Below are 72,089 nucleotides of genomic sequence, written 5' to 3'. Positions count from 1 at the left end.
CTAAATAAAATCTATTCACAGCAGGTTGAATTTGGGCCCAGGAGAGCTGCCACTGAAAGCTTACTATAGAGAGGATGTTCTGGACAGTTTATTGACAGTTTCCCAAATAGCAAAGATAAACAGGATATTAGGCATGTCTGAACACAATCTGAAATGTGTTTGCAATTTACAACTAAATTACCTGGTCCATCAAAAATCACTGTATAACACTCATCACTCTCATTACTTCCAGCCATTATAAATGGAAATCTCATTATATCCAACTGACTCACATGGCAATCATCACAGTTTAAACTGTACCCAATTAAAAAGTATGATTTTCTATAAACATACATTTTCTGGCTTTTGTTTGTTTATTTAATTATTTTTATTCCAACTCTCCCTCAAAAGATGTGCATTTTAGGTGCTTTTACAGTCTCATAATTCTGACAGAGCCATAACAAGTAAAGTGGAACCAGTCAACCAAGTGTTCTAGTGCCACCTTAGTACAAAGTCAACTGGGTAACTTTGGACCAGCCACTCTGTCTAAGCCCTGGGAAGGAGACAATGGCAAACCACTTCTGAAATCTTGCCAAGAAAATTACATAGAGTTGTTCATGCAGTTGCCAAGAGTTAACACTAACTTGAAGGCACACACACACACACACACAAAACTTCATAAGATAATGATCAGGTAATGTATATGCCTCTGTAGTTGTAGTGCAGACGCAAATTGCTTATAGACAATTTCAAAATGGCTCTTTCCCCTTTTCATATTTAAACCAAACTTGAATTAATTAACAAAGATACTTGCAAACACTAAAGTGTTATTTAAGCTAGGATTCATGGCTACAATGGTGGAAAAGAAATGGCAATCTTCTTTTGCAACCTTCTGTTCAATTCAGAATTATGACATTGTGATTGCTAGACATTCCATCTCTGGCATTATCAGTCAGGCAGCATTCCCTTTCCCAATTCTTAAATAATTAAGTAAACTCTTCCCATAAATCCTCCCATTGTAAAACATGCTTTGAACCGAAGAAAAGCAAAGGTTCAAACCACATCTTTCTCTTTTAAAACATGTGGTTTGTGTATTAGTCACCAGGACAAATAGCACACTAGGAAGATACATTAATGAGCCACAGTACAAATAGTCCAGGATAGAAGCAGATTATTATATGTTTCCAGACCATTCATTAAGAGGTTTATATCGTATATAGCACACTCTCTTTAAAACTCAGCCCACCTTCTACAAAGTTTTCTATGTCTTTTTCTTCTTCCGAAGGATCCAGTATTAGTCTGGAATAAAGTCTTGCAGTATAATGTATGATTAAGTCATTCATTCAGTAAAGAATATGTAGAGAGAAAAATTAAAGACTGCTTTCTCAAAAAATATAAGATCCTATATAAATTAAATACTCAGTAGTTATCCACTACACAATTAGATTTTTCTATTAATATATAGTACCTTTCTTAGTTTTTCAGAGACTAAAAGGAGAGGCAGGGAGAAATATTCTCAGACGTGCAAGACTCTGGTAGTGTAGCTTTCCAATAAAGATATTGCTAATATTCTCTATTCGGTTTCTTGTCTGGACTCCTGCCTAGAAAACTAGGAAATGTCACTTCTGAAACGCTTCCCACACTCTCTTTCCTTCTATTTACTGAGATACCTTTTCCATGCTTGTTCAGTCTGCAGCTCTTCCTTCTGCTTCCCAAGATCATTCCTACATCCTATTACAATTTAAATGAAAAAAAGAAAGAAAGAAAGTGTTTTAACAGCCTTATGAAATTAGGAAGGGGCAGTAGAAAAATACTTTCATGATAGACTTCATATTTCAGACAAACCACTTAACATTTAATCATTTATTGAACAGAAACAATATATAGAAAATATTGCTTTAATACTGCTTGTGAAAAGTACAATGCAATAGGAACAATATAGTTACATTTCAAAGAGAAGTTAAATGGCAATAATTATACTCATTTTACTGCTTATGTTTTTCATGCATATGATACTTTGGCCAAACCCAGTAGCTTTTAACTGCAGTTTGCTTAGGTTTTCATTCCATTCTCTCCTCAAAGGAAGCAATTAACAATAATTTTGGTGGGAAATTGGGACTCAGCAGTAATGAAGGCAGCAGTTTGGATATTATTTTGCAGGCTTAGGCTGATACAGCAAATACAGCAAAAGCTGTGATGAAAACTAGGTGTCTTTTTTTTTACTGTTACATGCAAGCTAGACTATTGCGATTACACATATGCAGGGCTACATCTACCTCTGAAGTAGATTTGGTATAGAACATAGCATCCTGGATAATAACAGAGCTTTGACTACTAAACTGTATTATATCAAGTCTACATTATCCTCTCTTTCCATTCTAACCAAAAGTGCTGGTCTTCAACATTCTAGTTCCTATCTGAGCCACGTTTTCCACAAGTCTTTTTTCTTTGTTAACTCAGGTAAAGACATAGGTGGTACAGAAGTACAAACAACATAACCAATTGCTTCTTTTTCACTTCAACCCAGAAAAATCATATTGTGACATTGGCCCATTTAGATAGTCTTCCATTTCTGATATTTGTCCCTATTAAAACTCTACCTATATTTTCCTCCCTGCTTCCCTCCATGGAAAAAAATTGTATTTACTTTACTAGGATATGTTGTTCAAATCCACATATTCTCACAAAGCTTTGGGTATAGACTAGGCACTCTCTAAAATTATCCAAATTTTGTCCTAACCCTAACTATCCTCTAACTATTATACTGATTTTTTTCTGCCCACTTGAAACCTTCCCCTCCCCAGTGTTCGGAAGACAATTTTTTTTCCAAAATCAGTCTCTAGGGCCAGAATACAGGCATGCTGCAAACATTTGTAATAATAATTCAATCCTGCACACCAGTGGTGGGATTCAAAAATTTTTACTACCGCTTCTGTGGGTGTGGCTTGGTGGGCATGGCAGGGGAAGGATACTGTAAAATCTCCATTCCCACCCCACTCCAGGTTACTACAAAAATCCCCATTTCCTTCTGATCAGCTGGGACTCAGGAGGCAGAGAATAGATGGGGGCAGGGCCAGTCAGAGGTGGTATTTACCGGTTCTCTGAACTACTCAAAATTTCTGCTACCGGTTCTGCAGAACTGGTCAGAACCTACTGAAACCCACCTCTGCTGCACATCTAGTTTATGTTGCAGCTGAAATGCCATTGTATACATAAGTAGGTTTGGGCACATCTTCATCAAGGCAACTATAGGTCACCTCAAATATTGTTGGGGTACTTTATCCAGGAAAATCTCAGCACCACATGTGATAGAGGTGGAGTTCTGTGATAGCAAGCCTCAGCAAAAACAAAACAAAACTCAAGGAAGAAACTAAGCAAGAACATTGGATTGGATTATTGCAATGTGCTCTACATGGGACTGCCCTTGAAGAGCATCCAGACGTTTCAGCATGTGCAGTAGTGCAGACAGTTATGGATGATTTTTTCTTCAGTACATGTAACCCTTCTGGTCCTCCAGCTGTATTGGCTGTTAGTATATTTCTAGGTTCAATTCATGATATTGGTAGTAAAATATAGTCCTTCATGTCATGGAGCCCGGTTATTTGTTGGACTATATCTTTCCAATTGTACCTACCCATACTGCCCATATTGCCAAGAGTGGCATGCTCTGACTCCCATCCATTAGGGAAAGTCATTTGGCAGATCCCCAGAAGAGAGCATTTTCTATCCTTGTACCAGCCCTCATCAATATAATTTCCCCCAAATTAGATTTGCCGCAAACCTACTGGCTTTTCATAAGGTCTTAAAGGTTTGGCTCTGTAGAAGATGATAGAGTAATGGTAAAGGAGTATCTGTCAAAACTAGGAAGTATCAGAACTTATAGAACGTAGGATGCTAGACCTATGTTCCTTATATCCTTATAAGCATATAAGGATGCTTATATTAATTCTGTGAAAACTACACATTCCTTTCCATACAGTTCTAATTCATAATTACAGTTTTATGTCTACGGTACATTGTTCCCCCCCTAAACACACACATTTAACATCTGCATATATCCTTTTGGTTAATAACTAAAGGTTCTCAACAGAACCAAAAGAGAATGAAATAGGACATTTTGCAGAATTATAGTGATATATTCTTTTTTTAAAAAATCCAAATCTCTACAGTGATCCAGAATTAAAAGCTTCAGCTAACTGCAGATTTGCCACTGATTTACAAAAGTTTTTCATTCATTATGGTGTCAAACATTACAATTTTTTTCATATCACATAAAAAAAAACATCTACATTAAATAATATCATATAATGCCAAGGCCAAGCCCAAGTATTATTAAACTTGTGAAGACTTGCAATGGAACAGACTGATCTTCAACTAGTCTACAGTTTTTATGTGGATAGAAAATCATTCTACAGTGGAAAAATAAATATTGTCATAATCACACATTATAAGCATATTAAACAGTGTCCTGAACGGCACATTTGTTCTTATGTGCCACAGTGACGCAGCATGTGGTGACATGTCCTTCTATTTATGTCATTCAGGAAGGTCACTTTATATTAGTAAGACATAGTATTAGGCAACATAGGGACTTTTTTTTTTCCAGGATAATGTCTCAGTGTGGAGGCGTATAGGCATAGCCTATTGCTCAGGGCTGAAAGATATGGTTGCAGAGAATGGTCAGGCACAAACAATTTATCAGCATATTTTTCTTCTTTCTTACTTTCCAATTAAATTAACTTGGCAGCTATCATGTGCAAAAATATAGCAATGCAGATGAGAGTCTCACTGAAGCAGTCGCATTCATGATAAACCATTTCAATATAAATTTGTGTGTGTAGGTGTGTGTGTGTAGGTGTAGGTATAGGTACAGGCATAGGTATAGGTATAGGTATATAAAAATGTATATGTATATATGTGCATATATACAGTATGTATGTTCAGCTCATAAATTCAACTGAGTTAAATCCATATAGTCAGGCCTAACTTTATATTAAAGAGGGAAAGCAGTCCAGCTGTTCCACTATTTAACAGCTTCTCCACTGTCAGGATAGGTGCTTTTCAAAGTTTTACATAATGTGAATATTTGTGCATGACTATAAAAATGCAACATATATATTTGGCATCTTAGGTCTCACCAGAGCAAACCATCAATAAATTAATCACAAATGCAAAATTGCCTCTCTGCAACACATCCACTGGTATTGCCAGTGGTTTGGCATCACCATGTATGCACATATGTGCAAAACAACTGGAGATGAAGCTGCTGCATCAGCCTTGTTGTTCTGATACTTCAGAATGAGGTGGTTTCATTCATCCATTACATTTTGTGAAAACACCTGTTTTGAATGCTTTGCACAGTCTAAAAAGCATACCATTTTCTCTTGCAACAGAGAAATGTTTTATTGGAACAGCTGCAATGTTGCCTGGAACCACTAGACTTGGATGATTTCGGTTAAAAACAATCTCTATAACCTTTCTCTCATTTTTCCAGTTTCTCCAGCCATTTTCCATGTAACAGTATTTATTTTCCAAACATTTAAATAACATCTAAAATAGAAACTTGTAAATCTGAATTGAGGAACCATGAGAAAAAAAATCTTTTCCATCCTTAACTATATAGATCTATACTATGCTCACTGTCACTGAATGTTTGTAAGATTTGGCTTTCACCAAACATCTAAAGTTCAGATTATTGTTACTATATATATATATTTTTATCAAATTAAGGCTTGGCCAAATATGTGCTTCTTCACTCATCTGCAAACCAGATGAATAAGCAGCATATTTAATAAATTCTGAAATGAATTTCTTATCACTACTTTAAAGTGTTCAGAAATATTAAAAAGAACAATTTGGAATAGAATTCACTGCAGGACAATTACTTCATCTACATAAGTACTTTAATATATTAAAATTAAAGATTAATCGAACCTGAACACCCTACAAAAGTTCTGCAAATTTTAAAAGCATGCTTTGCTCCCAGACATAGGGTTAATTTGTTGGTTTTCTTGGCAGTTTTCCTTTGTAATAAAATGTGTAATTTTATCTGGGCATACTGTATAAGTACTTTTTTTTCTAATTACCTTTTTCTCAATTCAATTGTTAGCTGTTCAGAGTCATCTGGAATAAGGTGGCCCTCCAAATCAAAAAAATAAATTAATTGAACACGTATCTAGAAGAAACATGTTAAATACAAAATCTAAATACTTTTTAATTCTTCTTATTCTTATTAATTCTTGATTTAATAAACAGCCTCATACTTCTACCTGGCACAGCCTCCATACCTGGCACAGAAAAAAAAACTGCTTTTGAAATGCTGTTTTCCTTACTTTTGTATCTACACTTCTATAGAATTGCCTCTATTTCAACAGATACAGAAAAAAACGAACAGTCTACCATGAGGCTTACTATGAAAGTCTACCTACTTCCAGACTCTACTTCTAGAATCACCTGATGGTGAGATAGGTAGCATATAAGTTTAATAAATAAATAAAATAACTAGACAACCCAGGTCCCATTTGGTCATTGTTTGAAGGATATTCCTTTACCTAAAACAAAATCACCACTGGTGGGCAAAAAATGCAGTGGGAGTGGGAATGATTTCTAATTTCTTGCTGGCTTCCTCATTTACTTCTGGAAAGCTTGAAGGGAAAAAGTCAGTGGAGAAGATTGCAGGAAGTTGTAGTCCAAGGCCAGCAGGCAGGTAAGTGAGGGAAGGAGCAAGGGTATGAGGTGGGGTAGAGGTCAGAAATGATGCATCAGAATGCAGGAAAGGTGCTGGGTAGGTAGATGGGCAGTACAGGTCGGGAAGGATGCCTGGGGAATGTGTGAGAGATGCAGATCAGCACAGGGTGGCATTTCATGTCAAGAAGCGTGTGAGGACATCACAGTACTGCACAAAGATAGTGCACTCATGGCAGGGGTGGGTTCTACCTACTTTTACTACCGGTTTGCGATGAGGCCACATGCATGCGCTCTTCTGCGCATGCGCAGAGGCATTCTGATGATGTTGGGGTCAGTGGGCGGAGCCTCCCGCCGGTTTTACTACCGGTTCTATAGAACTGGTCTGAACCAGGGGCAACCCACCACTGACTCATGAGTATGGTGAATGGGGGAGTGATGCAGATCAATAAGAATACATGGGGTCACAGGGGTGTGTGAGAGGTTTGATGCTGGTCAGGGACAACATGTAGATCAGATAGTGTGAGTTAGGAAGTGTGCCTGAGGATGCTTGGAAGTATGCAAGAGGTGCTGTGCAGATGAGGGACAGTATAAGGGGATGGCATGGGTCAGCATAAAGGAGTATACAAGGGGTGCTACATGGTCAGGCATGCAGGTTAGTGAGGATGCATGGGGATCAAGAAAGGTACAGCAGGCCACGGGTCAGAAAGGCTGCATTGGGATAAACAAGAAGTGCTGCACGGGTCAGGGTATGCTGGGGTAACATGGGTTGGGGAAGACACGTGGGGCAGAGCAAAGTTTAGGGGAGTGCATGGGCAGGGCCATTTTACCAGCATTATAGGCCCCGGGCAAAGCAGTATACTGGGGTCCCTACAACAACTACTCACAGGAATAAAAATGTAAACAGAATAATGTGCAGGCTCGTCTCATCATCTATGGAAAAAACAGTGTTGATTTCTATTAATGCACATTAGTATTAATTTAAAAAATCCAGGAAAATGTAATAAATATATTGCTGTATTTATATAATGCAAGGTGCATTGAAGGGTTAACACACAAATTAGTATGGGGCCCCTATGCTTGTGGGACCCACTGGCAAGTACCCATCAGGCCCATGCATTAAGACATCCCTATGCATGGGAATGTACCATGTGCTGGGAAGTGTGTGTAGGGATTTTTTCTTCCAGCTCCTCCCTTTCTTCTTGTCTTTTTTCCTTCCCTTTCTAGCAGCCAGATAAGTGGCTCCTATGGGATTGGGAGGCAACAAAGGATTATGAGGCTGGCTGGGAAACTGTACCAGAATGTTAAAAATGAAGATCATATGACCACAACAGCAGCCAGTAGCACTGAAGCAGCCACAATTTCCCCAAATTTTATTTCCTTGGGAGAAACCATTCCCAGATTTTGGTAACATTCAAGTTAGACCACTGTGGTGCTTTGACTCAAAAATGTTGCCCTATGAGCATTTCACCCAGATAAAGGTATGACAATGAGAGTTTTAGTAGTGTATAGATAGATATCAAGCTGTCCATATGAATTTCCTGATCTTTAGCTACTTTGTAGACTCTCCTAACTATTTAAGGTTTTAAAATACAAAAGATACCTTCCTCAAAAGACTATATGAACTCTTCCAGTAATTCCTATATGTGTCAGAAGAAAAATCACCATATAAAACATTGTAGTAGATTGTTTCCTCTTCCAAGGGAGGATCCCTTGGAAGGCAGGGCAGAGGATTTCGGACAATACCTGTATGACAAAATCGCTCAGATCCGGGGGGATTTGGACTCTGACTGGGTAGATCAGGGCAGGGTGACGAGGAATAGTCTTGAGAATGTTACCTGGGAGGAGTTTGATGGTGTGACTCCGGATGATGTGGACAGGATTTTGGGGAGACTTAGTGCGGCCACATGTTTACTGGACCCGTGTCCCTCCTGGTTGGTACTGGCCTCCCGGGAGGTTACACAAGGCTGGCTCCAGGGTGTTATCAACGCTTCGTTGAGTGAGGGTCACCTCCCCGCCGCCTTGAAAGAAGTGGTGGTGAGGCCTCTCCTCAAGAAGCCGTCCCTGGATCCGGCAATATTGGCCAACTATCGTCCTGTCTCCAACCTTCGCTTCCTGGCGAAGGTTGTTGAGAGTGTGGTCACGCGACAGTTTCCACAATTCTTGGAGGAAACATCCTATCTAGATCCGTTCCAGTCGGGTTTCAGGCCTGGACACAGCACGGAAACGGCATTGGTCGCGTTGGTTGATGATCTCTGGAGGGCTTGGGACAGGGGTTGTTCCTCTGTTCTGGTCCTGTTAGACCTCTCAGCGGCTTTTGATACCATCGACCATGGTATCATGCTGCACCGGTTGGAAGAGTTGGGGATGGGGGGCACCGTATTACGGTGGTTCTCCTCCTTTCTCTCTGACCGGTCGCAGTTCGTGTTGGCAGGGGGGCAGAGGTCGACCTCAAGGCCTCTTATATGTGGAGTGCCTCAGGGGTCGGTCCTCTTGCCCCTCCTGTTCAACATTTATGTGAAGCTGCTGGGCGAGATCATCCATGGCTTTGGGATGAGATACCACCAGTACGCTGATGACACCCAGCTGTACATCTCCACCCCAGGCCACCCCAACGATGCCCTTGAAGTGATGTCCCAGTGCCTGGAGGCTGTGCGGATCTGGATGGGGAGGAACAGGCTCAGGCTCAACCCTTCCAAGACTGAGTGGCTGTGGCTCCCGGCATCCCGATATAGTCAGTTGACTCCATCACTGACTATTGGAGGCGAGTCGTTGGCCCCCACAGAGAGGGCTCACAATCTGGGAGTCCTCCTGGATAGGCAGCTGTCCTTGGAGGAACATCTGATGGCTGTAACCAGGGGGACCTTTTGTCAGGTTCGCCTGATCCGCCAGTTGCGGCCCTTTCTTGATCGGGATTCCCTGTGCACAGTCACTCATGCCCTCGTCACCTCTTGCCTTGACTACTGCAACTCTCTCTACATGGGGCTCCCCTTGAGGAGCACCCGGAGGCTCCAACTGGTCCAGAATGCAGCAGCGTGGGTAGTGACGGGAGCAGCCTGGCGCTCCCATGTAACACCGCTCCTGCGTGAGCTGCACTGGCTCCCAGTGGTCTTCCGGGTGCGCTTCAAGGTGTTGGTTATCACCTTTAAAGCGCTCCATGGCATAGGGCCTAGCTATCTTTGAGATCGCCTGCTGCCACCGACGATCTCCCATCGACCCGTGCGCTCCTACAGAGAGGGCCTCCTCGGGGTGCCATCAGCCAAACAGTGCAGGCTGGTGACCCCCAGGGGGAGGGCCTTCTCTGTGGGGGCACCTACCCTCTGGAATCAATTGCCTCCAGATATAAGGAGAATCCAAGACCTCAGTGCCTTCCGCCGTGCCCTTAAAACCTTCCTTTTCCAGCAAGCCGGGCTGGCCTAATTTTTTAAGTGTTTTTAAGTGTTTTGTTTATTGTTTTTAATTAATGGGGCCAAATTTATATATGTATATTTTAACTGTATTTTAATATTTGTACTTGATGTTTTTACTTGGCTGTTCACCGCCCTGAGTCCTCAGGGAGAAGGGCGGTATACAAATTCAAAATAAAATAAATAAAATAAATAAATATGCAGGGGTGGGTTCTACTTATCTTTACTACTGGTTCGTATTGTGCCTGTGCGTGCATGCGCAGATAACTTCAGTGGGCGGAGCCTCCCACCGGTTTTACTACCGGTTCTTGCGAACCGGGGGCAACCCACCACTGCCCATATGTATCCATCCATTCAAATGAATTCTCCACTCTCAGATATATTGTTCTTCTTTCTTCCTGCAAGATATTAGAACATCAGATTACTTATAATTCTCCCTCACTAAGACCAGTCTATGGAGTAAAATGTTTAACATATTTAGAGAGAGTTAGTGCTATCCCAGTCTGGGTCTCTTTAGTTCACTGGAATGTAAACAACTCAGCATTCCTACACCTTGATCCCATTTCTGTACAATTCAGAGACAAGGGACAATGTCACCAGTTGGAAAGTAAAGCTGGATCATCTCCAGAGTTCATGCATTCATTAAAATATAAAGACCTCTAATCTAGTTTAGCGTTATGTTCTCTCACAGTTGAAATCCTATTTATTATGCCTTCACCTTTGTATGAAAGGGCTGAAAGAGATTTTTTTTTCAAGCTATAATATTAAATGCTAGAAATAGTTAACTGTGGTGAAAGTTTAGAGTAGTGCTGTAAATGGCTCCTATTATGATGAAACTTTTTTTTTTTTGCCCTTAACTAGGCTGGTGATTTAGAAATGTGACTTAATTTAGCTCTCCTATTCATTTATTTAGAAAGCTCCCAAACCATGCCTTCTTGGAAACATTCATGGAACCAGAAGCAACAGCAGAGTTATAAAGCTGTCGGTGCCATGTTGCCTGTGCTTCAGTCTTTGAGCTCAGATTTACTGTAAAATATGGAGCTGACTTCAGTGTTGAAATAAGATTTGCTCACTCATTTTTTTAAAATTTTCTTTCCCAATTTCTCCCATTTCAAAACAAGGGAGTATCTCTCCCGCTTCAAAAAAAGACAGTATTAATATAGAACAGGGGTCTCCAACCTTGGCACCTTAAAGCTTGGAGGACTTCAACTCCCAGAACTAGCTTTCTAAACAGCCAAGCATGTCATTTCCTTTCTAGTGTTCACCCCGAGTCAAAATCCAGGGGAAAATGTATCTTGTTTATCTTAGTCTCTTATAACATTGGCAGGCACATTAGTCAAAATCTTTTTTAAGTATTGCAGTATTTCTTTTTCTGTCCAAAATCCTATGGAACTTACAGTTTTAACATATGGATATAAACAGAAGTGCAAGCTGGGATCATGGAGCCATGAGCTTCAGTCAAATACTCACATTAGTTAACAAAAATTAAATAACTATTTAAAAAAAACTAATATTAAAAGTAATATTTAAATTTATAGCAATTGAAATATAGTAAAAGAATTATACCTTAGTTTTTCTCAAAAGACAAAGAGAGTAGAGGATAAATAAGCATTTCAAAAGAGTGTTCTCATAGGCTAGGAATAAGGCAAAATTCATCAGCTTCTTAATGATGATTAGCATTTGGCAGTTATTTTGCTTTTCCTGTGATGCTGGAGAGAAGTAACCTCGGCTGACACACAAAACAGTTGTGTAAAAAATGGGAAGGGGTCATTAATTTGGAAAAAGTTGCCTTTTATTTGGGTGGAGGGGTATAGTTTAAAAATGCCAAGAAAATTCAGGTCAGTCAGATTAAAAATTTCATTCCCAATCCATTGTTATTTCTTAGAAAGAAAACTAACTAGAGCTTATCCAGACTTGAAAGTGAAATGATAAATAATTTATATAAACTGTGGCTATGACAAGATTCCAATGAATGAACCCAAGCAAATCAGAACTCTGAAACTAAAATTTTCCTCAAAGCTCTACTTTATTGAGTACATCATATTGGCACTGCTTCAAAAGAATATCAACTCTAAATCTTTTCTGCAGTTTCAGTATAATTAAAAAAGGAAATAACCCCATTCCCAAATGTCATAGGTCACATTGGCCAATCGGGTTAATTGGCGGGCCCTCCAGGCACTCTTTCCCTGACATTATTCGTTGCCAGTAGAGCTGATCTTGGTTCTCACGAGAAAACTCTCTGTTGTGTCTAGTAAGGCATTCCAACCTCCTTCCTCCTTTTCCCCTCTGTGTGGCAACTGAGGAACATAAAAATGGCTGCTGACAAGTTCGGTTTGAAGTTGACATACTGCTTGTTATACTGCTTGTTGATCAAAAAAGCTATAAGACATCCTGAAACAAGAGCACATGTGAAACAATACAAATCATCAGAGTGTCAAAGGAATTTTTCCAGAGCGATTCAATGCACTGAACCTTTTCTGCAACACTCAGAACAAATAGTCCTCGACTTATGACTGCAATTGGGACCAAAGTTCTATTGCTAAGCAAGGCAGCTATTAAGTAGTTATGCCCAATTTTATTATCTTTTGGGCCATGTTTGTTAAGCAAATCGTTGCAATTGTTAAGTGAACCATGCAGTCATTATGCAGCAAACCCAGCTTCTCCCATTAACTTTGCTCATTGGAAGCCATCTAGGAAAGTTGTTAAATAAATGGTTGGAAATAGAGGATTACCTGTAATATATGGTTAGATTTGTTTCTTTTTCTTTAAAGCAGACTGAAAGGGATTGAAATCCATTAATTAGCCATGTGTTATGAAGGAATAATTTTGCTTCAACATAACCATCTAGAACATATATAAATTCACTGGATAATTCCAATATGTAGAAATGAGAGAGAAAACAAACAGCAATCTGAAGTAATATTGCAAATTGGGACACCCATTTTCAAAAGGTATACATTTTTTAATCTTAAAGGTACACATAGATTAGAATAGAATAGAATAACAGAGTTGGAAGGGACCTTGGAGGTCTTCTAGTCCAACCCGCTGCCCAGGCAGGAAACCCTACACCACTTCAGACAAATGGTTATCCAACATCTTCTTAAAAATTTCCAGTGTTGGGGCATTCACAACTTCTGCAGGCAAGTTGTTCCACTTATTAATTGTTCTAACTGTCAGGAAATTTCTCATTATTTCTAAATTGCTTCTCTCCTTGATTAGTTTCCACCCACTGCTTCTTGTTCTATCCTCAGGTGCTTTGAAGAATAGTTTGACTCCCTCTTCTTTGTGGTAACCCCTGAGATATTGGAACACTGCTATCATGTCTCCCCTAGTCCTTCTCTCCATTAAACTAGACATACCCAATTCCTGCAACCGTTCTTCATATGTTTTAGCCTCCAGTCCCCTAATCATCTTTGTTGCTCTTCTCTGCACTTTTTCTAGAGTCTCAACATCTTTGATTGTAAGAATATAAATGACCTAGGTCTTATGAAATCCTCCATGTTATTTCTTAGGCCCCATTTTTATTTTCTAAGATCAGGAACAGTATATTTTTGCAAGAGACTCTTTGAGCAGTTGATTTATGACAAGACAATGTAATATGGTTTTATGAAACTATTTCTCATGAATGTCCTAATATTTTATTCTTTAATAAGAAGTAAAATAATAAGAAGTAAAATTATGGTAGAGTTATTTTTTTTTTATTTTTTGCTTACACAAGACATTTTAATTCTAACAACAAACTGAACTGTTTTTACTGTAACATCAGATTTATTTTTAAATTCTGCAAAAGAATTCAGTTTTTATACCATTTATTATAAAGAAAATCTTTTTGCCTCCTTTTCCCTCAAGAAACCTTATTAGGAACTATCTGGCTGGCTGGCAAACTGGTTTGCTTATATTGGACGACAGTTATTTACTTTTGCTACACACATTAAGAAGGTTATTTTTGCTGTTTATATAAAGTGTGTAGTTAGACAATTTTTTTTTCTTCAGATTGCCAGAGGATTAATATTGAGGATAAATGAAATTGCTTAAAACATCTTCACTGAATACTCCTCTCAAAAAGAAGGTAAAGCTTTCAGGGATTAATTTATTTTAAAAGAACCATTAAGCTTAAGGCCAGTGTTTCTCAACCTTGAAAATTTGAAGATGTATGGACTTCAATTCCCAGAATTCACTAACCAGGATGCTCAGGGCATTTAGGGTGTCAATGCTCAAAAATTAAGTAATTATTCCCAAGAATGAAATCAATCAATCTGTCTGTCTGTCTGTCTGTCTGTCTGTCTGTCTGTCTGTCTGTCTGTCTATCTATCTATCTATCTATCTATCTATCTATCTATCTATCTATCATTGTTTTATTTATATCACACCTTCAAAGTGTCCATATGTAATGCTCTCTGTTCTTTTTTCTCCACAACAATTCTGTGAGGTGGGTTAGGCAGGGAGCATGGGTTCAAGAGAATAGCAAGTTCTTTCAATTTTAAAAAATGCCATTTTAAAAATGCCTGAAAAAATTGTATTCTTTTTTTACTGCTCTTTTTTTGCTTTTTCAAGAGAAGTGACGTTTTCTTTATAAATATTTGTGCAAATATTCTTTGCATCCTGATGAATTTATTTATTTGTACAATTTAAGCTACTGATGCTTTTTCTGAGGACAGTTGAGCTTTGGTAGCCAACATTTAGGATATAGGAATTAAACTAATAAAAGCTGATAATAATTAGTGGAATATTTTCCAGATAAGGTGAAATATTCTACTTCTTGATCCTTTGATATTGCTGCAATTGTTTCTCATTTGTTCATATCTCATTTGGATTTGTATAACGATATAATATCCATTGCTGGCTTGCTGGGCCTGTTGCAACTTCACCAGAGTCCCTTTAGCCAGGCCTTTTCAGGATGACCCAGGCCTTATGGCTGCCATAGCAGTCCTGTGGCACAAGGCCAGCCCATACTTCACCCAGTCCTAAGAACCCCTTACCATCTCTCGCAGCATGGACGTGCAGTTGGACTTTGAGAGGTTGAGAGCTGCTTGAGGAAAGCTATTGGAATGACTAGAAAGGATAAAATCAGGAATGAGATTACAAGGGAAAGAATTGGAATAGAGCTAATATTAAACTACAAAAAAGACAGGAAATAAAATGGTTTGCCCATCTGAAGAGAATGTCTGGGGATTCCATACCATATAAGACATACATAAAAAGAGGAGAATGTTAAAGAGAATGAGGAAGACCCAGAAGAAGATGGAAAGACTACCTCAAAGACACACTACTGCAGTGTGTCAAATAACAATGGTTGAGGCTGCAAGAAGTACAGATGAGGTAGATGAGGAGGAGGAGGAAGGGGAGGGGGAGGGGGAGGAGGAGGAGGAGGAATGTTCCTTTCACTTGTTAGGCCAATCCTCCCATTAAAATAAGTTTGCATAAGATCCATTTTCTTGTCAATACGATGCTGATTTGAATTAGTTTGTTATGTAAAATGATTACATAATTGCAAAAAGAAACATTTCACTTTCACCTATTTTTTATCAATAATGAGTTAAAATCAGTTTAAAGAATCTTATTTCAAATCCAAAAAGCATATCAGTTTTTAGATGGAAGCAAGGTGTCTATGAATGAAAACTAAAGAAATCTCAAAACTCTTTCAGAGGGAGCACAGTGTTGTGTCTTTGGTCATCATATATCTAACAACTCTAAAAAGAGACATACAAAAAGGTACAAAAAGCCATAGATAAGAGAGATGGACAGAATACTGGGACTTAAAGTTGGCTATTGATTTGATAGCATCTGTATGACAGAATATTTTTATTAAAAATGATAGGCTTGGTGACTAACCTGATACAAATTGTGCCACACTGCAAAAATGCTTGTGAAATAGTATTTTTGAAAATGATCTACAAACTTCAGAGAAACAAAAAAACAGCACAGCAATGTTACTAATCAGGATTTTTAGATATGAATAAGATTATAATATTCCAGTGCTTCATTGGTTGTATGATACCTGGACTAGTTCTGTGGAAAATCTTATTGCATTGGGCTTTTAATATACAGTAGTAGGGCAAAAACCATTAAAAGTTAGGTATTTCTGTGCTGGCAGATATAAACATAATTTCTTTTGGTCATCCACAAAGACTTGTCTTTAGGCATTGAAAAATGTAATTAATGAAGGGAACTTCCGGCGGTGACGTCAGCGTGTAAGGAACGAGGGGAACGAGGCTCCGTCCCCGAAGTTCCAAATTTCTTGATTGGAAGCCGTTCTTGGCACTATCGACCACGGAGAGGTTGATAGAAAAAGGAGGATTCCCTAGGACCTCGGAGTGACAGCAATCACCCCGAAGGTTCAGAGAAAAACCCCCTAATTCCAACCGGGAAAAAACCAGCCATTTTGGCTGGCCGGAGCGCTGTCAACCGATAAGTGTGGAAGCGAAGATTGTAGAGAGAAACATCGGTAATTGGACTAAATCATCTGAAAAGTGAAGGTATATTTATAAAGATTTAAGGACTTAAAACATCGGCGAAAAGAGGACTCCTAAAAGCGGCGGTAAGATCGCCAGGCAAGCGGCGAGAGACAGTGATCGGAGCGGAAACTAACACTCACAGTGACAGCGCAAATTTGACTGGCGAAAGGACGAGAGACGGAAGGAAAGGATTACAAGCAAGCGGTGGATTATAATTTTATAAATAACGTGTTTTGATTTCACAAAGAATAAAGACTATTTGAGAAAGTGACAGTAGAAAGTGAAGCTTAAGAATTAAGACTCTTTAAGACTGTTGCGGGCAAAAGGGAATCAGCTGAACGGAGTGAAAGGTGGACTGAGGATCGAGGACTTGGAGAAGGAGTTTTTACTTTGTATCCAGCAGTAATAATAAATCCAAACCACAGATAAAGGGCTTGTAATAAGACATTGGACACATTGATGCTGTCGGCGGAGGAGATATAACTTGCTACAAATCGGAACAATTATTTTACTGTTTCAACGGAAGTTGCTGCAACAGAACTGTGAAAGCTGGGCGAACTGAAGGCGAACTGAATAACGAAGGAAGAAGGAGAAGGAAGTAATTCCAATTGGTCTGAAAGTGATTTAATGGAGAACTTTTAACATCCAATTATCAAATATAGTTATTCTATTTATATTACAAAATCCAACTACAGTTTAATTAACTTTGCCTAAATAATATTAATACCAATTTTGAAGTTATTATAATATATATCAAATTGACTTAAGATTAATTTTTTTTTTCTTTTCATTTCCTTTTTCCCTTCTTTATTGTCCTATGGTTTCCCACCCCAATGAAATAAGATAATAGATTCTATAGTAATATATTGATTAAGGGAATTATATTGTGTATTGATTGGAAATTTAGATATTAACATAGACATTGTAAAGAGACTGTTATAGATAATATTAAGGAATAATAAGGAACAATAATTGTGATAATTAATATAAGTACTACATATTGGTAACTGTGATATAACCTAAATACATATAGAACCTAATAGAATATCTTATATGACTCATAGGGAATCTTAGACTATATAAGTTTATTACATAAAGGTATATATGAATTGTTTAGGCTTAAAGTGAATTTAAGTATTGGAATAAGTATGATCATTAATGTGATTTAGTATTAATATAACTTGGCATTTAAATATTGATTATATTACACTGTTTAGGAATAAGAACAGGAAAATGAATTGCTAAAACACTGTATTTCCCCTTAACCCCACTGAATTAATCAATTTGACTTCTATATAACGATATTTCAAATACCCCCAATCAGTGTATGAAAATTTGGGAAAAAATAATACAAAAAACGATGGCAACATCCTCAATAACAATAACTAAACAAGGGAAAAAACCAGCACCCATACAATCTTCACCTGCACAACAAAAAACCATAGACACGATGCTAACTACAGACAAAGATAAAGCTGCTACCACACACAACATACAGAATATACAGTCTATATTGGCTATGATACAGGAGGGGATGAACAAGACCCAAGAAACAATAGCGAATAACCACGAAGAAACAAAAAAGAATCATGAGGAATTGAAATTAGAAGTAGGACAAATAAACGACAATATAAAAAAAATGGACGATAAGATTGAAAGAATACAACAAAACATAGTTAAAAACGAAGAGCGAATTCAAAATATGGAAGCCAAAATGGTCCAATCGGAGAAGAAGATGGATAACATCGAACAAAATCAAATGGAGGTAAACAGAGAACTTGAAGAATCAATTACCCATTTAGAATTAGAAAAGGCATCTTTCTTTTTACGGTTTCAAAATATTGCAGAAATAAAGGGAGAAGATCTAAGAGACCTGATGACAGATATATTAGTTGAGGCTACCCAAAAGGAAAAAAACGATATTAGTAGGGAAATTGACGAAATTTATAGAGTGCATACGAATTATGCTCGTAGGCACAAACTACCTGGAGAAATACATGTCAGATTCGCACGTAAAACCGTAAGAGAAGAGATTTATACACTAATGAGAGAGGAGAAACCATGCTACAAAGGGAAAGAAATAATAACTTTAAAACAAGTTCCAAGAAGAATAAGAGAATATAGGAAAAACTACAATTTCTTGACAACCCTACTAAACCAACATAAAATAATGTTTCGCTGGCTGGTGCCAGAGGGAATTCTAATATCCTGGGATGACAAAAAATATAAAATAGACACGATAGAGAAGGCACAGGAATTTTTTGATACGCATTTCATAATAGAAGAAGAACAGGAATCTAGGTGTGACCCAGATAATACAAACCAGGAACACCTTACGGGGGAAACAAAAAAAGGAAAGGAAGAAAAGGAGTCTAGGGAAAAGGAGAGGAGTGAAAGAGAAGGGGCTAGGGGGAAAACACAAATGGTAACAAGAAACACAAGTAAACTCAAACTAACAAAGAAAAACTAAAGGAAATGGGACAAGAGTTGAAATTAATTTCAATTAACATAAATGGCCTTAATCTACCAACCAAAAGAACACACACCTTTAAAAAACTTCAAAAATTAGATACAGACATTATCATTTTACAAGAAGTACATATTAAAAAACAACACAAACAATTATTAGAAAACAGAAAACTTGGATCACTATTTACCTCACTATCAGAACAAAAAAAAAGAGGCATTGCAATATACACTAAAAATCATATTCAGGCAAAACAAATTTACACAGACGGAGATGGTAGGATATTAATGGTCAATATTAAGACGGAGGCCCGAAACATGCTACTAGTATCAATATATGCCCCAAACGGGAACCAAAAAGAATACTTCAAAAAGCTACACGACAAAATTAAAGAATTAGACTACGAACACATATGTATAATAGGGGACTATAATGCAATTGTAGATATGGACTATGACTACCAAAGTAACAAAAAAAACAAATCTAAGAAAAAGACACTACCGGACACTTTTAAGGACATGACTCAAGAGTTACAACTGAAAGATGCCTGGAGAGAATTGAATAAAACCAAAAAACAGTATACATATTATTCAAATCCCCATCAGTCTTGGTCCAGACTAGACATGGCCTGGATGACGGCAGAACTAAGAGAAAGCATAAAAGAAATTGAAATCACACCGAACATATGGGCAGACCACAGTCCTATAACAATAGTCTGGAAAGGCCGGTCAAAAAGAGGAAGATGGATGATGGATAGAGAAATTACCAAAGATAAAGAATACATAGAGATGATAAAGAAAGAGATGGAGATATTTTTTCAAATAAACAAAAAGGAACATACATCATTACAAATTCTATGGGATGCCACAAAAGCATATATAAGAGGATTAACAATTTCATTCAAGGTGAAGAAAAACAGAGAGAAACAGCAAAGAAGGAATAACCTAATGACTGAGCTTGGAAAACAAGAAGTAGAATTACAGAACAGACCAGATGGGAAAGAGATTAAGGAAAAAATAAACCATATCAAACATGAAATAAACTTAATAACAACAACAGAAATAGCTAGAAAGATTAGAATGGCAAAGCAAAACCAATTTGAATTCGCTAATAAAACAGGACGTTGGTTGGCATATAAACTAAAGAAAGAAAAGGAGAAAAGACTAATACACCAACTACAAGACGAACAAGGGCAACTACAGCATATGAATGAGGCAAAAAAGCGAATTGTAAGAAATTTCTATCAGGAATTATATACGCAGGAAGAAATCCAATTGGAGAAAGTAAAAGAATATATAAACAAAGCCAATATCCAAGAAATAAAAGAAACTCAAAGAGAAATCTTGAACAGACCAATATCGATGTTAGAATTAATTGAAGCGAAGAAGAAGCAGAACAACAATAAAACACCAGGCCCAGATGGCATCCCGGCAGAATTCTACAAAATCGAGAATCAGCCAATGGATGACATTCTATTACAAGTCCTGAACGAAGCGATTTTAGAAGCTAAAATTCCCAAATCATGGGTAGAGACAATCATTACACTGATACCTAAAGAAGACTCAGACCTAACTCAAACCAAAAACTACAGACCCATATCACTTCTAAACGCAGACTATAAATTATTTACATCGATCATGGCTCAGAGAATGAAGAGAATTATTGTGAATTATATCCATCCAGACCAAAATGGTTTTATTCCAAATAGGCAAATCAACAAAAACACAAGAACAATAATTAATATACTGGAATACTATGAACAAAAATCAGATGAAAAGATGGCCTTACTCTTCCTCGACGCACAGAAAGCCTTCGACAATCTTAACTGGGGGTTTTTAACATTGCAACTAGAAAAAATGGGAGCTGGCGAGAAATTCCTTAATATGATTAAAACAATATACTCAGATCAAATTGCAAGAATATGGATAAATGGAGAGACAACAGACCAATTTAAAATATCCAAAGGAGTGAGACAAGGATGTCCCCTCTCTCCCATACTATATATACTAGCACTGGAGCCCCTATTGAACGAAATTAGGAATGATAATGAAATAAAAGGATTAAGAACAAAAAACCAGGAATATAAACTTCAAGCATTCGCGGATGACGTAGTATTTATATTAGAGCAACCGAAACAATCAGGACTGAATTTATTAAGGAAGCTAGAACAATATGGCGAAGTGGCAGGTTTGAAAATTAATAGACAAAAAACTAAATTACTAACCAAAAATTTGACAAAACCCCAGGAGGAAGAGCTGGAAGAGGCACTAGGAATACAAACAACAACTAAAATAAAATACTTAGGAATTTGGCTCACCAATAAAGTATCATCATTAAAAGAAGATAACTACATCAAATTGGTTAAACAGATACAGAAGGACTTAGAGGCATGGAGTAAATTAAAACTATCATTATTAGGCAAAATTGCGTCAATTAAAATGACTATTCTACCAAAAATGTTATATTTATTCAGAACAATACCGATAAATCCGGGGAAAACATATTTTAAAGACCTCGACAAAATGATATCCAAATATATATGGCAGGGGAAGAGAGCCAGGATTAAATTGAAACACTTGCAAGATACCAAAGAAAGAGGCGGCCTGGGATTACCAGATTGGCAAACCTATTACATTGCAACAGCCCTAACCTGGATTAAGGATTGGATGACACTCAAAGATAAACGAATATTAGCTCTAGAAGGATTCGATCTGTTCAAAGGTTGGCACGCATTCCTATGGGAGGAAAAGCCCAGACAGCATGAACACTTTAGGAGACACTACATTAGAGGAGCACTGGCAAAAATTTGGATTGAAATAAGAAGGAAACATTACGATAAAATTCCAAGATGGATATCAACCATGGAAGCACAAATCTACCCGAATACAATGGATATGAATAAAATGAAGACCTACGACGAATTGCTGAATACAGAGGGAGATATAAAAACAACAGAGGAACTGAGACAACAGGGCACGGACATTGATTGGTGGACGTATTTACAGATAAAATCAAGATATAAAAGTGATATGAAAAAATTTGGAATCCAAAAAGAAAGAAATGAATTAGACAAAATTATAATGCAATCAGATGACAAATTAATAACTAAAATATACAATTATTTGCTTAAATACAAACTGGAAGAAGAAGTGGTGAAGGAAAATATGATTATTTGGGCTAAAAATTTTGGATATAATATTAATCTAGAAAAATGGGAAAAAATGTGGAAAGTCAATACTAAACTGACAATGTCCGTGCCCTACAAGGAAAATACATACAAGATGTTTTACAGATGGCATCTCCCCCCTGCACGGCTGGCAAAGATGTTCCCCAACACCAATCAAAATTGCTGGAAATGTAAAACACAGAAGGGGACTTACTACCACATGTGGTGGTCATGTCCAAAAGTTAAAAAATTTTGGAAAACAATTCAAAGCCAATTAGAAGAAATCACCACCCAAAAAGTACCCCTTAGACCGGAAACATACTTATTAGGAATACTCACAAAAGATTATAAAAAAGAGATACAATACTTAATTATACACATCCTAACCGCTGCCAGAATCGCTTTTGCACAGATGTGGAAATTGGAAAATACGCCAACACAGGAAAAAGTAATACAAAAAACAATGGAATGTGCGGAAATGGATAAACTGACCAAAGAAATTCAGGGAAAAGAAGACTCAGACTATTATCTAATTTGGCAAAAATGGTATAACTGGTTAGAAAAAAAGGACACGAATTAAGGAAATACCATCCAACTATACCCAAATACAGAAACAAAATGAAATACCGTTATATAAATATTGATATATGATGAAGTATAATATGTACAGATATATTGATATACAATTACCGAAGTATCTCCACTTCAAAGCTCAAGTCTCAGGACTTGATTTCATTGTATAGTTAGTTTATGTATAGTTTGTTTAAATGTTTGTGTTTGTCTGTGTATGTTGGACTATAAAAAAAAAAAAGAAAAAAAAAAGAAAAATGTAATTAATGAAACTACAAAAGAGTGCTGCAAAATGGGAGATCTTTTACTTATATTACTCTTATGTATGGACTATACCCTCTGGAGGTTTTATGCTTATATTTTCTCATGTTAATACTACTCAGAACCTAGATTATTACAACTATTTTTATATATTTTCTATTGTATGCTGCTTATTGGCATTTTTATTTCACAATTATTATATACAGTGATTTACCTTCCTAGTTTTATGAATCTACATAGGGGCATATTGTTATTTATTTATAAGATGTATTATCTTCCTTAATCCCAAAGGACTCTAGCTTCTATATTTTTAATTCATTTGTAGAATACACACATAACTCTTCTTGAAGTATAATCATCTGTTGGCTGGCATATTTATTTGTGAATTGTCCAGTTGTCTCTTTTTTCCAAGTTTAGAGTGATGTATGAGAAGCCTTGTAGTAATGTTGGCTGAGTCTCAATAAAATCTAAAAAGTTATGGGTAATTTAATATTTTGACTGCTTGACAATTCTGAAAAAGTTATATTATCTAACAGGAATTGGCCTTCTGCTGTAATGCAAATCATAACTAAGCTCCAAAAATGCTTAAATATTATTCCAGCAGCTTGGTAATGCAGATGCAGTTTATAAGATACAAATCAGTTACTAGTTATGTCCTATCATTAACCCTAGCTTCCATAGTAAATATATAATCATTAGCTACCTATTACTACCCTGTAGCTCAATGCATATTTTGCAAAATGTCCCAAGCCTGGTCTTGGATGACATTATTTAAACAAATCATGACCAAGAAATAGAATACATGACCCTGTAGAAAGACACAGCCAAAGAATATAAAGAACAGGATTATCCAGTAGATATTAAAATGGCTTGGTTTATTCCTCACACTAAACTAAAACATTATTTTGGTTTTGATTTTCCATGTTCTGTGAACCCGGCCAATTACCCTTTATTCAATAAACCATAATTAAACTATCCATGATTTAGTGCAATGTGTAAGTTAGATCTGATTTCATATAAAACACTTTTGTTATAATATTTCAAATATGAAATACCCTGAAATACAGTAGTCTTGAAGTCAAAGACTTGTGAACATTCATTTACTTATTAAATCACATAAACATATGCACACAAAATATAGAGACACAAGCATTTAATTAAATCCACAATTCATTCTAGATGAGTGAGGATAATATTTTCATATGATATTTCTTTAGCTCCTAGATCAGATATAGCTATGTCAAAGTAGGTTTATCATCTCCAATGCAAACATATTAAATTAATTTTTACAAAAAAATATTTGTGTACTCAGATGGTTTTGGAATAGGAAACTAAGCTTTCTCTGTGAAAAAGGAAAGACAATAGTTTCTCTTTCTGTGTTTAATACTGCTTTCTGACCAAAAGGATTTGGACTTACTATAGAACAGTAATAGAACTGCTTGTTCAGAAGCCCAACACTTCCAAAATAAATGAAAATAAAACAAGAAACAGATGGCTTTTAACAAATAATGAACAAAGACTTTATAGTTTAAAACACAGGTTTTATTTAGTGAAACTGACCATTCTGTTTCCGAGGTTGCTTTATTTATTAGTTGCATTTGAAAATAGAGTTGGTTCTTTCAAATGGTATGTTGAAATAGAGTGTGTGAGCTACACTTGAAAGCACTCTTCACCTAAGAGAACCTTGAATCACTTCAAGAAAGTTACTCTTCATATTTTTTATATTTAAAAGCCACTTCCCAACTTTTAAACAATGTGTAGTCATGGTGATATACTCCTGAACTTTGGGTTGAGATGTATGGAGGTCCTTGTTGATGAGTTTTTGTCTATATTTTTGTATAGATCCATCTTGTTTTGTTTTTATGGTCAATTATAGTGTAAGTCACACAGAGTTTAGAGTCAGATGGTACTTATACTGAATTAATTTTGAAATTATTGAGCCGAGGCTAAGTCCTAAGAATTATTATGAATAGGCAGCTCCTTTATCTAGGAATCTGTAAAGTGTCCTATAATTGGATGGGATTGTTCTGCCCTTGAAGAGATACATTGAATTCATAGTAGTTCCTTTGAAGGCAAAACTGTTGTAGCACAAATAGTCTCCATATCCAAAAGTCCCTCTGCTCAGTTCCAGCTGACTCAGCAGCTATAACTACACTTCCATTATGGTCATTTCTAGATAAGGATGACCAAATAATCTATGTACCGGCAAATCAAGATTGAGTTAATATAACACACTATCTAGAAATTGCTCTGGAGATTGAAAGTTCTGCAAAGAGGTGACAGAGGTATCAGAATTATTTCACTATTGGTCTGAAGGGACTGCAAAGGCTCCACCCATCAAGTCTGGATGGAGTTGTTTATCAGCTCTTTGGCTAATTAGTACTGTGGCATGTATTTGCATGGTAATTGAGCCTTATATCTTTTTAGGGAATATATGGTTTAAGTGTAAAGATTGTATTGAATTATTCTTTTTCGTGGCTGTCTATGAGGATGACCTGCTTTAAAGATGTAAAATTGCTCAGTTGTTCATATAACTCAGGATTTGAAACGTTATCTCATTCATGGAGTTGTATCAGGATATCAGAGTAGAATTATCTCACAAATCTGAAGATCAAGAGATGACCCTCAGAGTTCCCCTTCTTTGTAACTTGCATTGGATGTGGATAAGATGGTCGGCCTTCTTGGGAATTGACCCACTTTACAGAAATCTTTCCAGCCCCAGAGGTATATCTCTTCCCAACTCTGGGATGTCTACAAATTTTTTTTACAAATACTTGCCTAACTACAAGAGGTAGTGTATGTAGTGAAACAAATTCTGCAATATCTATAGGAAAAAAATAGCCAAAAAAGTCTGTTTTAAGAAGCATGTATGAAGAACAGCAATTCTGAAAATGTCTTGAAAAAACAAATAACAAATTATAAAGTTACAAAAACAAAACATGTAAAGTTTTTTATTAATTTTACAGTGTTTTACAATACAATTTTCTTAGAAAATTTGATATTGTCACCAGCTTTATTTATTTATAATTTAGATTTCTAAGACTGCTCAACTCAACAGTGATTCTGGGCAGCCTTACAATATATTCTGAATATACCACAATACAATTTATTTAATGCACAGCGCTTGTTGCTAGAAAGAAATTAAATTCATTGATAGAAAAATATAATACTGGGATTATAATCCTTGGCATTATGTCCTGCCCTGCAGGAATGTATGCCAGATGAAGAAAGAGTATTTATGCACAATATCATACATTCTTACAATTCATCAATACTGTATGATCTAATTAATATCTACTCAATACTACTTGCAAGGTTATGCAAAACATTTTAAACAATGACCTAGGGAACCTAAAAGGAACTCTAATCAACTTTAACTCAGTTCTAAAGTTATACAGGTATTTCTCGAGTTACGACAGTTCACTTAGCAACCATTCAAAATTACAACACCTCCCCCCCCAAAAAAAGTACTTATGACATGAAGCCTAAGTTATGAATTACAACTGACTGCAGAGACACTGCAACATGCCCCCTGCCTGTTCCCCCTCCCCGGGCCTGTGGAGACCCACTGGGGCAGGATAGTGGAGGGGAAATAACTATGGGGATCCCAAGGGAACATGAGATATCTCAGTGGGTTGGGGAAGGCCTTGGTGTTCAGAAGCAGGTGGCCTGTTCTAGCACTAGGCCCCCATGGTCTTCCCCAGCCTGAGATAGCTCTTGTGAACTTAACGATCTATGCATTTGATTAATGAATGCATTGGGGAAAGCAGGGAAGGATCACATTCATTTAACGTGATCCAATCAACGAATCCTCAGGTTACAATTATAAATGGCAGGCTCTATTACATTCATAACTCAAGGATTACCTGTATTCAAATGTCATGTCTGTATGGATAAAATTAAAATCAATTCATGAATATGCTTGCACTTTGTGATGTAATGACAGTTCAATAAGACATTAGTGAGATCCAACCATGTTTTCCTATTTTTAAAAAGTTTATCTATCAAAATGCAATTTTAAAATTTGCTATAATAATTAACGTGCTACTGTGAGTGTTTGTATTTTCAAAGATAATAAAAATTCTTTTGCAAAAAGACTTACTTGTAAGGCAGGGAAAAATTATGTAAAACTGGCAACATTTCCTAATCTTTTTATAAGTTTTTATACCTTGCTTCAGAGACTGTTTTTTTTAGTTTTAAACAATGAAACATTCTATATACAAGAGTTATAGCTTTTATCATTAATATACTTTTCCAGTTAATATTAGTGGCATATATAAAACTTAACCATACTAATAATGTAGTCTGTTGTTTTTAAAAATGGAACATTTATGAGTTTTGAATGCACCGCATAGAAATATATGCTAAGAAAATATAGCAATATTTAACACAGGATTAATATACTTTTCCACCATCATCACTTCTCAAATGCAATTTCCAATGTTTAACATTTTAAATTGTTCTTCATTAAGATTCTCATGTAGTTAAACACTCTTCTAATCACCAAATAATATATATCTTCTGTACAACCATATTACACTATTATACAAACTTGAAGCACATCAAAATTAATTTTGTTTCTTGTAAAAATTTGCATTTGATATTATAGAAGCCATTTTCATGTCTTCAAACCACTGCAAATACTCTGAATGCTTTGCTTCCTGGAGGATTCTGTAAACTGTAAAAGAAAAATAAAGAACTAATGGTTTGAAAGAACGTAATTTTATCATGTACTCTCATTTTACATATGAACCTCTCTATTAAATTGATATATTTATTGATAATGTCATTACCAGAAGGATGACCTATAAATATTTGGACAGCATGGTCAGGTTACAAGTTAATTTACTGTATATCTAATGGCAAAAACCATAGTTATTTTTTTTCACTAACTAGAAATGGCCTTTCTAGAAATTTCATTGACTGATCTCACAAAAGCCCATCTATAATTACTACTCTAAGAAGTGCAGTGAGCTCAAGATCTAGGTTTGATATAAGTCACAAAGTCAACATCAGTTCTAAACAGTCTCAGAGGCAGTCTTACCAAGGAATATTACAGTACCTTCACATTATTACCACTGAAGGCAATGTATTGATTCATTCCAATTTAAATGTGCTTTTTGCACATGGACAATACCATCAAAATATATAAGTGTGATGAAGGGTCATTTACAAGAATTCCATAATGGAAGTATAAAGTTTGTAATCTATCTTTTTGGATGCCTACATTTAGAATTTTCCATTTGAGTGTCATAGTTTGCAGTGAGATTATCTCTGAAGGAGACAATCCACAATAGGATAGGTCAAGATATATTTGTGTCTTTCTCTGAATGTAATTGTCAAAAAAGTGAAGATCACCAAAGAAAAGACTTGCCATCAAATATTTGTTTTAGATAGAATTTAAATCACCAGGGTCTTAGCAGGAACAAACCACACTTTACCAGACAACTACATTCATTGTTGATTGAAAGATACCAGATGGCTTTCAGAAATTTAGATTGAAGGATTTCCAAGGCAGATTGGCATATTTGCAGATTTGGGAGCTGCACATTAGGAAATTTAAAATCTTGTTTAAATAGTCTGACTGCTGCAGACACATATTAATTGCCTTTGTGGTTTACAAATATACAAAGTTTTTTTTATGCTTGTATTGTGAGTTTGGTAATTCTTGAATCTAGAGGTAGTAGACGGGACATAAATAGCTATATTCTTGAAGTCCTTAACTAACTTGATTGGCTATAATTAATTTTTCAGTTATAGAATAGTCAAAAAGCAGTTTTAAGTAGCTAATTTTAAATCAATAATTTAGTAAATCAACTAATTAAAACTTTGTACCTTTGTTTTATTGTAGTTAATTTCTAATATTCTGCTAAGGCAGAAATATGCTGTGCCCACACAGACTGACTTGGTAAAGGTTAGCTACATTATCTGCATATAGAGATGGGTGAAAACTAGAGAATGAAATATGAATTTTGCAAGGGCCAATATTATGCCATTATTGTAAATACTGTATTAAACAAAAGGAAAAAATACAGCTGCTTTACTTCTTTTAGGATTTAGCATAAAAGTATTTTTGAGTAACATTATCAGCTGAAAGAGACACTGTTTAGTGAATGAAGCAGGTGGCATCTGCCACAATCTTTCTCAGGAGAAGAGTCAAAAAACACCTTCAAATAAACAGAGTTCCTTAGGAAACTGAAGAACTTCTCAACTGCGATTACACACTGATAAACACTTGAACAACCTGGAAAAAAGCCTACTTGTTCTGCAGTTTAGCTATTCTTTTAGATCATTCCATTGGTAAATTGATGATAGAAAGGTTTTGTATAGAACTTGCTAATTTGGCAACAAGGGCTGATGGGATGCTAATTAACATTATTCTTAATTGTAGATTGGTAAAATAATGGAGTGAGAGACAGTTTGACGTAGTGATTAACGAATCAAGCTAGAAACTGTGAAACTATGATTTCCAGGCCTGTCTTGGACACAAAGCTAACTGGGTGAATTTCAGCCAATCATGTAGAAAGAAGGCAATGGAAAGCACTTCTGAAAAACCTTGTCAAGAAAACTGCAGCATTGATCCAGGCAGTCTCCGAGAATCAGACACAACTGAATCAAATAAGAAAAAGAGATAATAAAGGAATATTATCTCCTTTATAGGCTTTATAGAGCCGTGGTGGCGCAGTGGTTTGAGTGCAGTACTGCAGGCTATTGCTGCTGACTGCTGATTGCCAGCAGTTTAGCAGTTCAAGTCCCACCAGTTCAAGATTGACCCAGCCTTCCATCCTTCCAAGGCCAGTAAAATGAGGACCCAGATTGTTGGGGGCAATATGCAGACTCTGTAAACTGCTTAGAGAGGACTGTAAAAAGCACTGTGAAGCAGTATATGTCTAAGTGCTATTACTATTGCTAATACCTTCTCCAGTAATTCAATAAAAAGTACCAGGGGTACTATAAAGGCATGCTTTGTACCTTTCTGAAAAAATGCCATTTTGAAATGAAGCGGTGTACATTCTTCTCTTATCCACTGGCATGACATCAACAAAGCCACCTTCATTGCGAATTACTCCAGCATGTACTGCTGTTCGGCAGATACTAGATAACTGAGGGAAATAGAGAATAGAAGCATTCCCATGTTAGAAAGTAACATTGACTTACAAATTATGTAAGAGCCTTGGTAGCACAGTGGACTAAAGCACTGTTATTAACATCTGCTGCTTGCAATTACTGCAAGTTCAAATCTCACCAAGCTCAAGGTTGACTCAGCCTTCCATCCTTTCAAAGGTAGGTAAAATGAGGACCCGGATTGTGGAGGCAATAAACTGACTTTGTATAAATATACAAAAGTATGAAGGCTGTTGCTTAACGCATTGTAAGCCTCCCTTAGTCTCCGGAGAAGGGCGGCATATAAATTAAAGAAAAAAAAACTGAATTTATACAGTTTATCTTGTTTTTCCGAATGTCCACTCCTAAGCAATAGGACAGGGGTGTGAAACTCAATTTCATTGAGGGCCACATTAGGGTTGTGTTTGACCTTGGGGGGACAGGGTGGGTGTGGCCAATTTGACATCACTCATGTCAGGGACGCCTGTGGTGGCCCGTGTGCTCTGCCAGCAAAAATGGACTCCTGAGGTCTATTTTCAGCTGTGATGGCTTCCTGCAACCCTTTATCAGTGAAAACAGAGCTACTGCAATTCTCTGCCAGTGAAAATGGAGCTTGGGAAGGCTGCCCGTGGCTCTCCTGAGCTCTGTTTTCACTGGCAGAGGCTCTGTGGGCCAGTCCTTTGCTGTTTCCAGAGCTGCCCTGTGGGCCAGATCTAAGCCCCCATGGGCCGGATCCGGCCCCCAGACCTTTAATTTGACACCCCTGCAATAGGAGGAGAGTTTGGCTGGGAAGGTCGTGAATGGCATTCATATGACCCCAGAATGCTGCAACCATCACAAATACATGCCAACTGCCAAACACCTGAATTTTGATCATGTGACCATGAGGATGCTGTGATAGTTGGGTGGGAGTACCAGTTGTAAGTAACTTTTTTCAGTGCTGTTATAACTCTGAATAGTCACTAAATGAATGGTTGTAAGTTGAACACTACCGGTATATGTATTCCACAAGTATAAAATTATGCTGGGAAGAAAAAGAATCTTCCCCAAGTTCTCCAATTTCAGCTAGCCAAAGATTTGAGAGCTATTAGCATTTTGAATACAAATGCTCTCATCAATGAGAAGATGGCTTATTCACTGAAGTTGAAAGTTTTTTGAGATTTTTGAACTGAAAAATTATACAAAATTCTTTAATATTTCATGCAATACCTTCAGTATTCATACATCTCTCCCAAAATGTATAAATTCCTATATGCCTCTGGATATAAATATTGATGTTCAAAATGGTGTATCTTTCCTCAAATTACAAAAAAGATTTATATATGTGCCATACTGTTTCTTTCACTTTAAGTTTAAGTTTAAGTTTAGTTTAAGTTTTCCGCAGAAAACTTTGTTTTCTGCGAAAAGTAGGAATTGTTGTTTTTTATATTATTTTATTTATTTGATGACCATATATTTTAAGTTTTTAAAATCATATTCCAGAGGAAAATATGTTATCATACTTACATCAGAATAAATTATAGTTCCAATCACTCTGGCATAATGTGAATTTGCCTGCATACAATTGTGAGGACAGTAGATCCTTTAAAAATTGAGAGGAAAGGTAAAGATTAAGGATTCTCTATCTATACTATAATAATATAAAGACAAATGTTATCATTGTATTGAATGTAAACAATGAAATATTATAGAAAACCAGAACCACAGAAACCAGTTCTATTATCAAGTCCAATACTCTACTAAGAACAGGAATTCATATTAAAATATCCCTGACAGAAAGCTGTCTAGTTTTTATGTGAACTCCTCCAATAAAAAGGATCCTATCACCTTTCTCGGTAATCAATTCTATTGAAGAATATATAAACATTTAAAACAGAATGCATTGTTTATTAAAGTGTTGTTCTGTCATATCAATTCAGCAGAGCACAACATGGGATGCTTGAAGATTTTCCAACAAATCTTGCTTTGCTACCAGCTTTTAGTATTATATATGCACTGATACACATAAGTACAGTAGATCTTTGCAATTAATGGGAAAATCCTATTGTAAAATAGAGATTGAGAAGTTTAATGTCTTGTATTATACTCATAAAGTGTAGCAGTCTTTGCATCTTAGCAGTTTGACATTCAAAAAATGGCAAAAGTTTAATGTTTCTGAAAAAAATCAATAATCACATTGAATGCTTAGCATTATTGTGTGATTAGTTACAAACACTTTTCACAGGATGGGAACAATAATGAAAAGGTTTACCTTGGGCAATGTGTGGCTGGCCTATAAAATGGACATAACTGTTCTACCGTAGTTTCACAAGTGATAGCTTGTACTGAAATTAAACAAGAAAAAAATGCACACAGATATTTGCTATAAAGAGATTCATCAATATTAATGTTATATCATAAAAATAAATCCGCACCTGTTACTTTAGAGACAGTGAATGAATTAGCCGATTGATATTTCCTAGAGCAAAAACAGAATCTATTGTTATTAGCAGTAATACCATTATCTTACAATTCTCTACAATATTTTTGACAAGGAAATAAGAGAAACAAAAAATACAAAAGTGAGAATAATTATTTAATAGGGCTATACAAATTCAATAAAACTTCATAACACAATTTGAACAGAAAACTGAGAGAACTGGATTATGATCTAATAATATGTATGTATGTAAATATGTATGTATGTAAATATGTATGTATGTATGTATGTATGTATGTATGTATGTATGTATGTACCGGTATGTATGTATTGCCCATCTTGTACAGTGTAATTTTTTTTAGCATAAAGTTTTGTATTTATACTATTATTATTGCACACAATAGCTATCATAATAAATAATCTACAATCAACTGCATTTATATCATTTTAGGTACACAACCTAAAACATGAATGGGCAATATTTTCACCCCAAGGTCTACATAGATTGCTGTATTGTGCAACCAACATGCATTTGTGCCACAAACATGCATTCTTTCCTATACACATAATTTTGAACACTCAAACTTCATCCCTCTCCATCATTTAATCTGCTACTTTGATTGATTTACTGTTGATTGTTGCTTCCCTACAACTAATTGCAGTTATCAAAGAGTGACTTGGTCCTTTCAAGTCATCTCATCAGTTAATCAGCTGGATGACAGACACCACACTGCTTGGTTTAACTGAGAAAGAAAGCCATATTGTACTGGCCAGATCCTCATATTAATTGGGTAAGAAATGATGAAAACCATTGAAAAGGCTCTTAGGTCCATATACCTGAGGATTATATTTTTGCCATCTGTAGTCTACATCAGGAAAGTGTAACTTCTGTTGGCCTAGGATAATAGAAATGTTTGCTTCTTTGGGGGGGTTTGTAAATTTGGATACATGCATAAAGACTTAGCTCCCTTAATTTCTAGAGAGAGTGGGACAAAAATTATACTGCTGAGAGCATGATCTTAGTGTGCTGTCAGGGTTTCAAAAAGTGGATCTTGGGGAGCTGCATTTATTTAGTATGAATTCAGTTTGTCTTTCTTATATTACTAAATGGACTCAAAACAGTAACAATATCTAACATAGTCAACTAACTCAAATATATAATTAAAACAGATAAGTAAAAAACTATAAGTAATTCAGATACTAGAAAGACCGTAGACAACCAATGGAGATGACTTCAGACAAGCTTTCATAGCTCTTATATCATCATGCTACACAGCATTCATTAATGACCACTTCTGAAGATATATAATATTAAATGTTTTATAATTACTTATAAATAATTCCATAATTTGTTTATATTATATTGAAAACTTGAGAACCAATTTGTGAGGGAATATTTCATTTTTATTTACCCAACTGACTGGACTCCATTTCTTTGAGACTTTATGAAGTAATTTCTTCTTCCTAGTCTGGTAACATCAACCCAGCCACCATCATTGTCTAGGATACCATAATGTATTGCAGCTCTACAGATGCTTGATTGCTAGGAAGAAAAGGAAAAGAAAAACAGAAACAGAAATTAATTTGTTATTTTTATACATACTTCTATTAGAAATAATATTTTGTGTTTTATTAAATTTGGAACTATGAAAAGTTCACCATTAATTCCATATTGAGAGAGGTGAGTTAACAAATTATGTAAAATCAGTATACAGTATGCATGGGTTATTTTAGACATTTGATGCCCAGGTTTCCAATACATTGAGTAGATACTAATAAAAATAAGAGAAACCTCAAATTCCTGCCAAAATTAACAACTTAATGCCATTTTACTGAGCAAACACTTTGTCAAGCGTAAAATGTTAATTAAATTTCATAGTAAGTTACAAAGCAAAATGCTATGAATTACAGTATCTGTACCATGTCATAATAGACACTTCCCACAACTTTGGCGCTGCTGTCCAAACATCCAGAAGGACATTCATACCTAAAGAATTAAAAAAACAACTTGAGAACGATAGAAAATTTTTAAAAAATTAGATAAAATACACACAATACCAGAACTGATGGATAACCATGAAAAGATACCTTACCTATTACATGTTGTTCCTTTGCACTGGTCCCTTAACCGTAGTTCACAGGAAACAATTTGAGCTGAAAGCAGAAAGCAGGTGATGTTATTGTGATGTTTTAGCACAGTTTGGTGAATCAATTAACAACAACAACAAAAAAAATCATGCTATGAATGAAATTTCCTTACACATCTGTTGTTTGCTTATGACTTCATTTCTTTCACTATCATCACGGGGAGATGCTTGTGGTCGCACTTGATTTTGTAATGTATTCTGAACATGTAACTGATGTCGTTCAACTTCATTGGTTTCTATCTCTGGAAAGTAATGCCTTTCTGAACCTTCTGGTAAAGCAATTGAAAGGAATAAGTGCTATTTTTTACAATGGATTCATTCAATAGTTATAATTAAGAATGGCATAAATATGACATGTTTAATCTTTGCTAGACATGATAAGGCCATGGAATAATCCTGTGCATATTTCCTTGGAAATAAACTCTACTGTATTCAGTGGAATTTACTCCTAGGAACTTACTTAAAGGATTACAGACTTAAGTGCTTCTTGATCCCACTGTGCCTAAATCCACTGAAATCAATGGGCTTTAATACTGGTTGGCTTGTGATTGTTTTACTACCAGCCATCGTTAATGAGCTGAGATTATCTAGTCATGGCACTAAGTGAATGATATACACAAAAAAACAATAGACAGAATTCAAAGTACACTACTAGAATAGCAACCAAAATTATCAGTTCTTTTCTTAGTATTCCATATAAAAACACTCTACAAGCTGCATCATAATGACAAATATAGACATATGAGGTTGTTTGAATGGTTCAGAAGGGGGTTTCCTACCAAAGTTCTAATGAATATATATAGGTCAAATTTCATATACCAAATGTTTCTTAATTTGTGAAATGGACTTTGGTTGCATTGAGAAAGAAAAACCTAAGAGTTTTCTTAATGAATTTATATGAATCATGGAAGTTCTGACAAGATGGAATTATAGAGATATTTTGCAAAATTGTTTACAAAAGCCCTTATGTTTAAATTACTAAATTCATGCCACATTAACAAAACAGGAATCTGTTTACCTGGGTGAAATATTTGCAGTTTGATTAACAGGTAGTGTAATTTTTACTATTAGAAGAATTAGAAGAATTCATGTGCTGATTACTTAACTTGTCTGAGTTGGTGATTAAAGATCTCTTAAATGCTTACAAAAACATACTTATATATTTTTATGCCCAAAGCTCTTCATAAAAAGAAAAGAACCATTATAGAACCCTTACATAACATATATATTTCATTATGAAATCAGAAAACAACTGCTTGCGTCCTAAAGCATCAGCAAAACTACATACCTAGCAGTATACACATTCTTTTTCTGATTACATACCTTTATAACAAAGATTTTCTCTGCAGCCTCCCCCAAAACTTGGGGGACATTCAGAACATGGACGACCGTGTTTGTATGGAGCATGCCCCCACCAATTGCCCCTAAGAATAAAAATGAAAGTGATATAGTGAAATAAATTGAGTGCTTGATACCCATGAGAAACCCTATTCCTGCTGATTTGTCACGCCTCTGCTTCTGAGGCAAAGAAGGACAGCCTAAATGAATGATATAAACAATATCATCTCAGACTGCATCCCATTTATCTTTTCTATATTCTTAAGGGTTGGAATTTCTTCCTTCCTTCCTAGTATGAATTGGTATCAGTTGTTCTTAAAACAGAGCCTTGAGGAAGGCAAGCTAGTAGTTCACTCATTCACTTATCCTTATTCTTGCTCGGCAGGAGACTTCTGCCAGGGTATACTCAACAATTGGTTTACAAGGGAAGAAAAAATGGGATGGTGAAAGATAAGAAAGTTTGTTGAGATGCAATTTGGAAAGACTTGTCCATTGAGCTAAAAGCAACATGCAACAGGACACAAGGGAAACATATGACTGAAACATGGGTATAAACTGCTACCCATCATTTTTAGTTTAGACTTTCATTTTTGTGTTCCTTGAATGTGAATGTAAGCTGTTTCTGCAACTAAGTGCTTCCTTTGCTTTTCCTGGAGACTGCAATAGCTGTAAGTTTTAGGACTGGCTGTAAATCTACTTGTTACCCCATTGTCAGTCTGAATAGTCACAGAATAAGGAAGTCGTTAACTGAGGACAACATATAATTCCATTGATACGATCCAGGCTTACGTGTGCTCATTCTAGTCTGAAAAGAATATTGGATTGTATACTATTTGAAGACCAGCAGCATGTCACTGAATGTAAGGACTGAATTTATATGAACTGTAGCAAGTCAGTTCTCTTCTGTTATTATCTGCTAGATTCACAGATTACAATGAATACTCTGAATATTGTGCTTTGGTTTATACTGGTTTATATTGGCTAGCATTCTGAAAATTCAAAATATCTAGCATCACTCTGTGTTAAGAGAGCTCCTGCAGGCTTAAGGAGATACTGTACAGAAAGCAGAAAGCAGATTTCTTTTCCCCTTCAACAATATTATTTCCTATTTTTTACAGTTTATATTTCAAGATAATTACATATTCTATGGCCAATTCTGATGCAGTTCCAAGCAAAAGATTTAAACATTTACTTCCTATCATGATTCCAATCTAAAGCAAAACACAATCCTAAATAATTTTATTAAATAGTGGCAGTGGGGAGTTAGATATGCCTTTTATGTTAACACCTGTACCGTCATACTTACTTGGGTGAATAATTGCACACTAAGTAAATTGCTTTTGGCCATATCTGTCCCCACACATTCATATTATGACACAGGTTGACTGCACAGCCTACTCGGTTACTTGTTGCCCATACCACCTGAGGGAAAAAGGAAGAGTTTTAAACCTTATCCAAATTTGAGTTCTGATGAGCTGTCATAGTGAACCAATACTCCTTTGGAAAAAAGGAACACATTGCACCTGAAAATTGCCCCCCCCAAATTGGGCTACTGAAATCTGTCCAGAGTAACAAGATTACCCACATGAATTCTGCACAACTGTATTTTAACAGCTAAGAGCAGAAACTGCATTTTTGTGGTAAGCTGGTAATTGGCTGGAGTCATGGATTTCATTGTGCTTATAGCCACTAATGTCACCTACATGGACTTCAACCAAGGATCATTTCTTAATCACTTTGAATTTAATTTTTTTCCTTTTGCTGTTTGGTTTTTAAAGATTGAGAACCTTATATTGACCTTCCTAAGTAAACCAGACAGGAAACACAACTAGATGAGCTAAGTTTACTATAAGGCTACATTATCAGAATCCTACAACTCTGAAAGTACAAACTTTCCACCCATTACTTTTAACTGTTAGATCTATTAGGGCAGTTCCTTCTTAAGTTTTTTTCTTCGACTATTAAATGTTTGCATCCTCCTGCCTCTCTTATCTGATGGTTTCCTAGACAGTATCTTCTTCCGTTTCCTTAGGGTTATCCATGCATTCCCTTATATCTTCAGATTGGCTAGCATTATTGAAAACATTGGGTGAATTTCCTTAAACCCTTTAAAAATGTATAACTACAAGTTTAAATATTTATAATAAAAGGTTTTGGAATATACAGCAAAAGTATGATTATTGTTGGCTTTAGAAAGCTTTAAATGGATTAAGGGCTCAGATGGACTTGATTGAAAAGTTTGAAAATAATTGAAAGAATCCTTTCTCATGGGAAAATAATTTTGTATATATTTTGAAATGGATAGGACAACTTTGAAAGTCAGATCTTAGAGGGCACCAGATGGCTACCTTATAAGAAATGTTTGATGTTTGGGTACAGGAAGTCTTTCAGCTTTTAAATCTATAATACAATCAGGTATTATTGAACAGGAATAGGCATCATTGAATAAAATTGAAACCGATTTAAAAATTATAGACTGCAACAAAGAAAAGGAAATAATGGATTTACAATTAAATTAAATGAAGATTTAAAAAATACAAAAAATAAATACAATTAATAAATTAGAAAACAGAAGTGAATAAATGTTTTGTATTCGATTTATAAATAGGATTTGCTGGAGTTGCAAAATTAGAAAAAGGGGCCTGACAAAGATCACAACAATTGTAAGAGAATAGACAATGAGAGTAAAACAAAGCAGATATCAGAATTTTTTTTTTTTTTTTTAGGAATTTAAAGATCATTGGAAGAAAGAAGAAAGAATACAAAATAAATTTATTTATTCATGGTTAAAATAATGAGTTTCTATTTCTGGAGATGCTTAATTATTTTCTGATTGGGCCTGGGAATGATGGCTATTTCCAATAATGTTTAATTGCTTTTTGACGGGAACTGGACTTTTGCTACTTGAAGAAATGAATGAGGGGGAATCTGTTTAAATATAAATGGAGGAATAAATATAAAAACAAGGATTCAAATTGAATGTGATAGATAAATGTTGTAATACTTATGTTGTTATTTTATAAAGAGAAAACAAGTTTAATATAAGGATCTTCATTAATATCCACTGTATTTTGCTCCAAGCACACAAACGAACATGTAAGCTTTATATATGAGCTAATTGGTTCATTTCAGAAAATAACCCAATCGTAAGTTAATCAGTTCATTCATCAATCAAGTTACTACACTAGTATATAGACTGCTAATAGATATCCTGATATATTTCAAGAAATTCATATCAAGATGTGTTCTTAGGAAAAAGTTATTTGCAATGGTAACATATAGAAATAAAGAATATATAATACATTGCTGCAAGCTATTTTTAAGAAATGGGAAAAGATTTTTAAACACAGATACAACCTCCATGTGACTTACATGTTTTCCGATCATTTATCTCTTGATTTCTACCATTCCAACACAAAAGTGATGAATTCAACCCTATTATTCATTTTTAAAAGGCACACTCACCTGAGTATAATGAGTACATACAGGACCAGAACATCTATAGGGGCAATAAGGATTGCATTCTTGAGCATATGGATAAGTAAAGTCTCTCACTTCATCATACCATGATTGGACATGAAATGTTAGAGGTCTATATCTATAAAAAAATAAATGAAGACATTGCCAAATCATTCAAGAATATATTACAAAAGAAGCAATGCTTTTTTTTCACTTTTAAAGTAAGAGTAGCATAATGTTTTTTGTTTTTTTTTACCTTCCCCAATGTGCTCCCAAATTTTGACCAATGGATGGAAGAAGACTTGCAGGTCCATGTTCCCAAAGACATGTTTCAGCCCAGGACTGAGCAGATCTTTCCAACTCTGGATCCCATGTCTACATTTTAAGGATTAAGAGAAAAGATAAACATGATGTGGTTCTAATATTTGTTAATATTATTATACTTTACTTATCCCTAAAATACTCTTTTAATTTAAGAAAAATATCTATTAAAATATATTGTGTTTATAATATTAGAGAAAAGTATCCATCAAGTCTAACTTGTTTCTTCCAAAAAGGTTTTCTGCCAATGTATCTATGCAGTCCACATTATATACCATATAGCCCAAATCAGGGGTGAAATCCAGCAGGTTCTGACAGGTTCTGCAAAAACAGTAGCAGAAATTTTGAGTAGTTTGGAGAACTGGCAAATACCACCTCTGGCTGGCCCCAGAGTGGGGTGGGAATGGAGATTTTGCAATATCCTTCCCCCAGGAGTGGGGAGAGAATGGGGATTTTGCAGTATCCTTCCCCTGGAGTGGGGTGGGAATGGAGATTTTGCAGCATCCTTCCCCTGCCATGCCCACCAAGCCACGCCCACAGAACCAGTAGTAAAAACAATTGGATTTCACCACTAACCCAAATGCTGCATCATGGTGATCCTAGACAATTCTTAATAGAAAGTTAAGAAAATATTTTCAGCATTAATATTTAACCTCATGATCAGATATCATTCATATTGCTGGGTTTGTATTATTTGCCTAGAAGTGGATACTGGTTTGAAGAAATTCCATGTTCCTTGCAATATCTTTCTGTCTCTAGATGTGGCAATCCTTGATTTAATTTTTATTTATGATGAAGAAAGAAACAATAAAAAAACATGAAAACCTTTTTCATAAACAAGAACACAAGTCTGGTAGCAGAAGAAAGAAATGTAACTTTTTTCATAAATGTGTCCCTATATTTTAGATCCCCTGAAGATTCTTCCTGCAACTATATATGCAAGATATTAAATATTTTAATTTGTTAATGCAAAAAAAAATCCCTTAGAGTAAGTTTCTACTATTATTTTTTATAGTTCTTCTGTAAACTAGAGAGCAGCTTAAGCTGGAATTTCTTAACTGCTTGGCAAATACAACAGGAATGACCCTGGTACAAACATTCACAAACACAAAAAGATTTCTGAATATTGATCCATGACCAATGCTAATTCAAATATATATATATATTAGTGGGAAGAGAAGAGCAACAAAGAAGAATAAGGGGCTGAAGACTAAAACATATTGAAGAACAGTTGCAGGAATTGGGCATGCCTAGTTTAATGAAAAGAAGGACTAGGGGTGACATGATAGCAGTGTTCCAATACCTAAGGAGCTGCCATGAAGAAGACAGGGTCAACCTATTTTCCAAAGCACCTAAAGATAGGACATGAGTCAATGGATGGAAAGTAATCAAGAAGAGGACCAACCTAGAACTAAGGAGAAATTTCCTGAAGTTAGAATAAATAATCAGTGGAACCGCTTGCCTCCAAGAGTTGTAGGTGCTCCGACATTGGAGGTTTTTGAGAAGATATTGGACAACAGGATTTGTCTGAAATGGTATAGGGTTCCTGCCTGAGCAGGGGGTTGGACTAGAAGACCTCTAAGGTCCTTTCCAACTATATTTTTCTATAAATGTGTGTATTTTCTAGAGAAAACACATTATTTAAATATAGTTATATGCCTAATAACATACAAGCTTTTACATATAAATCCATGATTCACCTGGTATTTTTTTAAAAAGGTAAAAAAATAAGAAGAAAGTGCTACAAAATACTTAAATTAAAATCCTGCAGTTCTCAGCATTTGGGAAGAACAGAGGGGGTGGGGGGAAAGAAGTAACAGAAGATGCTGGCTGAAAGGAGAGCCTACGAGTTTTACAAATAGTAAAAGCAGAGCAAAAACACATAGAGAAAAAGCTACATTTTATTTGTATTATTTATTTATAAACTTTGATTGTTTTATTTCCAACAATGTGTTAAAGGTTTGCTGATAGTAAAAGTCTCAGGATAGCCATGGTAGCTGAGATTGGTGGCTGCCTTGTAATACAGTCAAATATGGCTATGATCTAGTTGAGTGCAGGGGTGCTATTCAGAAGTTCTGACAGGTCTTGGAGAACCGGTAGTGGAAATTTTGAGTAGTTCAGAGAACCGGCAAATACCACCTCTGGTTGGCCCCAGAGTAGGGTGAGAATGGAGATTTTGCAATATCCTTCCCCCAGGAGTGGGGAGGGAATGGAGATTTTGCAGTATCCTTCCCCTGTTACGCTCACCAAGCCACATCACGCCCACCAAGCCATGCCCACAGAACCGGTAATTAAAAAATTTGAATTCCACCACTGATTCAGTGGTGTCAAACTCGCAACCCATGGGCCAGATGCATCATCCGCTGGCCACGCCCACATCTGGTTTAGTGAAGGGGGAAAAGTCCTGTGACACCACCATGAAGATGCAAGTTTGACACCCCTGATTTGTTAAATAGATAAAATTCATATCAAAATTCAATAGCCATCTTACTCAATTAAAAAAAATCTGATGTACACAGGGCAACCCTTATTCAAAAAAATACTCTAGTACCTACGTAGAAAAGCCTTTAAAATACTACTATTCTAATTACTAATATAACTCGAGATCCTAAAATACCAAGTTATGTTCAGTTTATCGAAGGTCACAATTTTCACTCTGAAGTGGGACATATTTAAGAAATCTTTTTAAGCACTTTTACAAAATAGAGAAGAAGGGCATCTGTTGGAGAGGTCAAGAGAAGGCAAATGACACAAATGTATTATAATATGATACAGATTCCATCCCTTTCGTGCTTGTCATACATAAAGATGTAAGCGGTGAAGCTTACAGTATGGTATCATGACACACATTTTGTCATTTTGATGAATTCTCAGCCTGTAATGAGTTTTCCTGGGAATAAAATGCACATGTTATTGTATATGTCATATTTGCACAGTTATTTATATAGCAGTAATAAGACGATGTCCATACAGAGTAGTTTTGTAAAATGTAAGTGCAGCAACTTTTAATCTATATGTAAGGTTTTTCTGACAAAGAAGTCTTTGGAATATAGAACAGAAACAGAACACTTTCAGAGGTAGATGTAAAATGTGCAAACTATAATAAAAAGGTAAGATTCATACCTAGTATAATAAGGCACACAGTTGGCACCAAAAGAAGTAAACATTTACTGTGGCATGATATAAGGCCTCAATGTTGTATTCATTCTATATATAAGAAATAGAGTGGGTAAAGTAAATATCAGAGTACAGTACAGTACAGTATGACTGGTATTTACTTTTTAAAAACACACTATATTCTTTATTGTTTATTAAAATATAGAGAAGGCTAAAATACGACAGTATTAATTTTGAGGAATAGAATTTCCTGTATTTGAAACATAGGGTTAAATTGGATGCATACCAGCTATGATGCAAGAACCTACTAATGGATTTATACTAATATGGGGATGTATAATTGATACAGTATTACAATCACTATATTAAAATGTTTCCCACAAAAAAAGAAATTATATTTCTATTATGCAAGTTAAGTGCCAATAAACTTTTTAAAAGTTTAGAAAAATATTAATCTGTTTATCAATCATTAAATATACTAGGACCTAAGCTATTAGGAAAACAGTTTTAAGAAAAGATAGTTTTTTCTTAGAAAGTACAAATATGTATATTTTTTTAAATTTTTATAAATTAATCACAATCCGAAAAAAATCTCTGCTGCACTGCATAATATACCCAAATCTGTTTCAAAAAATTGGACCATGGCACTTATAGATAGTTGTCAGCTAGTGATGATTGAACCAGGAATTACAATCACAAGTCATTGCATTTGTAAGTCATGGCAGCACATGACCAAACTTGATGTTTTGACATTTTTTATGCCTGCTAAGTGAATACCGTTATCATTAAGCGAATGCCACAAAGGCACTAGATAAATAAAAAAGAAGCTGTATAAAAGCATTGGAATTCCAATGACTGAAAGCAGAACAGAACAGAATAATAGAAGGGACCATGGAAGTCTGTTAGGAAGTCTCAAGCAGGGCACCCTATACCAGTCTCTTCTCAAAACCTACAGTGATGAAGCACCTACAACTTCTGAGGGCAAGTTGTTCTATTTGTTAATTGTTATCACTACTTCTCTCCTTGCTTAATATCCTTCCATTATTTCTTGCCTTGCCTTCCTGTGCTTTGGAAAATAGATTGGCCCCCTCTGCTTTATGGCAGCCTCTCAAATATTGGAACACTTCTACCATGTCACTCCTAGTCCTTCTTTTCACTAGACTAGAGAAACCCAATTCCTGCAACTGTTCTTCATGTTTTAGCTTCCAGCCCACTAATCATCATTGTTGCTCTTTTCTGCACTTTTCCAGAGCCTCTACATCTTTTGTTATAATATGGCGACCAAAACTGGATGCAGTATTCTAAGTGTGGTCCTACTAAGGTTTTACAAAGTGGTACTATTACTTCACATAATCTTGATTTTATTCCTCTGTTAATGCTACCTAGGTTTGTGTTGGGTTTTTTGGCTGCTTGCACACACTACTGGTTCATATTTAACTGACTGTCCACTAGGACTCCAAGCTCCCTTTCACAGTTATTGCAATTGAGCCAGGTTTCACATAAACTGTACTTGTACATTTGATTTTTCTTGCCTAAGTGTAAAACCTTACTTTTCCCTACATTGAATTTCATTTTGTTAGATAGGGCCCAGTGTTCAATTCTGTCAATATCCATCTGGATCTTGAGTCTATCTTCTGGAGTGTTGGCTATTCCTGCCAGTTTAGTGTCATCTGCAAAGTTGATGAGTTCCCCTTCTATTCCCCCATCTGGTGTGGTAATGTCATAAATTAAGAGGAGAAAAATCTTGTAAATATTTCCAGTAAACATTTGCCAATGTAAATAACCTCAACTAAAGAAGTTCCTGTATAGATTAAAGTTCACAGCTGTCCTTTTTGTTATCATAATTAATTTAAACAACTGCAAAAATAAAATATGATGAAGTTATCTCTATCTTGTGGAACTACTGCAAATTGTGAATTCCTTGTGTCCACAGTCCTGTTTTTGCTTTGGCATTTTTCTCAGTTGTATTTATATTCTGTAAACCATTCCTGCCTCTGTATCCTTAGATATCACAACAAAGACTGAGTATCTATTTGCTTTCTTGGCCACCCATCTAAAGTAGACTGTACTGATGAACAGTTCAAGATAAGAATAAAAACAGAAGTTGACATTGTTCAGCCCTTTGATACTAGGTCAATAGCCTCTAGACTCAAGCATAGAATCTCATTCACTTTCACTAAGCTTTGAAGTTGAGCAGGAAACAAGAAAGCCAAGGAGGAAGATAATTTTCACTTTGAAATAGTTTCTGGTTAAATCTACCACGTATGAAAATCAGTCACTTCACAGGCCAGGATATCTTGTAGTTAGAAATGGGAACTGTATTCGCAGGAAGGAAGAGATGGTGCGAAGAAAAAAAAAACACTATTGATTTTGATACCGTAAAGTACATATAAAACTGTTTTATCTACTTATATCAAGCACTGCCCTATGCTGAATTCCTCTCAGCTGTAATCTACTCTTCTAATAATATAAATATCAATAGAAACACATTATGCTCCCAATTCCCTTTCTTAGGTTGTGTTCCTTCTGCTCTACTGTTATTTATGTCCTCTGCTTTCTTGAATTTCCCTATCTGATCACCTATTTTTTATATCATTTTTTTAAAACATTGTATTAGAATAAAATACAAAAGCAAATAGTAGGACACAGAGGGGAGGAAAAGAGGAGAAGAGAACTGAGAAAGAGAGAGGAAAAGAAAAAAAAGGCGTTGACTTCTGACTCTCTCTGTTGCAGTAGAATAAAGCATTAACCCTGAACCTCAACTTTTTACTTTTCCATAATAAGTATTCCCTGCTCAGGCAGCAAACCCTATACCATTTCAGACAAATGATTGTCCAGATCTCTTCTTAAAAACTTCCAGTGTTGAAGCACCCACAATTTCTGGAGGCAAGTCATGCCACTGATCCATTATTTTGTGGAAACTTCATATTTTCTTAAATTGAGTTCTTAACATGGTGGTGAACATTTTACTCACCAAGTGCCGAACAGGTATGTGCTTTGCACACTTCACGTGTGTGCGTGCTATCCACGCTAACACATGGCTCCTCCCCCATGCACTGTACACGCAACACCATCTGCACATGTGCACAGCTTTCACATGCGTGCCCCACCGTGCACTGTGCACACAATCTCACCATCTGTGCATGCATGCAGGTTTCGCATGGCTCCCCCTGTGCACTGCAGAAGCAATTGCACCATCTGCACATGCACGTGGCTTTCGTGCATGCAATGCATATGTGTGAATGTTGTTTGCGCATGCGTGCGCTGCATACCAGTACTCTCACACACATGCGCAAACACGCGTGCATGCCCAGGAGAGTTCCAAAGACCAGCTGGGTCCCCTGAATTGCATGCATGTGCACCGGAGGCTTGAACACCAGCTGGGCCGCGCACATGCACAGCTGCAGGTGAGTTGGGTGATAGCTCAAGTACTTGGAAAGATGGCTCTGTGTGCCACTTCCAGCACACGTGCCATATGTTCACCATCACAGCCTTAAGACATTATTTGGCCTACCAACACCCAAATGATAGCTGTCAGCACGCATTACTTTTTCTTCTTTTTAAAGTTTGCATTAATTTTATGATAAGGACATTGCTTTTTTGTAAAAAAAAAAGCACAAAACAATTAATATAGTGATGTTAATGCCTGTGTGATCATTTATGACTACAAATAACAATTTCATGACAACTAAAATAGGATCCTGGTTTGAGAGATCATTGGCCAGTCAATTTGCATCATTTTCTGATAAAAATTGACGTATAGTAGGTAAATGTGATTTGCTGACATCATGCCCATTTTCAGTAAAGGAGTTAGAGAATACAAAAACTTCATCTTATTTCATATAATAGGAGCTGTGCGGTATGTTTTGCTTTTGTCAAAGGTTTGACCACACAGCTTTTTGAAGAAAAAATATGAAGTAATAGATTGCCTGCTTCTAAAAAACAAAGCAGCTCCATTGGTGAACAGAAGTGCCTACAGTATTCATTTGTAATGCATGTGCCTAATCCTAACTTTTGGGAATTTACCAAAATGCTACAGTTAATACTTCTTATTAATACTTATCACTTCATGCTGATTGTGACAAATTCCTGCCCCAAATGGATAAAATAATCTTAGTGAACTAAAAAAAATATCCACTGTTACAAATCATGGTATTCTAGTATACTGTATATTGATTACTCTGGATTGCCCAGTACTATTGTTTCTGATAAAGGGTTTTCATTTACTTTAATTGTATTTAAGGACTTCCTGGACAAAAACTTTACCCTGAATATTATTACAGGAATTTGACTACAGTTGAGCCCAGACTTGTTAAGAGAATTTTGTCCCATTTATGACCTTTTTTTGCCACAGTTGTTAAGTGAATCACTGCATTTGTTAAGTTAGTAACATGGTTATTAAGTAAATCTGGCTTCCCCATTGACTTTGCTTGACAGAAGGTTGCAAAAAGTGATCACATCACCTTGGGACACTGCATCCAACATAAATATATACCAGCTGCCAAGCATCTGAATTTTGATCCCGTAACCATGGGGATTCTGTAACAGTCGTAAATGTGAAATACAGTCATAAGTCACTTAACAGAATAGAATAACAGAATAACAGAGTTGGAAGGGAACTTGGAGATCTTCTAGTCCAACCCCCGTTCTATGCCAGTCCAGACAAATGGCTATCCAGTCTCTTCTTAAAAGCCTCCAGTGATGAAGCACCTTTTTCAGTGCTGTTGCAAGTTCAAATGGTCACTAAACAAATGGTTGGAAATCAAGGACTACCTGTATTGTGATCCTTGAGGAACTAGCCAGATTGAAGATGATTGCAGAAGTGAAATATGGCCTAAAGAGACTGGTCACCTCACTTGTTAGATTCTTTACTTCTAAAAATGTTTTAACTCAGTGCTTCAGAATAAGTAGGGCAATATCTCAAAAAAATTTATTTGAGATACAATGTTTAATTGCATTGATCCAGATTTAACTGGGATAACTGGCCAGTCCGCGGAGGAGAACTACAATGCTGATCTGGCCCTTGAAGAAATCCAGTTTGACACCCCTGCTCTACATGGATACTCTTTTCCATTCAGAGAAGAAACCAACACTATGTATGTCAGAAAAGAAATTTGTGAGATAGGAGACTGTTCAGCTGTATGTGTGGTAAAGGGTCATGTGCAACATACACTTACTTGTGTTCCTGACAGGTGCAAATCCTGAAGGTAAATGATATAAGAAAAGAAAATCTATCTCTAGTTTCCTGCAGTGCCATTTACTGTAACTCCTTTCTATTCTTGCAAAAATGTCCATTTCTGTCAAGACTACTCTTCAGCGAATGCTGTTCATTCTTTAAATTTCATATATATATATATATATATATATATATATATATATATATATATATATATATATATATATATATATACACACACATATATATATATACATACGTGTGTGTGTGTGTGTGTGTGTGTGTGTGTAGGGATCTCATCAATTCTATCCAAGCATTATTTTTTATCTGCAACTTCTTCTCAACATTCACTGTTGCTACATGTGTTATGATTCATTCTGCTTTCTTTCAACATATCCACTCATCCTCCTATATTTATTTTGTGATCCAATACCCATTTATTTCATCTATATCACCAAGGCATCTCAACATTTCTTCTATATATTGGTCCCTCACTTTTGTGTACTATGCACATTCATTCATCTCCTCTTTATTTTTGAACCTCTACCTTTTTTATTTAGATACTTTTTAAGTACACAATCCCATTACATTCAATCTACTTTTATCTTTCTCCTCACATGTTTAACGTTCACTTCCATTCAATCAAGTGGACAAAATAACACTTATACACAATCATTTTTGTTTCTTCTAATGAACTTTTGTTCCTCACAATAAATTGCATAAGACCCAGTTCTTTTCTACAAACATTTGTTTGTATATTTTCCATCTATTTCTTTATCTTTAGTCAACATCACACTAAAGAGCACAAATTCACTTGCTTGCTCTAATTTTTAAATATACAACTTGCAAGCATTAGTTTTTTATTCCAAACACAACTACCTTGCTCATTGATACATTTCCTTTCTATTCATTTTCCTTGCATTAAACATTCTATCTACAATTTTCTGCAAACAATTTGTGTTTTCAGTCAACATCACAACTTATTCTGCAAACAAAAGACATATCATCAGCCAACATATTCTACACCAGGGGTGTCAAATTCGATTTCACTGAGGACCGCATCAGAGTTGTGTTTGACCTCGGGGGGCCAAATAGGCATGATCTAAGAACACGAGTGATTGCGCGGCCCTCTCAGGCTCAGTTTTCATTGGTGAAGGGCTGCAGGAGGCCATCACAACCAAAATGGAGCCAGGGAGGGCCACTCACTGCCCTCGCGAGCTCCATTTTTGCTGGCAGAGGCACCACAGGCCAGTCCTTCACTGTTTCTAGGACGGCCCCGTGGGCCAGATCTAAACATCCCATGGGCTGGAGCCATGCCACGGGCCTTGAGTTTGACACCCCTGTTCTAAACAATCAAGAGCATAGCACTTATTTATACCTTTCTCCCTAAATCAATGTTGAACCAGGGCTAAGCATATAATTAATTAGTCTATGTGGTTTATTTCCATTATCATTTTATTTCATTCCACAACTTCAATTTTATACGGCACAAAACATTCCATCATTAACTCATTTACTCACTTTATTATACTTTTTTAAAATCAGCATTAAATTAATTTAATTAATTAAATAATTAAATTAATTGATTAAAAATCAACATATATACAATAAGCTCTCCTACATTCATTCATTTCACAGTAAGCTGTTAAAGAGAAAAAAACGGATTACACCTGTCTACTGACTATGTAACTGCCATTTACTTTTCAAATATTGTTCACTGTCATAATCATATTTCATTTTAATCAGACTTTTTCCGAACTCCTTCCAAAATACATTTCCTAAAGATATCTCTGTAGTTTTTATTTTATTGCTTGCTACTTTATCATTGATATAAAGAATATCTTACATTTTATGCAATTGTAGAATAAATATGCATAAAATTAAGAAACTTTCTCCCAAAATATTTCTGCTCTTAAATATTGCCTGGTCTTAAAGATATAAATATTTTAAATATTTTTATATCTTTAAGAGGAGGCAAGTTCATATCTGGGGGGCAAGCAAGATTATTGGAAAATTGGTCTTCCAATTTTTTATATTTTAAGTGTTTTTTTTAAATCAAATTTTGCCCTAAACTTTAAACCAAAATTAACTATCTATTTATCACTTAACTTATACATGCCATGTCATTATATAATTCTGACTACAAACTTCCTGCTCCAAAATATAATTATTTAGCTATCAAGGATGAATGGTCTTCAATTCAATGATCCCTATTTTTAGATACTCTTTTACTCTTGAGCTGATTGTATCATTCAGTTATTGTTCTTGCTATTGTGCTTGTTATTCACCAATGCACTCTTGTATGATTTCTGAATGTACTCACATAGCTAATCTGTACTGTAACTTTAGTGCATCAATGACTGTTTTCAGTCACAAATTAATTCTAGTGTTGGCATTCTATGGAGGCACAAAGCAATGCAGCAATGAGCACTCACCAGATGAGTTAGTGAACTGGCTTTGCCCCAAGAATGTGAGGAGAATGGATGTCTTGTAGGCATCTGCAAACTACTAATGATCTCTGAATCACACTTTCATTGTCACTGCTATTTTCCAATCATCAGAAACAAACACAATCTTCACACATATATTAACTAAGTCTCAAATGCATCTATATTTCAACATTTCTCACTTATACCATCAACACATGCAGCCTTCCCATTTCTCAACATTCTCACAGCATTTATGACTTTCTTTTTATCTTTTTATTGTTTTTTTTTGTTTAAATTGCACTTTTCAACATATCACTAACTTTCCCATATGTATCTATGAAATAACCCTTTCCTTACTTCAGTTTTATCTCACATTATTTTACATTTATTTTTAATTCTATTCACTCTGCTGGAGATTCCTTGTTTAGCCCTCTTCACTAATTTCAAAGCGATTGTTTAAGTCCATGAATATCACACTGTCCTTTTTTTTTTTTTTGCTTCTGTCAGTCTTAACCATTCCTTGTTCTTTGACAATATTCTTTCCAGCAGTATTTTTCTATTCATACACATTATACCAGGGGTGTCAAACTCGTATTGTCACGGCAGCATCACATGACATATCAGTAATTTTTCCCCTTCGCTAAACAGGGCATGGGCGTGGCCAGCACGTGATTCATCCGACCCGCAGGCCACGAGTTTGACACCCCTGCATTATACCATCTTCATTTTTGCAACAATTATCTTATGTATTTTTTTCTCATCCCAGCTTCTTTCACATAAATTCACAAAGATTGATTAACAAGGAACTTCACAAAGAATATTTTGCTAGCAAAACTTTACTCACTTCTGTGGCATTTGATAATATAATTCTTTTCATGAAGCGGCCATATACTTTTTCCTTCTATGCATTTTATATTCATTATACTGGAAGATTTATCTATCTTTTAAAACTTCATACATGATTTATCTTTCTCTTCCTACAGTCATTCCACCATTTATTTCTTTCACTTTCCTTTTTTTACATATGCTTACTATCCACTTTTATCAAATAATGGTCTGTCCCATATTTAGAATCTCTCATCTTCTTTGCATTTGGTTCTCTTGGTGTTTAATTGCAAACTGGCAAATTAATCACACTTTTAGATTTATATTAAATTATTTACAATATGTGAGGTTAAATTTTGTATTAAATTCAAATAGTATTTTTTAATAAATATCCACAGTCACCATTCTTATTCATTCTAGAATTTTGGCCCAATCATTTTTATATATTTTTATTTTATTTATTTTATTTTGTTGAGTACATATTAGATAATATATATAAGTATAAGCATGAATTGAATACATAAAATGAGTACAATTAAAAGGAAGATTAGGACAGGGATGGTAAGCACGCTGGTGCTCTTATGCACGCCCCTTATATACTCTCTCATTTCAGTCTGACCTATCTGATTATGTCATCTAACAGAATTATTTTTCCTTCAGAATATTTTCCTTAAGTCATTTTTCTCAAAACCTGTGGTTCACCCATTTGTTATCACAAATCAAACTCGATTTCATTGAGGGCAGCATCAAGGTTGTGTTTGTCCTTGGGGGCCAGGGTGGGCATGGCCAACTCAACATCACTCATGTTGGGGGCACCTGTGGTGGCCCAAGTGCTCTATCAGCAAATGAGTTCACGAACTCTGTTTTCAGCTTTCATGGCCTCCTGCAAACCTCTGCCAGCAAAAACGGAGGTCAGGAGGCCCATCTGTGGCCCTTCCAAACTCCATTTTCACTGGCAGAGGCACCATCGGCCAGTCCTTCATTGTTTCCAGGTCGGTCCCGTAGGCTGGATTCAGCCCGCGGGCCTTGAGTTTAACACCCCTGCACAGAGTGTAAAATGCAGTTATAATCATCTTAGAAGTATGCACAGTAAATACATTTTGTTCCATATATTGAATAGCAATAGCACTTAGATTTATATACAACTTCATAGTGGTTTATAGCCCTCTCTAAGCGGTTTAGAGAGTCAGCATATTTCTCTCAACAATTTGGGTTCTCATTTTACCAACCTCGGAAGGATGGAAGGTTGAGTCAACTTTGAGCAGGTCAGAATCGAATTCCTGGCAGTGAGCTGAATACTGCATTCTAACCACTGAGCCACCACGACTCTTAAAGACATTATGGCTCAAAAATTAAAGCTGGTGCCCTCTTTCCTTTATGCTCCTTCCTGCCAGCTCAGCCACTGTTCTTTCCAGACCAAACATAGTTTCCTAGTCAACACAGGAACATAAAAATGTTTGGATCTGGGAAAACCTATCTGTTCTGTGCATAGAGTAATGCATGTGTGAATTAATGTATACAACCTTATCACCAACATGCACATTTCTACTGGTTCCTACACTACTATCTAAATAATAACCTTTTTTCCCCCTGGGATATAGTTTAATTTTCATGCATATTTCACTTTCATTTCCATGAATATATTCATCAATTTCACTCTGTAAATTCAAACCTATTCAATCTTACATCCATTCCCCTATCTTTTAGAAATTCTTTTGTTCATTTCATTCAATATTTCTTCCTTATTTCTTTTACTCAAAACTTTTACTATGTCACAAATGCTGACATTCTCTCTTTCCCACTCATCTCTTTCATTCCTTTCCACCCTTTTCCTCCCTCCCCTCCTTCCTTGTTGTCCACATATATAGTTGTCTCCTTTTCTTGGTCAGTCTACTTATCAACTGTCTTTTTCCTCACCACTAAGTTTTCTTAGTTGCACAAAGTTGTAGCCATTGCAGCGCACCAGTCAGCCATAGTCATGTGATCATAATTTCCTACCCTCCCTGCCAGCTTCCCAAAATTAAAATGAATGGGAAAGCTAACAGGAAGATAGAAATCACTCCTACTCTCGCTGCTTTTTTTGCCCACCCATAGTCATTCTGTCTATCCATTTAGATAAGTAAATATCTCTGAAAGGATGAACCAATTGTCTAGTATAACTTTAAAAATGTGAATTTGAGAAAACATTTTAACAGTTCTGGAAGAAATCATGAAATTGGTAAGAAAAGAAAGTTCTATTTTGTTATGATAACTTCATGAAAGATAAATAGAAAATGCTGTAAAGCATATACAATATCAAATAGGTAATATTTCTACGTTGTTCAAAGGTAGAAACCATTCTGTCATTTTGTTCTTCTCCGCGCCCATTCCCTCCACATAATTTCTGAAGATGAAGAATAGACCCTTACCATATATTCCATATTGGAAGCTTGTGGATAAACTTGACCCCGTAATTTATTATGAATATCCAAGATACTTTGCATATCATTGTCAGTGATAGCTCTTTTTCCTCTTTGCTTTGCAATCCACCATTCACCATCTTCATCCATGTATTTTTCCAGCATGTCCTCAAATACTGTTGCATTGGGAAGCACCATAGTAGAAACTGCTTGAGCTATGACTAGCAAAGCAGTTACTCTAAACCATTCTTCACTGTTCATGATGAATGATGTCAAAACTCTTCTGGGTTAATTCCAAACCAAAAGCTTCTTTCAGGTCTGTCAGTTGAAATGGCAAAAGAGAGTCAAGCTATTTTTCAGCAGTGAAAGTACAGCTGTTTCAATGTCATAACTAAAAAGAGTTATGTTATGTGTTCAGTTATAACTGAAAGAGACCATATTTGCATTGATTCTGAATGGCAACTTATCTTTGTCTCCATTCACTAGCATTATGTTGGACTATTTAAATGCATAACTGTAGCACTATTTGAAAGAAACTAATATTTCCTATGGAAGTACTTAAAAAGGAAAAAAAACCATATAATTAACTGACAATCTGTCTTTCAAAATCTCTTCTGAAAAAGTTTTTGTAACTTAAAAAGAACTATGAAATTAAAGAATAGAAAAAGAAAATACGTTATCTAAGCAGGTCTGTAGAAAAATATTTTTTGTAAAAATATAATCATTTTAGATTGCAAGCCAATTTATATACAAAACATTACAGGTTATATTTCTACCTTTTAGTCATTCAGAAGACATTTAAACTTGTGATGAACTCTTTAATTCAATGGTTTCCAAATCTGGGTAAATTATCCCAAACTTTGGGAAAGTGGTTTTTCTTTGATTAATGATACATGAACCCATTACTCAGGGACATTTAAATTGGCTTAAATTTTTATCTACATTGGATAAGGAGGATTTTCTGATAAGAGGTTTTGGGTAATAAGGAAAAGGTTTGGGAAGCACTGCTCTAAATGCTAGTTTCAGTTAAGACACCAAAGAATGTAACACAGATCTGAACTTTATGTAAGTTTGAACAAAAGCATTCTATTTTTAGAACTAATTCATGAGCATTTTCAAACCTTTGGTCACAATTCATATTCAAGGTATTTGACAAAGCAAGCAAGCAAGCAAGCCCCCCCCCCAAAAAAAGATCAGTTAGAGTTCCTTCTAAACTGTAGTAAATAATCTGAATTGTTCTAAATACCTGCAATAAGGAAGGTACAATTCTTTCAGAAATCAATGAAATTTACAAGCATTTCATTAATAAACGGAAAGTGGGCATAATGATACAAACCGATGAAAAATAAAAGAGGCAGGTTTTGAATGATGCATTTTCCCTTGCCTTGCATAATCACATCTCTATTACAAGAAATTGTAAAAATACTTTTAAAAATCCATAGGTTTCAACAACTTTGATCAAAGTTGTTTCAAAAGGATCAAAGTCCCTCAATAACCCCCCCCCTCCAATTCTCTTTTATTCTCTATCTTGTGAGCAAGAGCCAACGAGCCCCCACTGCAGTGGGACAATGACTCTTCTTTCCTGTTTCTGGGAACGACGCCGAACTCCAGGGAGGCCACCGGGTGGGAGAGAAATTTAAAAATGCACAGGCAGTTTCGCCCCTCGGTTCAAAGGACTGCTTTCTTTCACAGGGATGCAAACAGCCGGCACAGAAAAGGAATCGCGCTGGGAATTGGGACTTTGGCCAGTGTGCGCAGGCGCACGTTTGCAAGCAAAGAGCCAAGAAGGAAGGTTCTTACCTCGGGCCTCTTTCTGAAAGCGGGTCGCTGCGGGTGGAGCTGCACAGCTTCGAAGGTCGCACGGGGCGTCGTTGAAAGTTTGCAGCAAAGTGGCAGAAAAGGACGCGCTACCTCCGGCCCTAGGCGCCTGCTGCCAACTTGTGCGCTCCCACGTTTGTGCCCAAGTTTGTGCCAAGTGGCAGCTCACAGTGATGTTAGTCTTCCTTCTCCCTCGACAGCACGGGCGAGCTTCGCGCCTCTAAGGGGGTTAGCCGGCTGCTGGGGAGCGGAGCGCCTCTCGCTGCCAGCCCTTTATCGCAAGCTCCGAGGCGCGTACACCCACCGTGACGCGCCCGGGCTCTTCACTCCTCCCCAGTATCCCAGGCGGGGAAAGGTTTGTGGGCAACGGGATTCCGTAGCCACCCACCAACATCATCCGTCGCCCTCACTCCCCCAGCCCACCCCACCCCCGCACGGGAGGGTCTTCGGTGAGAGGCTGCTCCAGTGTCACTCAGGCTCTTGTCAGGGACAGGTCAATGGGCAATTATTCAGGCTGGAAGGAAGGAGGAGAATCTGAGGAGATTTCAAGCGAAATGTTATTGCGACGAAATGAAGCCAGGGCCACGTTGCACTTAGTGGATTGTGTTGCTTGCTGGTGTGTTGATTATGTATTACATGTATAGTCTGACTTTACAGAACATACATCTGGCCCATTTTATACTCACAAGAATCCATTCAGGTAGGTTAGACTGAGAATACCACTAAGCCACCTAATGATCTTCAAGATAAGACAGGATTCAGTTCACATTATTTATCTTTACAGTAAAATCTTCAAGATAAAAATGTAATACTTCCCCCTCATCCCGTCCCATTTAAACACTATGATATAGTAACAGAACTTGGTTAAAGTCTACTTTAATGTATAACACCCAATTTACTAAAATGACAGTGTTATATTTTCCTGTATACATTGTTCCTGTAGCAGATACAATATCATTTTGTAGGATGGTGAAAAGCAATGATTAATAAGTCTGACTTACATCAGTGAATCATTTATTAAATTTTTATACATTGCCCCTTGCATAACAGAATGCAATGAAACGCCACAAATCACACAAACAACATTACCAGTATTATTACACCCAGATTAAAAAGTTGAAATTGCAAGCCCAAGCATTGACATCTTTACTAAAAATTCAACAACTAATCAGAGCAATGTATAATTTTATGTGCCTTGTGGAAGCACTATAATGAAGGGCCAGCTTCATCTCTGAAGGCAAAGGATTTCCAAAAATGTTTGGACCACATGCCATCAGGTCCAGGTTTCTTCAGCTCTGTGAAGCTGGCATCCTAAGTGTCTCTTCTCTTTATGAGTTCATAAGATGAGAAGAATGGGGTGAGATGGTTCCATGCTGTGAGGTTCTTTATAGACTTAAATCGGCACTTTGAATTGGGCTAGGAAAGCTATTACTGGTAGCAACCAGTACAATAACTAGAGCAATGATGGCTAGCCTTTTCCGGACCAAGTGCCTAAAGCGCACACGGCCAAACGCCCAAAATGCAATGTGTGCATGGCCCCCTGCATGCACCCTCCCCCGCACATGCATGTGTGCCTCCTGCATGCACCCTGCACAGCAGAGACCCAAAGACCAGCTGGCCTACAAGAGGCGTACATGCACGCGCAGCAGAGCTGAACTGGGGCGATGGCTCGCATGCCATCAGAGAGGCATATAGATATTTTTAGGCCGTCCCAAAGGTGATTTTTCAAGAGGCAGCTGGACTTTCTGGTTTTCCCTTGAAAAAGCACCTTTGGGACAACCATGACCTGGATGACTAAGAATCTCCATAGATACTTTTTAAGCATTTTATCATGATAGGTCAAAGAAATGTAAAGTTCTAGTTCTCATAAGTTATTCTCAGGAATCAGAAATTAGTTACAAGGCAGGTCTCAATATTTTTGTAATTGGCTCTCCGTGTACAGCTATGTTTGTACATTTGCATTAAAGATAATGTTAATCTGTAATGTTGCCTTAGTTTCTCCACGTTGTTCATTTTGAGTTCATTTTGAGTACTAAATGTTATACACATAAAAAAACTTACCATATTAGCTATGCACAGAAGCTTTATACTGTAAAATTAGAGAATTCTACTACTTTTTTCTACTGATGCTAAAGAGACCACTCATCTAATCACATAGGCAATAATATTTTTTAATGGCCTGTTAGCAATCCGGATAAAAGATCTAACTTTTTCTGTTCACAAATATGTTAAACGGTTCTTTTAAAATGTCATTCAAAGCATTAATTCCAAAGGTTTAATAATGTTATCTTTTTTTAATTTAGAAAAGCAATTTCTTTTAATGCATACTTGACAGAAACATGACAAAAGTGCAGGGAATCAACTATGTAAAGTAAATGAACAGGTAGCTTAAGGAAAGGAAACATGGGGACTAAATGAAATGAACTATCTTATCAGAATGTATTCTAGTTTACTAATTTTTTGGAATGCAGCTAATGCAGACTTAGTTGTATATACTTTTTTATCAGCTTTTCTGGGCATTGATGAAGCTTGAAAAATATGACCACTTTATACTTTCATAAAAGAAAAAGACTAGAACAAGATTAGGGAGAATTCAAGAGGAATAAACAGAATGCAGACAAAAAGGGAATCTAATAGATAAACTGGTAAAGATCAGAAAGTGAGCACTGACGAGGAATAGAAAGGTGAAAACTAGCAAATCCTGTTATTGTATTCAACATAGAGATGTTTCGCTACCGACTTAGCTTGGAACTGGATTTAGGCATCTCAGTGCTGGTAGATGCCATGGCAAAATAAACACTTTTCTTTCCTGTGTAAAATAACCTCCACATTGTCATTTGCATAGCAGCTTTTCCTTTTTCAGTGATGCCTTGGATGCCAATATTATTACTAAATTTACATGGATATAATTTCATTATGGAAGAAGTAAATTCCATATAAATAGCTCAACATTACTGTGCACATGGAGGGCATTTTAAAGGTTTAGACATACTGAAAGTTCATCAACCATATTTTATAAATCAACAATCCTTTGGAAATCTATAGATTGAGAAAGAGTAAAGGTATAACATATTATTTAGAATAATTGGGAATAAGCTGTTTTGTATTCTGTAATTAATTCAATAAAACAACATGACTGAATGTGTCTTGGTTTTAGTTTTTACATATTTCATTAAACCTGTTTTATTTAAATTATCCAACTCTCTCTAATTATAATTTATTTCTTACTTTCCAAAATTCCCACTTTATCATTTACTTTATATCTTCAGACATCTATTTTAGTTTTTCATCTTTTTCCGTTCTCTTATCTCTTTTATCTCTATATGTCTTTTCATATGTTTTTTCAAAAACTGTAAATTTAGTTTCAAGTGACTTAGCCAATTTGCTGTCAAGTTAATTAACATTTTCTGAAGTAAATCTAATCTAGAGTACCAATCCAAAGGCTATAATCTTTTCCTCCCCTTCTGTGCTGCCTTTTGAGTCACCATTATGTTCAGAGGCACAGGGGCTTAGTGAGTTAATGATGATGGAGATGGTCTTTCCTCCAGGGGTTCAAGTCCTAGCACCACTGGTGGGGTGAACTCCTTCCATTTACCTCAGCTTCTGCCCAACTAGCAGAAAATGGTACCTAGATAATTTGAAAATGGTACCTAGATAAATAGCTACCACTTCAGTGGGAGACGAGCAGTGGTGGGATTCAGCCAGTTCGCACCACTTCGGGAGAACCGGTTGTTAACTTTCTGAGCAGTTTGGCAAACTGGTCGTTGGAAGAAATCATTAGGGCAGAGAACTGGTTGTTAAATTACTTGAATCCCACCACTGGAGACGAGCCAGCACTTCGTGTGGGCAGTTAGAATCCTGCTGGCACTGGAGCCTCTCGATTGCAATGCCTGTTTGCAAGGTGGCTTCAGAAGAGGGAGAGGGGTCTGGATGACACTGCAGGAAAGCCACTCATCTTTCTTTCTGTCTAGGTCACCTCTGGTATACCTTGGGAAACATGAGTGAACCAAACAGGATTAGCAGTCTTAAACAGATATTAAGTTACAATCCAAAAGTAAAAGTCACAAACGAGAAAGTCACAACAAAGAGAAAGGGAAAGCTTCTTCTTTTATCTTCCTTCACCTTTAATGCTGTAATCACATCCACATCACTATGGTTTCAATCAGAAGCACAGTCTGCTCATGTTACCTGTATCTTTTGTTTTGTAAAACCAAATTGTCTGCAACACACCAATTGTCTGCATTAGACAGACAATTTTTAGTAATAAGTAAAAACATTCCCATGAAATGTCTAAATCAACTGCCTAATTCAGTTACAGATATTCCAATGTACTTTTAAAGAAATATATATATTTTAAAAATACCTATCCAGTTCAAGCTTTCTCAAATTGTATCTTGTTAAAGTTTTTGACAACTATTCTTACATCTTTAAATTCTCTTTCAACTTTGCATTCTAGAAAAAAAAAATGAAACTTGCCAAGAGGAATCCTACCTGCAACAAAGGAGACACTGTCTCAACCTGTAAAATAATCCCAAGTATGCCTAAGAAATTAGGTTTGGTTGGGGTAATTGTCCATAAAGGCTTCATCATGGCTAGAACTTCAATGGAATTTCATATTTCCCAGCCACAGAACTTGCAAGTGAACCACAAAATTTTCATTTCTTACAGGTAGTGCTGCCTGGAGAACAACTATGTCATTACATAATATCTCCTTTATCTGGAGATCTAGGATTGACCCACTGGGCACTGATCTCCACCATGAAGCCATCTCCATTCCCCCAGTGATGATTAGATCACAATTAAGCCCCACTGGAAGCTCAGTGTTACTATTCATGACTTTTAAAAGAAAGTATATAATCAAGAAATTTAAAAAGTAAGAAAAATTAATTGATTTTGTGCTAAAAATAAAATTGTTGCATCCGGAGGCCACACACGTGATAAGGACGGAGCAGCCGATTGGCCCGGTCGACGGCTACCAGCTTCTTGATTGGCCCAGCCGCTGACAGCTCTGCATATTTAAGAGCTGTCAGTGCCTCAGAAGCTGCCCCGCTCTCCAAGGTCCTCAGCACCGAGCGGGTCTGATGTTAGCTGTTGTTGTTAATAAAAGTTATTATTAATTTGCCTTGCCTCCTCTCTCATACATTGTTCTCAGTACAGAACAAAAATATTGTGCTAAAAAATTAAAAAGTTCATTATTATGGTACAGTAACAGAAGTTATAGGGATAGGCAAAACCATCAAATCTGATTTTGTTAAGTTTTTCATTTTCCAAATTTTACATTCATCCCATTTCATATTTTCACCTAATATTTTAATTACAAATTCTCATTGTATGACATTTTGTGGCCACTTTTTCAAGTATGCATATTTGTGCATATTCTTTCCAAACATTCTTTTTGCAAAGCAATTTTCAATGTAGTATATTTTTGTATTTAATTTTCTAATGTATGATTGTAAGCATCTTTTAAGATAGAAAAGCACAGATTATTTTACTTCTGATATAATTGAATAGTTTTAAGAATAAATTAGGTAAATTAACTTACAAAATATGAACAGAAAAAATTGTCCTTTATCATTAAGAGTTTATTACTCTTAAACAAGATTATTTATTTTCATATTCTTTTCCACTAGAATCATAATTCTGGACAAAGTATCCTTTCTCCAAAGTACTAACTAATTATAGCTTGATATGGTAAGAAAAAATATATACAGAATTGCTTTCTGTATATTGATATGACTTGACTCGTTATCCTTTGGCTGCTGGCCTCACCACAACATCAGCTTGCTTGTTTAAGTGGTAAAAGAGGCACGTTAGGCAATGAAGAGAACTAGTAATCACCACCAAAACCACAGTCCCACAGTGGCACAACCACAAAACTTGCATACATAAAACATTCACTTTCCTCATGAGAACTCCCACACTGAAAAACAGGCTACTTCAAAATACTAAATGCATTATATTTAAGCAAAACGTAGACTACTTTGCTGATCAGATTCGTAAATAAACTTGCAAGAATATACCGAAACAACTTTAAACGTTGGAAAAATGGGTAAAGAACTAAGAAGTTTTTTTTTTAATTTGATTTATATGCCGCCCTTCTCCGGAGACTCAGGGCGGCTCACAATGTGTTAAGCAATAACCTTCATACTTTTGTATATTTATACAAAGTCAGCTTATTGCCCTCACAAACTGGGTCCTCATTTTACCTACCTTAGAAAGGATGGAAGGCTGAGTCAACCAAAGTTTGACTCAGAGTTTGTAAGAACCAAGTTCTTACACTTTTCAATTAACTCCTACTCGTTGTGAGTATTTCTCACGTACACCTATTTAAATGCTTTCTATTAATATTTGTGAAGTTTTCCATGCTTTGTTGTATGTTCAACAAAGACAGAGAGGAAGATTTATAAAAGTGAAATCAGCAGTGCCTGTTACTGTTGCATAAATTTGACCTACCTGGTCAATTCTCAATAAAATGTTTTTAATCACATGGCATATCAAACAGATTTGGGGTCTGGGAGATACTGACTGCACCAGCATTTTCAAAGGTATAACATCTCAAAGAGAGGTCTGAATTGACATGATATGATTGATTGCTCTGCATGTAAATTATAAGGGAGCATTAAACTTCAGTGGTATGTAGAGTTAAGATAAACCCAGGTACAAAATAAAAACATTGTATCTCCTAATCTTTTTGTATATATTTTATGTAGACAATCAAGCTAAGCAGCACTTTGTGTTGTCCTGAAAATACTTAAAATACTTATTCCCCACATTAACATTATTAGGACATCAAGAAGGAATGTTTGCAGTTGTGCACATATAGTCTTTCCATTGGAGGCCCATACAAACAGTTCTCAGTTAATACCAAGATGGAATCTTACAAAAAAAGAGATTATAAACTATGTCTTCAAAATGAAGTATCCACCAAACTAGAACTAAAATTTAAAAAACGTATTAAATAAAAGTCTTAATGCTGCTTTTATTTGCATGCTTTTTTAAAAAAAATTGAATTATTTTGATTAGTGGGTGACATACTTTCTTTGACAAAGAGAAAAAGAAGTTAGTTTTCTTTTTGAAATGCTTCTTTCATTGCTCTCTGTCCCCCACATTTCTACAAAATCTCTATCACAATTTCAATTACTCCCAAAAAAGAGAAACAGACACACACCACAACACAAACACACACACAGCATAAAAGAACATGGGAATTCTCCTACAACTAGAATATCTTAGTGTGCATTTATTCCTACTCTCTATTTCCTGTCCGTTAGTTACCTTTGCTTGGAAGGATTGTACTTTTAACTGAAAATGTTAAGCTTCCTCCAGACTCTTTGGTAGAAACATCAAAAGTTTTTTTTCAAAGTTCACACAGACTGCATCTACCTGGACTACCTCTATTTCTGTTCACACTCTCAGATAAGGAGACCCTCATTCGTAGCTATGCAATGACTCCCCGCATGCCCGAACAACAGCAGGAAACCTAAGTGAAAGGTAGCACACTTCCTAGTTCTAAGAGTAAAATAGAAAAGTTTAGTATGGATAGCATGTTGCTGGAAGAGTTGAACAGTGGCCAGACAGTGGTTGGGTAGCAGCAGCCATTGGGATCTAAGATGTTGTAGACACTGACTAGGACAAACAAACTGGATTTTGGACACCGAGTACAGTAGGCAGGCAGGATCATGTGCTTCCTCCATATCTGTCAGTGACGTCTGCCAGAACAGAATGCTTTTCTTTCAATGTCCTCCATATCCACAAAACTGATATTGCTATTGTGTTCCTCCTCCTCCATTGACTGCTTGATCTCATGCATTTAGACTATACAAAAAAGGTGCAGGTGCAAAAAAAAGTGCAGAAGATTGGCAAGGACAGCAAGCAGGGGATGACTGTAGCAGGTAGGGCTGATGAATATATGGGGAGCTGGGAGGGTACTTGCTTAGCAGTCACCACCACATTTCTGGGGCCCAATACAGCTGCATATTCTTCAGTCCCTTAAGTTAGCTCTGTCTGAGTCCCTCCATGATTGGAAAAAAGTGGACTTTTTCATCTCTCTGATTGCAAGCATGGACAGGTGTTCTGTTATTATATTTATCCTACAGGTTTCAGTGACTTATACTCTAGATTTACTCTAAACTTAGAGTCCCACTTGTGGTGTGTGCAGCTAGCGGTCTCCACCATGATTGGATGAAGATCATACCATGTAAGTCACCTTTGTGACCTTCTACTGATTGCATAAATAGTGGGGGAAGAAAATACAGGCCATTTGTGTATAATTAGTAGCATGCATAAAGACATTCTTAGGAACAGCCCTGCAATGCGTTCCTGAACCACACAGGAAGCCCAAATGTACAAAGAAATGTCATAATAGCAAGGCAAGAGTTGCGGTTATTTACACTGGCTGGATATTGAAATCTGGGTTAAGTTAATAATATAGTCTCTTTGTACTGGTGAAAGGTTAAAAAAACCTTTAAAACTGGGTGGAAATCAGATCCATTAAATACATTAACAGTTCTGTTAAACACATTAGCACTTGGTTTGAATTAGGGAGAATTGGAGAGAAAGAAAAGTTTGCTATGGGGAAATCTGCACTGTAGTGTAAGCATGAGCCCCTTGCCTTTTAGAAGGACAGAAATGAATGATATCATCCTAAACCCAACACATCCTGCAGCAAATGCCACCAATGACATCTTTCATTGTTTTAAAACTAGCATTTTTCTCTTCCTGCATTTCATAATTTTAGAGAATGCTTCCAGTGATTGGATACACTGTTACATCCAGAAATAACCATATCCATTCCCTGGTCAGTGGTCTCCGTGTCCATTTCAATGTACAACTGTAAGCAATACTCTGCTGGATTGGATCCCTGCCCATCTAGTCCAGCAATCTGTTCTCCTAGTAGCCAACCAACTGTACAAGGAAGCCATTAGTCTCCTAGTAGGTGTTCTGCCCCAGCTCCGGATTTCCGATGATGTTGACACACACTAACGGTCCTTATCAAATTTATTAAGTAGCAAGAATAAAGAAGACCGGTAAAGGTTGGCAACCAGCCCAGAAAACAAGATATGATAAACCAAAATACTCTGATAATAAATACGAGTTGTTTCCAGCAAGAAAACACTAGCTGCGTGCGACTTAAATAGGTTAAGGGAGTGGCCAATTATCCTAAGCCCTACTCGCGAGTAGACCTACTCCTCCTGAGTAGCCACTCCTGCCTTTTGGCAACCCTGCTCGAGCATTGAGGAGAGGCTACTCCACTTCGCTCTCTCCACTTGAAGGAACCTCTGGAGGTTCTGAAGGCCCTGGCTGAGTCTCTGCCTCTGGCACCACATCCTCTTCAGCCTCCTCACTGTCCGATGCGAGCGCTGGCTGCGCAGGCTGCTGGTGCAACACCACACCAGCCTTCTCTTCATTGGGATCAGCCACGATCCGTGCAGGCCGCTGGTGGGCCACAACAGTAGGTGGCCTTCAGTGACAGTCACACTGCCATCAGGTCTAGTAACTATTGATCCCCAAGATTGTGGATTGGTTCAATCTTTTTTAAAGCCATCCATGCTGGTAGTCAGCACCATATTTCACGGTAGTGAATTCCAAAGAATTACATGTTGCATAAAAAATATTTTCTTTATACCCCTGATTCCTCCAGAATTCCACTTCATGGTTGATCTATGGTTCTAGCATTTTGGGAAAGGAAAATAGCTTCTTCTTGTCCACTTTTTCCATACCATGCAGAATTCTGTACATCTCAGTCATCTTTTCTCTCAGTTTCTTTCTTTCTAGATTTAAAAAAAAAACCCTCAAATGTTACAGCTTTTCTTAAAAGGGAAGTTTATCTAGCCCCTTGATCTTCTTAGCTGCCCTCCACTATAAACCTTCTCTAGCTCTACCACATCCTTTTTCTGATTAGGCCACTGAGTTGAATGTTCTGCTCAGAATGAACCTTCCTAGGGTTTGGGGTTTTCACTGTACTATAGAACCAATAATTTCCCCAAATAAGACAAATGTATATAAACTGCTTGATCTATAACTGACCTGGTTACTTGTGGGCATTAATACAGCCTGTTATTCATGATGGTGGCTACTCATTGTCAAAATAGTGATTTGCTTTGGTTTATTAAATACACATACATGCACACATAAAAAACAGCTTCAAAATAAAACTTTTTTTTGTCTTTCACAGCCAGGAAGAAACTACAAATAACATTTTTCCTAGCTATTCACATTTCCACTGGGCTTTTTTTTTTTTTTAAAGAAGTCTTCAGGGAGACCGTTGAAATATTGCAGCTTGTTTTCTTTAATTTTTATCTGGCCTCAGGTAGATGCTGTGATAAGTCCTTGGCAGCAGTTATCTATTTGGCTGCTTGGCAGCTGGAACCAAACTCTTCTATCTCAAGTGACAGCAAGAGTGATGAAACGGTCCACTGGTGAACAGTCAAAACAACACCAAAGAAAGAAAGTTGGTAGCTCAAGGGGAAAAATAGCAATTAAAAAAGGTGTTTTTTAAACTGGGAACCTTTCACACATGAGGCAAATTTAATAACCAATATATTATTGGCACAGTTGTATAGCTGTATAGCTGCAACAGGAAGGCAAATTTTGAGCAATTCAAAACAGTATTTTTTTTGTAAAGCTGAGAGCACATGTGTGTATTACAATCTAATGTGAATAGCATTATGTTTTTCAAAAAGTATATATCTATATATATATAAAAGCGAAAACCACTCACACCGTAATCAAGAAATCTCCAGAACCGTAAAGCCTACAAACTTGATATTTGCCCATATATTCCTCTTGGCTTCTAGGTACTCACTAAGAAAGGATTTTTCGAAATGACCATCAGAGCATTAGTATTTCTTATATTATTATTAACATGCTCTGATGCTAAGGAGTTCTACTCCCCCTCCCCACCTGAAAAGAAATCCGTTCCAAATGCAAAACACAGAGGAGAGGAGTTTCACTTTCAGTTTTACTTTCACAGCAGGAAGCAGCTTTATACAGAACACTGGAGCTAAGCCACGCCCAGCCTCCTTTCTATCTCCTTGCTCACACAGCAAATACTGTTTCACTTTCCAAACAGCCCTCTGATACTAAGGAGTTCTATTCCCTCTCCCCACCTGAAAAGAAATCTGTTCCATGCTCTGATGATACTCCTCCACCCCATCTCAAAAGAAATCTGTTCCAAATGCAAAACACAAGCAGAGGAGAGGAATTTTACTTTCAGTTTTACTTTCACAGAAGCAAGCAGCTTTACTACAGAACAGTTGAGCTAAATCATGCCCAGCCTCCTTCCTATCTCCTTCTTCCTCGCACAGCAAATACTGTTTGAGTTTCTAAACAACCCTGAACTATCTCACACACTGACAGGATGCTAGCCAGATGAATGCCAATGGATGCTGCAGCCTGGGACATTCTACCCCCCCTCCCCCTCTGTTCCAACCGCCAGTTGCATTATATTAAACACTTTGATGCTACAGAGTTCCATAACCATTATTATTACTACATTTTTACTATAGTCAAAATGAAGGAGAGGATTGAAATCTAGAAACTGATTTTTTTTTAAGCCAGCTTCATTTCCAGTTTCACGTGAGAGATTAGCATCAGAAGAACCTCATGTATATGAATTGTGACTTCATACAATGCATGTACTATATATGAATCGTGACTTGGGAGGTCACCACACCCTTAAAGGTAATTTCATTAATGTCCTTAGGCAAAACATTCATCCTTAGCCCCTTTGGCCGTGATATGAGGATAACAATCATATAAATATATAGTTAAATGAAAACAAAAGAGTTGCCAAGAATGTTATTATAGCTATATTTCAGTCTATACAAAAGTATTCCGTTTTATGCTTTTATTGGTTCATAAAGTCCAGTTAAGTTACAGAAAAAAGTTTTAAGTTGGCAGATCTGATATCAGTCCAATTTTAAATATGAAGTCTACCAACTAGGATTCTTAAAACTTGTTGCTGTACTGTAATAGGATGAGACAGACAATTATAATATCAAAACAGTGACATTTGTTCCTTTATATGAATGTATTGATCCATATGTTTGCTTGTTAATTGACACATAATACCAAATTAAATAAGCATACCACTGTAATTATCATACCTTGATCTATGGAGGCAGTGATATTCCATGAACAAGTAAGTACATGATGGTACAAGCAGGCATGTATCAAATTTTATCGTTGACTAATATGTTGAGATAGATAATGCATATTTTTATGAGTAAATCACAGCTAAATTCTATTATCAAAAAATGAAGTTTTTGTTTGACAGAGAGAGAGTAAGTATGCACATTAATAAACTTTATGATATATGTGAGGACAATTTTGCACAACAAGAACTAGTACAGGTCAAATATTGATGGACTATATGAAGCAAGAAAAAAAACTGAGCCTGCAATCCTAAATTACACTTACTAGATAGTAAATTACCTTGAACATAGTAGAATTTATTTCTGGGAGAAAACATAGGATTATGCTATAATTTCATTTTAATTCAGTTCTGCTTATTCCCACCCAAATAAATATAGGATTGCACAATAGATTGATTTACTGGGTATTATTATGCAATCTCAGATATAATCTAGTAAAAATCTAATAAAATAAATTAAAATAAATAAATAATACATTTCCAGATAAAACTAAACTTTAATATTTTAAAAACATTTTAACTTTCTCATATATGTAATTTTAAAAGACTGTATCAGAATTTTGCAAAATGTTTTCTGTACAAAATATTAACACTTTTTTTAAAAAAGCAGATTTTTTTCCTGCTTTCGGTCTGAGTAGCCAAAATTCAAAATTAAGTATCTAGCAATGGTGTTCACTTAAATTAAGAAAAGTCTCTGTAGATGCCTTACTCCCTCTCCTGGAAATTTAGTGTATAGCAATACCTTTATAAATTACCAAACTCCTGTTTATGAATACACATTTTGGAATAGTCAACTTGCTATAGTATGAAATAGTCAGCTATAAGAATCATACAGTATACATTATATTGCAGTTTTCGGGTAAGTGTGCTTTTAGGTTGAATTCATTTTAGCTGTATATGTTTTTAATAAAACCTTTCTAAGGTTTATTGAGTATGTTCTTAAAATACAGGGACACTTTTATACATGGAAAATTAATGTAAGCACTGGATGTCCTCAGAGAATATCAACTAGTGATGCAGTTTATGTACCACTATGCAAATTCAAGAGAGTAACAGATCACACACATAAGCCAGGAATCCTCATTGAACCAATAAGAGCAAAGACTGTCAAAACATGAAGGCTTGATCCAAAATTTAGGTATCGTTCAGACATAAGAATGTATGTTTAACAAATAGCACACTGAGACCATTTCTTTTCCAGTAAAAACAAAACATTTGTCCAATCAAAAAATACAAAATTTTCCTCCTGTTTTCTTGATTCAGGCTTGATTTTTTTTTTCAGCTTTACTAGAAGATAGATCTTCTTTAGCTTTTCTTTCACCATCTACTGAAACATTTCCATGGTTAAAAGTCTAGATATTTAGAACAGTGTACTGTATTAAATTACTGAACTTCACTTACAAGCCTATAAAAGTTCATTTGGAAATAACATTCTGTAACATAATCATTTTTAAATACAATGTTCTTGGAAGTTCATAGAGTCCTTGTCTGTGTGCTAAAAAGGCAGCAAGTGAAAAATCAGTTTGTAAGTTTAGCAATACTCAAAAGTTCAAACTCAGCTATCATGCCTGAGGCATTAAAAAAAAAAAGTTGAACACAAATACTTTTTTCACAGACCTTGTGTAACAATCCCTGGGCTAGAGAAATAGGTTGAAACTAAAAGGATGAAATTTAACAGAGGCAAGTACAATGTTCTTCACTGAAGAATCAAACATCGAATTGGAAAGGGGAATAACTAGCTTGACAACAGTAATTATGAAAAAATAATAATCCTGGAATAGCAAAACTGAGTATGATGTAGCTACAAAAAGAAGGCAAATGCACTTTCAATAGAAATAAAGATTTCAAAATCATAGGAACTAATTGTTCCATTGGATTCTACATTGGCCAGAATTCACCCCAAGTGTTGAGTCAGTTCTGGATACCGCACTTCAAGAAGGAAATTGAAACTGCTATATTGGACATAATAAACATGATCAGATGACTAGAAACTACATCCCATAAAGAAGGAGCTGGGTATGTTTGTTCTTCAAAAGATAGCCGAAGGAACATGCTATTATTCTACAAATATCTGAAAGAATGTAGCATAAAAGGGTTAGGCTTGTTCTCTATTATTCCACAGTACAGATGATATGGAATAATGGATTTAAGCTACAGGAAGGTAGCTTCTAGTTAAACACTAAAAACAGCAAGAGCATCAAATCAATTCCTAGAAAGAAGGTGACCTTCCTTTCACTGGATTTTACTGGATTTGTTCAGGCAGACATCTAACTAGAATATTTTAATTTGGATTCTTGTATGAGCAGACGGTTGAACATGATGGCTTAAAATGACCCTTCCAATTTAGCAATTCCATTGCTCACAAAATGGTGCCATAGTGATATGATCAGACATAAAAGGAGAAAAAAAAGACATGGAGGATGATAAGACAGAGGTCTATAATCACATTTGTAGACAGTAAAGATTCCAGTTTGAACTATGTATATCTGTCTGTATCAATAAAGGAAAATGTTTGTAGCTCAGGGTTGAAATGAGGGGTCCTTGGTGTTGTCTGAGCTTGCTTGTTTTCGTTCTTTTCATCTGCAAGAAAGCAAGTTAGCTCAGAGAGAACCAAGAACCCTACATGTGTCTGTGTGCATCTGTGTTTCTGTGTATCAATGTCAGAGTCACTGTCTGTATCTATGGGCTAATGCAACAGTCTTCATGTAATTATTTATTTATTTATTTATTTTATTTGCAAGTATTTATATGCTGCCCTTCTCCCGAGAGGACTCAGGGCAGCGAACAAAGGTAAAAACAAATAAACAGATAAAAACATGCAATAAAAACCCAATTAAAACCAGTTAAGTTCGAATGATAATAAATAATAACACCCAAGAATCTAAATCAGCCCATTTGTTGGAATAGCCAAGTCTTCAGGCCCCAACGGAAGGAACGGAGATCAGGTGCTGTCCGGAGCTCGGCGGGTAACTGGTACTAGAGGGCAGGGGCACCCACAGAGAACGCCCTACCCCTGGACGTTGCCAGATGACATTGTCTGGTCGACGGTACCCTGAGGAGAGTAGCCCTGTGGGAGCGGACAGGACGGTGGGAGGCAGGCAGGAAATGGTCCTGCAAGTACCCTGGACCTAAGCCATGTAGGGCTTTATAGGTGAGTACCAGCACCTTGAAGCGGATCCAGAGGACTACCAGTAACCAGTGCAGTTCGCGCAGGAGAGGTGTTACATGGGAGTAACGAGGAGCTCTCGTAACAACTCGCACGGCTGCATTCAGATTGTTATAAATACTAAATATTCTCCCAAGCTTAAGCAGTGGATCAATATGCTCATGTATTCAGTTTAAGAATTCTCTTCCCTTCTTGTATACTACTGTATTTGGAATGCAATTCTCCCTGACTCCATCTAAAATCTTAAGTATGCCAATAGAAATACAAGTGTACCGTGTATATAGATACATTTACAAAATTTTAAGAAGAAATATTGATTTTGGATGAGCTATGTTCAAAATATTCAAGAAAATTTTACAAATTTATTGCTCACAAAACATTTGTGGCTTGGGAGGAAAAAAGGTATTTTAAACTATTTACATTTTAGATCCCAAGCATAAACAAGCAGTCTATAATAAAATAGATCTTAAATCCATCCACATTCTTAATATGAAACTACCACTTTTGCTATCCTATAAGCAACATTTTTAAAAACACTGCTACCTATACATTGGCTCATGTTACATGGGTTATTCAAAAGAGATTAAAAATCACAATATATGTTCCTACATTCTCCCTACTGGCAAGGTTTTGCCTATTTATCTGTTCAGGATCTTGGAATATATTCATCACAGTTTGATCAATGTTCCCATTCTTTTAATTTATCATCCTTTTTTCATTTCCAGTATGTTATGTCATCACATCAAACTTTCAGTCTGTAATAATATGGGATTCTCCCCAAACCCAATGACTTTAATAGCATACAGTATGTATAGCTCTTTAGATGTATTATCAAGAAATCCATTTCATTCTGTTTTCCATGAATGCTACTAGTTTCAGCCACTTTGCAACAGAAACATGGGACATTTAACAGTCTGTTAAAATGTTATGTAAGGGAGGGAGAAGATAACTTAATGCTCATAATTTATGATGTCACTAGTTCTGTCTGCTAGGTGCCTATATAACATGTCTGCAACCATTGTTTTTTATAATAATTAACAGTCACAACTGACACTGTAACTGGGGAAAGTATTGTGTTTTCAATTTTCATAGTCATTCAGTCTACTGGCATGAGTGTTGGGAAAATGCAAAAAGCCTGCAGCAGAACCATTGCCTTGAAGAAGACTGTCTGGTTCTCTTCAAGAAATAGAGAACAGCTGCATATTCAGCTCCATAATAGTGTAAGGAT

General features: G+C 36.2%; 1 protein-coding gene and 1 pseudogene across 3 annotated transcripts; one reads left to right on the top strand and one right to left on the bottom strand.

The window, feature by feature from the left end:
* Window positions 1-7,261: 7,261 nt before the first annotated feature.
* On the top strand, window positions 7,262-10,198 carry LOC148114927 (uncharacterized; annotated as a pseudogene).
* A 15,710-nt stretch (window positions 10,199-25,908) lies between these two features.
* Window positions 25,909-56,052, bottom strand: CRISPLD1 (cysteine rich secretory protein LCCL domain containing 1). Of its 3 annotated transcripts, none has more exons than XM_034429991.3 (15): window positions 55,524-56,052; window positions 53,733-54,041; window positions 39,713-39,831; window positions 39,463-39,595; window positions 37,304-37,419; window positions 35,983-36,083; window positions 34,773-34,928; window positions 34,606-34,666; window positions 34,433-34,499; window positions 33,925-34,055; window positions 32,508-32,551; window positions 32,345-32,417; window positions 31,600-31,675; window positions 29,962-30,092; window positions 25,909-27,667 (listed from the first exon to the last, which is right to left on the bottom strand). In XM_034429991.3, exons 2-15 carry the CDS (start codon window positions 53,982-53,984, stop codon window positions 27,616-27,618), a joined length of 1,512 nt encoding a protein of 503 aa, XP_034285882.1. In that variant the 5' UTR covers window positions 53,985-54,041; window positions 55,524-56,052; the 3' UTR covers window positions 25,909-27,615. The 3 variants fall into 3 exon arrangements, with proteins under 3 accessions (XP_034285882.1, XP_060537916.1, XP_034285883.1); XM_060681933.2 differs by having other exon boundaries at window positions 34,773-34,925; window positions 55,524-55,938; XM_034429992.3 differs by lacking the exon at window positions 55,524-56,052 and adding an exon at window positions 55,060-55,458.
* Between the last annotated feature and the right edge of the window lie 16,037 nt (window positions 56,053-72,089).

The sequence above is a fragment of the Pantherophis guttatus genome, chromosome 3 (assembly GCF_059756535.1).
Source record: "Pantherophis guttatus breed Tessera chromosome 3, ASM5975653v1, whole genome shotgun sequence".
Lineage (NCBI taxonomy): Eukaryota > Metazoa > Chordata > Lepidosauria > Squamata > Colubridae > Pantherophis > Pantherophis guttatus.
The sequence above is the reverse complement of the archived record's forward strand: the minus strand, read 5'-3'. Positions and strand labels throughout refer to the sequence as shown.

What these genes read in the sequence shown, in the direction of transcription:
- CRISPLD1 (XM_034429991.3), bottom strand. Translation starts at nt 53,984, where the DNA reads ATGAACAGTGAAGAATGGTTTAGAGTAACTGCTTTGCTAGTCATAGCT. An exon ending in AAAGGAACAACATGTAATAG is followed by an intron (nt 34,500 to 34,605) that starts GTAAGGTATCTT and finishes TTAATTCTTTAG; the next exon opens with GTATGAATGTCCTTCTGGAT. An exon ending in GAACTATAATTTATTCTGAT is followed by an intron (nt 30,093 to 31,599) that starts GTAAGTATGATA and finishes TATTTCCCTCAG; the next exon opens with TTATCTAGTATCTGCCGAAC.